The sequence below is a fragment of the Nicotiana sylvestris genome, chromosome 10 (genome assembly GCF_000393655.2).
Source record: "Nicotiana sylvestris chromosome 10, ASM39365v2, whole genome shotgun sequence".
Taxonomy (NCBI): domain Eukaryota; kingdom Viridiplantae; phylum Streptophyta; class Magnoliopsida; order Solanales; family Solanaceae; genus Nicotiana; species Nicotiana sylvestris.
This window is the reverse complement of record NC_091066.1, coordinates 112,690,318-112,762,406: the sequence shown is the minus strand read 5'-3', so window position 1 is coordinate 112,762,406 and position 72,089 is coordinate 112,690,318. Positions and strand designations below refer to the sequence as shown.

The 72,089-nt window shown below is 37.9% G+C and overlaps 2 protein-coding genes across 6 annotated transcripts; one reads left to right on the top strand and one right to left on the bottom strand.

The window, feature by feature from the left end:
* Nucleotides 1–11,973: 11,973 nt before the first annotated feature.
* LOC104227871 (probable U6 snRNA-associated Sm-like protein LSm4) lies at nucleotides 11,974–27,507 on the bottom strand. 5 transcript variants are annotated; one of them, XR_011402879.1, is made up of 10 exons: nucleotides 27,124–27,507; nucleotides 26,878–26,912; nucleotides 26,716–26,757; nucleotides 24,329–24,427; nucleotides 24,135–24,212; nucleotides 21,351–21,390; nucleotides 20,498–20,650; nucleotides 18,922–18,974; nucleotides 15,525–15,638; nucleotides 11,974–12,224 (listed from the first exon to the last, which is right to left on the bottom strand). XR_011402879.1 is itself a non-coding variant. In XM_070160097.1 (9 exons), exons 2-8 carry the CDS (start codon nucleotides 26,878–26,880, stop codon nucleotides 18,952–18,954), a joined length of 438 nt encoding a protein of 145 aa, XP_070016198.1. In that variant the 5' UTR covers nucleotides 26,881–26,912; nucleotides 27,124–27,507; the 3' UTR covers nucleotides 11,974–12,224; nucleotides 18,922–18,951. The 5 variants fall into 5 exon arrangements, 4 of the variants coding, with proteins under 4 accessions (XP_070016198.1, XP_070016199.1, XP_009778534.1 ...); XM_070160097.1 differs by lacking the exon at nucleotides 15,525–15,638; XM_070160098.1 differs by lacking the exon at nucleotides 15,525–15,638 and having other exon boundaries at nucleotides 26,878–26,915; nucleotides 27,124–27,344.
* Nucleotides 27,508–36,620: 9,113 nt separating this feature from the next.
* On the top strand, nucleotides 36,621–40,204 carry LOC138879816 (uncharacterized). The gene is made up of 6 exons (XM_070159453.1): nucleotides 36,621–37,270; nucleotides 37,343–38,666; nucleotides 38,759–38,930; nucleotides 39,112–39,245; nucleotides 39,351–39,880; nucleotides 40,105–40,204. The coding sequence occupies exons 1-6, from the start codon at nucleotides 36,621–36,623 to the stop codon at nucleotides 40,202–40,204; spliced, it is 2,910 nt and encodes a 969-aa protein (XP_070015554.1).
* The last annotated feature ends 31,885 nt before the right edge of the window (nucleotides 40,205–72,089 follow it).

Genomic DNA, 72,089 nt, shown 5'->3' with positions numbered 1-72,089 from the left:
TGAGAAAAACACTTCTCAAAATAAGTTAATTTTTACAGCTTGACCAAGCAGACTATTAAATAAAGATTGGGACAGACATTATATAGGGTTAACGTGCCTTTATTGTGTGTAAAAAACATGAGTGCAACGTGACCAAAAGGTGTTTTAGACGCACTTTGAAAAGATTGAGCGTATTAAAGGGTTGTCCTAATTGAAAAAGTATATCATAAGGATTTGAAGCGACAAGTTATATAGGAATTTTTACATTCCTACACACTATATGAAACTATATTACCTTCCCTACTCAAGTTTTACTATAATTACATTTTATATACCCACTTACCATTTATGTACATTTTAAAGGATTTAATGATAATAATTAGTGCCCTAAAATTACTCTAACATATCTTCCACTCCCCCACGTTTCTCTCTCCACATCCCATCCCCTCCCCACGTATCTTGTACAAGAGATCAACAATTCCACCATCGACAACTATTAAAAAGCTTTGAATTCGAATTTGGGTTTTCAAAAAACATTGTTTGTTTGGATTAGATGTTGTTGCAAAGAATTGAGAATTCTCTCTATGTCTCTCTCTATCTCTCAATCCCAAATTTCAGTAATGTAAAGTAAAGGAAAAGAGAGCAGCAACTCCACCATTGATAGCCATTAAAAAGCTTTGAAGCTTTGAATTCGAATTTGAATTTTCAAAAATCATTATTTGTTTGGATTGGGTGTTGTTGCAAATAATTGAGAATATGGTTTGGAGTTTATATCTCAATTTTGAGGGATTTTGATGAAGATTAGACTTGATTTTGGCTGAATTTCAGATTGAAACTCGAAGAAGAAGAAGAAGAAGAAGAAGAAGAAGAAGAAGAAGAAGAAGAAGAAGAAGAAGAAGAATACATGACATACATCATACTGCAGAAATTGTATAAAAATTATATTTAAGTTTTATGATATTGTAGTTGTATATAACTGAGTAGAAATAATGTATGAAAATTATAGATAAGTTGTATAATATATAATTAGTTGTATGAAATTTATTTTTACTATGTATAAATCAAATACAAAATATACAAAAGATATATTGTATAAAATTTGTATTTAAGTTGTATGTTATTATAGTTATATTTAACTGGATAAAAATAATATGTAAAAATTGTGGATAAGTTGTAGATAAATTATAGATAAGTTATATATCATTAATCTGGAATCTGACTTATCATATATATTGTTTCTGTTTGAATCCTGGGTTATATTTAAAAGCTCGACTTATATTCTTACTTTATAGTGTCTCAAGCTTGCCAATTGCAGACATTAGGTAAGCTCCTTAGTTGTTGCTGCAATTAGTCAAAGTGTCAAACCACGTGCTGACTCCCATGCAATGGAATGTTATCAATCACTTTAAACTTTCTTTCTATCTCTCTTCAATTTTTCTTTTAAATTTGGTTGGGTTTTAGAGGTTAAACTCCGTCTTAGAAATATTATTTGCGTTTAATTTCTTATCGTAATGTCATCTGAAATAACCTTATTTATTTTTGCTAAGTCTTATAACTAGCACTCAGTGTCAAAATTAGATGGTCTAAGATCTAAATGCTTTATTAATGGGTAATAAGAAAAAAGACACAAGTTTTAACAAAATAAAGTGTAAAAATGAAATAGATCCACCTTTGTTTCGAACAATCGGGTCTAAAGGAAATACAAAATGAGTATATTGGTATTTAAAAGTAGGAATTTTTACCTCCTATAGCAAAGGTTAACACCTTATTTAATTTAAATAAATACCATTTAAAAAGATTATATTTTATAGATACCTTTTAAGGTTTATAGCAAAATATTTAATTTTGGTTACCTCGTAGCCCTAAGCCACTAAATACGCTATTCAGTTACACTATTTTCTTCTCTCTCTACTCTGATACATCCCATTCTCTTCCCCATTCCCTGAAAACATGATGCTCCATCTCAAAATTTCTCTCACCAACACTATTTTCTTTTCATCCCGATCAATTCTTACACCGAATTGAATATCAATAAACTCACGGCTTAATTCCCTATACTTCTGATTGCTCAATGCTTTCAAAGGTGAAGTATAAATAACTCTCTGTTTTCCCGGCGGAAAAAGAGAATTCTGATTAACAAAGAACTGATTCTTTACGTTCTAAGCACGCGACGGATACTTCCTGAAATGGGTCGAGCTTGAAGGTGTAGGTTTTTGCCATTTCGCCGTTATAGGAAGGGTTTGAGAGGGTTCTGTGGATTGTTTCGTCGTTGGTTGAAGTGTATTGCTACGACGGATTCGCCGGAAATTAGGGTTTGTTTTTTAACAATGACGACGGAGTTTGGGGCTGAGCAACTTCATTTTCTGTTAATATATTTCAATGTATTTCATTGTATTCATTGTCTTTTTTTTCATTGTAATTCAATGTATCTCGTTGTATTCCATGTATTTCATTGTATTCACTGTCTTCTTTTTCATTGTATTACAATGTATCCTGCTGTATTCTATGTATTTTATTGTATTCACTGTCTCGCTATATGCCATGAATGTATTCATATATTTTTTTTAAATTAATATAATTTATGTATTCATATGTATTATATTAATTCTCTAAAGATTGCTATATTTTTGGGGTATTTTTCGGTTGAGAATTTTTTTTATAACTGAAAATACAATTTTTGTGTGTTATAATTGAGTTTGTTGAGTTATATTAGGAGTTTATTATGTTAATTGATTCACTTTCCATTTTAAAAATAGTGTAATCCCCTATTTCACGCCGTGAATACAGTCGAATACAATAAGCTGTCCAGCTATAATCCCATGTTTCACTCCATGAATACAGTCGAATACACTCGAATACAACAACTGATTAGCTGGACTTTCCTGATTCACGCCTATTTTTGCTACTGTATTCATGAATACAATAGCTTAAATACATCAAATACATCTTATAACCACAGAAAATGTATCTATAATCCGTAATATAGCAAATGGTATCTATAGATGGCTAATTACTATTAAAAGATAGTGTTTTATAAAAATTTCCCTTAAAAGTAACCTCACTTTTCATGTCTGCTACATCTGTTTTTGCTCTTATACAATGAGCCTCTAGGTTAAAGCGGCATTTAAATATCCATAAGATTTGGCGCCTTGAATGCATTATTCTTCAGTTTCTCTTATTTTTCGGTGAATACTCATTTCTGTCATTCGAATCATTTATGCTTTGCCACTAATAAATTGGACAAGATAAGAAATGACCATCTCAAAATCTGATTACATATCTACAATGTATATAGGAAAATTACTCAAGCAGAAACAATATATATAGGAAGATTACTGTATTTTAATGCGGAGGAAAAATATGAAAAGAAAAGAGGAGAAAAAAAAAAGGGTGTAACTAAATCCCTTAATTGAAAGCACTAATAATGGATTGGGAGCCTTTTAAGGTGGAATGTATATATTTTGTAAACAAAACTTGTGTAGGTAGGGTAATCTACTAAACATAAATATTTAAGGTAATAAAGTTTCTAATAGTATATAGGAATGAAAAAATCTCAATTATATATTCTGCCTTCTAAAGATAAGGTTACTAAAGTGATGATCAATTTGGCTTATGCCATCTAAAAAGGCCCAAATCGTGTAACACCACAGAGTAACGACAAACGGAACTCCTAACCCACATATGTCCCACGGTCTAGTCAGTTTTCGGACTGATCATTCAAAAATAGCCAGCGTTTACAAAGTCAATAAAAAATAGCCATTATTTTGCTACAACAGAGACCGGTCCAGCATAATATACTGGAGTTCGGTGCACCTATATATGAACTTCCAGCATATTATACCGGAACTCCAACACACGGAAAGTTCCAGCACAATATACTGGAGATTCGAGCACTTGTGTATGAACTTCCACCATATTATGTTGGACCGGTATACTTTACTGGAACTCCAGTATATTATATTGGAGTTCGAGTGTATTTATGCCGGAACTCCATCATATTATGCGGGAGTTCCAGCATACTTATCCTGGAACTCCAGTATAATATGTTGGAGTTCAAGTATACTTATTCTGGAACTCCAGTATAATATACTGGCGTATTTTTCAGGTTTTGAACAGTGTTTTCGATCAGATTTATCTTTACATGAAAAGTGGTTAAATTTCGATTACTTTTGAAACTGGGCTATTTTTAAACGACCACTTGTAAATCTGGCTATTTTTTAATTTCTCCCCCCAATTCACTGCTCACTATCACTATTTAATTACTATTTAAAGGGGAAATAATGGTCATATTTTGTCATGACCCAAATCCCGGTCGTGATGGCACCCAGCACACTACTAGGCAAGCCCGACCATTATTCAACACTTAACCCAATTTATCAAAAATAGCGGGAAAAAATATCAATTAAGCAAGATTAAAGTACTGAAGATTTTAACAAAATACACAATATAATCTCACTAGGATCCGGTGTCACGAATCTGAGCCTCTAGAATACAGAATATCATCCTAATACATGGTATATCCAAAGACTGATAATGCGGAAATAAAGAGATAGGATATGAGGGAGAAGATCAATGGCTGCGAACACCGTGCAGCTACCTCGATACTCCCAGAGGTTGGATCTGCTGATCAACTGGATCTACTGAGCCTGAGACTGCCCTGGATCTGCACACAAGGTGCAGGGAGTAAAGTGAGTACTCCGACCCAGTGAGTAATAAAAGTAACTACAGTCCGAAGATAAGAAAATCCAGTAAATACACAAAGTAAGCTAAAATCCAAATATACAGCAACATATGGGACTGAGCAGCTAAACACCAGTATAAATACAAATACATGAATGCAATGCAATGCATATGATGGTACATTCCAGTACCCCACTGCGGCATGCAGCCCGAGCCATCCATATTTATTTATCATTGACGGCGCTCACTGGGGGTGTGTACAGACTCCGGAGGGGCTCCTTCAGCCCAAGCGCAATATCTTGGTCAGTCATTGTTACCTGACCGGTCAGCCATTGTTACCTGACCAATTTATATCATACAGTGCCATTGTTACCACTGTTCAAGTATATCATCCAGTGTCATTGTTACCACTATTTCAAGTATATCACACAGTGTCATTGTTACCACTGTTTCAAGTATATCACACAGTGTCATTGTTACCACTGTTTCAAGTCACTTTATAATCAGTCCAGAAAATAATATAATAAGCCCCTTGGGCATTTACAAAACAGAAGTTCCCAGCCCGGAATACATTTAAAAATATCATTTAAGTTTTCAACACTTAGAATTATGGCTGAGTTTGCAAAACAGCATTTAAAACCTTGGACTGAAATTAAATGATATGCAAATCATGCTAAGCAGTAATATCAATCCTCGAAGGATTTTACAAATCGGCACAAGGCCCCAAACATGGCATCAAGCCCAGTAATATCAATGAAGTATGTGTATCAATCACCAGTATAGTATAAACATCACACGGGGTGGACCAAGTCACAATCCCCAGTAGTATCCGACCCCGCACTCGCCATGGAGTGCGTGTCACGCCTCAATATAGCGTTACTATGTGAAAGTCCGGGGTTTCAAACCCTCAGAATAGCATTTACATCTATTACTCACCTCTAACCGGCCGTAGATTAGTCCGCAATGCCTTTCCTCTTGAATCGACTTCTTCGCGCGTCGAATCTAGTCAAAACCACAACGAATACGTTACAATAGGCTAAGGGAATATAACCCAATCGAAAAGACTCGAAAAATGTCGAAAATCCCGAAATTAGCAAAACCCGAGCCCCGGGCCCACGTCTCGAAATTCAGAAATTTTTACATCAATACGACCTTTATCTCGCCACGAGTCTATACATACCAAATTCACAAAAATCGGAGTTCATTTGACTCCTCAAATCACCAAATCTTATTTTCAAATCCCTAGGCCTAAATCCTCAATTTTTCTACAATTTTCATGCTCAAATCCATACATAATTGATGTACTTAACTCAAAATAGGTGGGGATAACTTACCTTCACATTGATGATGAAAATCCCCTCTTGAAGCTCCCCAAAAATCGTCCATACTTTGAAGAAATGAAGAAAAGTGAGCTAAATCCGTGTATAAAAGAATCTGCCTGTGCTTCGTCGAGTTGTACCTTGCACTTGTGCTATACAAGTTGTACATCCTATTAAAATTGTTCCTTGTCGGACACCTTCTGTTTAAACACCCATAACGTCTTGTATAAATATCCAAATGACAAACAGTTTGAAGATTTAGAAACTAGACTCAAAGATTTTTAATTTGATAGGTTGTACACCATATAACTCTTTATATATCCCGAGATATGAGCTTCTAAATCGGCTCCATGAAATCAGAAAATTTCTGGAGAAACTGCTCCACTAGTCATCTTCAATCAATCATAACTTTCTCTACAAATGTCCAAATTACATCTTCTTTAGCTTTCTGGAAACTATATACGAAAGGCTACAACTTTCGTTTTTTGAATCATCTCAAAATTCCTTGTAGATCAAAAGATATAGGTCTCCGAAGTACGCTCCACGACTGCACATTGCTGTCCCAAGACAGCTTAGCAGCAGAAATTGCAGCAGCTTTTATTTTCACTAAAAAGGCTCTAACTCCATCATACGAACTCGGAATTAGACGATTCTTATTCCTATGAGTCACAAATAATAATATGAACACAACCCTTCAATCGAAACTCAATTCGGAGCTCGTTTGCCCAGTTCAATACCCATTTCGCTCGTTAAACAATTAACTCACATTTCACGTCAAAAACCCAATAGCGACTTGATGAAATTAAACCAAAATTTCCAGATCAGTCCTATAATTCATGATTTAAATTCTGGAAGTCTCGAAATCAAATTTGGATCTCTAGAACTAAAAATGGACCCTTGGATCATTACATGCTTATGCTCAAAACGGCAAAAATCTTCCAAAAACTCTTCCAAAACTTATTCGAGCCTCATGGGACCCCGACCAAAAATGCCAACATAATTCATAACATCATTAAAACCTGCTCAAATCATCAAAACACCTCAAACAACATCAAATTACCCAAAACTCATCGAATTCAAGCCTAAGTTTCCAAAAACTTCCGAAAATACACTTTCGATCAAAAACCCGACCAAACGATGTCCGAATGACCTGAAATTTTGCACACACATCACAAATGACATAAACAAGCTACAGAAATTCTCGAAATTCTATTCCGACTCTCGGATCAAAATCTCACCTATCAACCGGAATTCGCCAAAATACTAACTTCTCCAATTCAAGCCTAATTCTACACCGGACCTCCAAAATTACTTCTGATCACACTCCTAAGTCACAAATCATCCCCCGAAGCTAACCGAATCATCGGAATTCAAATCCGAGCGCTCTAACACATAAGTCAACGTTCGGTTGACTTTTCCAACTTAAACCTCCTTAAAAGAGACTAAGTGTCTCAAACCTTACCAAAATCATTCCGGAATGACTTCAAATTTTGCATACAAGTCACATTCGACATTACGGACTTGCCCCATCTTTCGGAACCGCATTCCGACCCCGATATCAAAATTTCCACTTCCGATCGAATTTTCTCAAAAACCTTCAAATTTCTATATTTAGCCAAATGATTTCAAAATGACCTCCGGACATCCGAATTCACTTCCGATCGCGCTCCCAACTCTAGAATCACCATACGGATCTATTCCCAGACTCGGAATCCCAAACGGACATCTATAACACTGAAATGCCTTCCAACCCAAATTTATGAAATTCTTCTAAAGTACTAACTTTCACAATATACGCCGAAATGCTCACGGGTTACCCAAAACCAAATCCGGACATACGCCCAAGTCCGAAATCATCATACGAACATGCTGGAACTTTCAGATCCCAATTCCGAGGTCGTTTACTCAAAATTCTAATCCTAGTTCATTTCTTCAATTTTAAGCTTTCAAAATGAGAATTTCCATTTAGATTTGACTCCAAACTTCCTGAATTTTAATTCTGACCATACACACAAGTCAATGTACCTGAGATGAAGCCGCTCATGGCCTCAAACTGCTGAATGACGCGCCAGGGCTCAAAACAACCGGTCGGGTCGTTACAATCTCCCCCACTTAAACATACGTTCGTCCTCGAATGTGCTGAGAACTACACTGAAGTAGTCCAAAATCACTTGTTTAACACATCATGCACCTTCCCATGCTACCACTGCTCCGTTGAGCACATTAGCTCGATGATTCTGTAAATATACTTATTTATTCAAGCAAATAAGCCATTAGGCCCAATTCTAACATCCTGAATTTCCCTGCTAAGCCTGTTTCCATCATACGACCACCATATCAATCTCCACACGTTGTACCCAAACATGACTGCATAACTTTGCTGAATTCACACTTTGCATCACTTACTCATAGAACCACAATAACATTCTTTAAACATAATGGTCGAAATTCCACGAATCTGATGCTCCCATTGCATCTCATGATCTACACAGGTCTTGCTCTAGTTTTTTTTATATATTTTTTTCAACACCGATACGACTGAAGAGATGTGCCGAAATTCACAACCAACTGCTGAATCAACAATTCATTGGATCTACACTCCTGACAAGTTCCATTACCTTGTCCCAAACCAAAGAATGATCTTTGCTCTATAATATACTTCATATAATCAGTTTGCACTGACCCCAAATCTAGTAACCTCGTCTCACCCAGTACGAACTGCTCAGGCAATAAGCCACCTCAGACATAATCAAAAATCCCACAAGACGCCACAATGTGCCAGTATGCTATCAATTCGAACGCGATACAAAAGGAAGGCGAACTCTAGAAGGAACTACTCAACTCGCACACTAACATAGACTTCCTCAGAAAACAGGGAAACAGAACACACAAAAGCAAATATGGGCACTGAACTGAACATCACATTGTTGCGGCGTGCAACCCAATCCAAACAACATACCCATAGCGGTGTGCCACCCGATCCACATATAGAACTCACATAAGGAGATATACGTCGAGCTGAATAGCTCATCACATCAAAATACCTAACATCGGTCATAAACACACTAAGGTGCATAATATCATTCCCAAGGAAACATATAGCGCTATAGGCTACAAACTCAAGCACAACTGAGGTGCGATACATGATCTAAGTCTCATCCTGCTCATATAACATCACCGCTGAGCGGAACCTCAACACATAAGGAATTTACCAAGCCGTCTCACAACTCATACGGTGCAATATATCTTTACATGAATTAACTGACCACGAAATAAGACTGCGACTATCCTTCCATAAAGAGCGCATTGCTGAAATAAACACAACTGGCCTGACGTAAGGCTCACTTCCACATTTAAATCTATCCACCGACCTCAAGTCGATCCTGATCGTGCCAAGCTAGGCCAATAATCTTTCACAGGTCCATAACCCAATAAACAGAGTGCCCTCCAGGCATAAATTCTCAAATGGATGATATTACCAAAATCCTCATACTTGGTTTAAATTTCTAATTAATCAAGTGACTACATGTCACACTTATACAATATTCCTGTGGGACAAGCTCCCACCATCTTCCGAAATAATTAACGGGTCTGCACATCCAAACCACCGGCTGCACTAACGCTGAAAAGCGATCAAGAATCCCTAACCAGGATGCAAAGCCTTTCTCACAGAACACCGACCTCAGGTGATACTGACGTCAATACCCATCTTACTCAAAACACTGAAACTCATATACTGCTCATCCGAGATCGTGACATCACAGTCATTGACCAAACTGCAACCTTGGTCCTTACTTCAAATTCCATACCACTCACTGCACCTCACGTGCCAATATACGATAGACGCGATTTCCATCACAACTCTGGAACCACCGATAGGCTAATACTTCATCACATAAGACTTTCCATTTAACTCACTTCAGGAGAACTATAGAAGCATACAGGCGAATCCTCATAATCGTCGAATATGCCAATCTCTAAGTAGTTGTCCAAGCCACCATAACACTTTCTGGGATCTGCCTACTCATAATAGGCCCTAACAAAAGCATGCTTCAGAATAACATCAATCACTGCGGCCGACAAGCCTCACATGCATAACTCGATCACGCTGGACGAACCGATCACTGACACCAGTATACCAACTCAACTATGGCTAATCAATCTACTTCCTTCCAATTTATCCTTGATTGCCTTAGAAATAATAATATCTCCCTTTAACACCTAACTTATTTCAACCAAACTCACCCCGAGTGACCTTAAATCACGAGACCATGCTGTCTCAAATACCATGACCATTTCATGTCTCTCAAATGCTACACCGCAAGTCAAAACATCATAGAACATTCTGTGCCTTTCTTCATAAGCTGCTTCAAAAGCTTGACTCTTAACCGTACTTATAGACTCAAAATCATTAGGCACCATACTTTACCTCTTGAATTAACTAGGACCGCTATTGAGAGCCACCCAACTCTGACTTGGCCCCGAATGCAACCAACTCTACTGAATTTTATAACATATGAATACCCTCTCGATAAAGCACCTAGAGGGATCACTTCCCTCGAAGCCTGCACCTATACGAGGCATAAATCATGAATCTTCCCTCAAGTCTGAACATGAGCCAATAAGGCTAACCATAGCATGCATCCAACAATTCATTTACTCAAATTACCACTCATGGTCCTTTTCCGTAGCTGCAATAACCCACCAATACGCCAATAACCAGAATTCACGCAGGTAATAAACCGTGCAATCAGCTAATCAACAGCAAGCTCCCCAACTTGGCTCGAAGCCATAGATCACAACACATATACTCTATTGTTGTCGTAATATCATGGTGAGATTAAACTCACTCCATCATAAGCTCGTGGAAACACGAATCATCTGGAATTTTAACTCTTCTGCAATTCTTGCATTTACTCACACAACAGCTAAGCCCACTTACTAAGTCCTAAATTTTTCAAAAATTTCGGCAGAGCCTCCTTTGTAATTGGTCCTATCCACCTGCCAGAGAATCACCAAAACCATCCTAACAACACATCCACAACTTGACAAAGCATCACAATGCATATCAATTACATAAATCTAAATTGATACATGGACATGCGTTGCACCTATTTGAATCATAACACATAGAAAATACCCTTCAACCCTCCATTATTGGGCTATTCAACCAAGTAGGAACATATTCTTCCTTTAATATTTTCGACCTTCAAGGTGGTCTCCTTGACTCAACGATTTCGTCATAATACATTTACGGAAGCGATCTCAGCTCCCAGACTTATCTAACTAGGAGACACGAAAAATATTCTTCACGCGCCCATAACTCGGGCTACTCAACAAATCACAATAAGAAATGAATCACTTAACAGTTCATCTACTATCCAGTAGGCTTCTTCGCCACTACCAAGTCGTACAAATACACCTCGCAACACTAACATACTCATCACGTGGATATCCAACCACCATTCCGTCTAACAAGGACAATAATGAACATATGAGTTCAAAACACTTGCTCACAAAATCAGCACCTCGGTGCTCAAGCCATTGGCAAAGATTTGGCCTCAAGTCCTCCTGACTGGTCTAACTTCAAACTCACAGAGATTACACATCGCCCCTCGATCGGGGAATCAAAAGCCATCGAGACACGTCTGATACTGAGCGCCCGTTGGTGCATACGATCACGTGGAAGGAATTTCAAAAGTTTCTATTCAAGCTGAATTGAGGACACACGATAAGAATTCAAGAATGTGAAGTTTTCCTAAAGGTTCTGCAGCCTCCCAAGGATAAGTACAGACGTCTCTGTACCGATCCGCGTGACTCTACTAAACCAGCTCATGACTCGTGAGACCAAGTAACCTAGGCTCTGATACCAACTTTGTCACAATCCAAATCCCGGTTGTGATGGCGCCCAGCACACTACTAGGCAAGCCCGACCATTATTCAACACTTAACCCAATTTATCAAAAATAGCGGAAAAAATATCAATTAAGCAAGATTAAAGTACTGAAGATTTTAACAAAATACACAATATAATCTCACTAGGACCCGGTGTCACAAATCTGAGCCTCTAGAATACAGAATATCATCCTAATACATGGTATATCCAAAGTCTGATAATGCGGAAATAAAGAGATAGGATAGGAGGGAGAAGATCAATGGCTGCAAACGCCGTGCAGCTACCTCGATACTCCCAGAGGTTGGATCTGCTGATCAACTGGATCTACTGAGCCTGAGACTGCCCTGGATCTGCACACAAGGTGCAGGGAGTAAAGTGAGTACTCCGACCCAGTGAGTAATAAAAGTAACTACATTCCGAAGATAAGAAAATCCAGTAAATACACAAAGTAAGCTAAAATCCAAATATACAGCAACATATGGGACTGAGCAGCTAAACACCAGTATAAATACAAATACATGAATGCAATGCAATGCATATGATGGTACATTCCAGTACCCCACTGCGGCGTGCAGCCCGGGCCATCCATATTTATTTATCGTTGACGACGCTCACTGGGGGTGTGTACAGACTCCGGAGGGGCTCCTACAGCCCAAGCGCAATATCTTGGTCAGTCATTGTTACCTGACCGGTCAGCCATTGTTATCTGACCAATTTATATCATACAGTGCCATTGTTACCACTGATTAAGTATATCATCCAGTGTCATTGTTACCACTATTTCAAGTATATCACACAGTGTCATTGTTACCACTGTGTCAAGTATATCATACAGTGTCATTGTTACCACTGTGTCAAGTCACTTTATAATCAGTCCAGAAAATAATATAATAAGCCCCTTGGGCATTTACAAAACAGAAGTTCCCAGCCCGGAATACATTTAAAACCTTGGAATGAAATTAAATGATATGCAAATCATGCTAAGCAGTAATATCAATCCTCGAAGGATTTTACAAATCGGCACAAGGCCCCAAACATGGCATCAAGCTCAGTAATATCAATGAAGTATGTGTATCAATCACCAGTATAGTATAAACATCACACGGGGTGGACCAAGTCACAATCCCAAGTAGTATTCGACCTCGCACTCGCCATGGAGTGCGTGTCATGCCTCAATATAGCATTACGATGTGAAAGTCCGGGGTTTCAAACCCTCAGAATAGCATTTACATCTATTACTCACCTCTAACCGGTCATAGACTAGTCCGCAATGCCTTTCCTCTTGAATCGACTTCTTCGCGCGTCGAATCTAGTCAAAACCACAACGAATACGTTACAATAGGCTAAGGGAATATAACCCAATCGAAAAGACTCGAAAAATGTCAAAAATCCCGAAATTAGCAAAACCCGAGCTCCGGGCCCACGTCTCGAAATTCAGAAATTTTTACATCAATACGACCCTTATCACTCCACGAGTCTATACATACCAAATTCACAGAAATCGGAGTTCATTTGACCCCTCAAATCACCATTTAATTCTCTTAAGTTTCAAGCCCTAAACCACCATTTTTGTCCATAAATTACTTGAGTTTTCAGCTCTAATCCATGTATTTAACTTGGAAAAAAGTAGAAACAACTCACCTTTGATGCTTGATGAAATCCCCCTTGAAATTCTCTCCAAAATAATCCAAGCCAAATGAAAGAAATGAAAGAAATAAGCCAAATCCGTGTTTAAAAGAATCTGCCCGTGCTTCGTCGAGTTGTACCTTGCACTTGTGCTATACAAGTTGTACATCCTATTAAAATTGTTCCTTGTCGGATACCTTCTGTTTAAACACCCATAACGTCTTGTATAAATATCCAAATGACAAACGGTTTGAAGATTTAGAAACTAGACTCAAAGATCTTTAATTTGATAGGTTGTACACCATATAACTCTTTATATATCCCGAGATATGAGCTTCTAAATCGGCTCCATGAAATCAGAAAATTTCTGGAGAAACTGCTCCACCAGTCATCTTCAATCAATCATAACTTTCTCTACAAATGTACAAATTACATCTTCTTTAGCTTTCTGGAAACTAGATACGAAAGGCTACAACTTTCGTTTTTGAATCATCTCAAAATTACTTGTAGATCAAAAGATATAGGTCTCCGAAGTACGCTCCACGACTGCACATTGCTGTCCAAAGACAGCTTAGCAGCAGAAATTGCAGCAGCTTTTATTTTCACTAAAAAGGCTCTAACTCCATCATACAAACTCGGAATTAGACGATTCTTATTCCTATGAGTCACAAATAATAATATGAACACAACCCTTCAATCAAAACTCAATTCGGAGCTCGTTTGCCCAGTTCAATACCCATTTCGCTCGTTAAACAATTAACTCACATTTTACGTCAAAAACTCAATCGCGACTTGATGAAATTAAACCAAAATTTCCAGATCAGTCCTATAATTCATGATTTAAATTCTGGAAGTCTCGAAATCAAATTTGGATCTCTAGAACTAAAAATGGACCCTTGGATCATTACATGCTTATGCTCAAAACGGCAAAAATCTTCCAAAAACTCTTCCAAAACTTATTCGAGCCTCATGGGACCCCGACCAAAAATGCCAACATAATTCATAACATCATTAAAACCTGCTCAAATCATCAAAACACCTCAAACAACATCAAATTACCCAAAACTCATCGAATTCAAGCCTAAGTTTCCAAAAACTTCCGAAAATACACTTTCGATCAAAAACCCGACCAAACGATGTCCGAATGACCTGAAATTTTGCACACACATCACAAATGACATAACAAAGCTACAACAATTCTCGAAATTCCATTCCGACTCCCGAATCAAAATCTCACCTATCAACCGGAATTCGCCAAAATACTAACTTCGTCAATTCAAGCCTAATTCTACACCGGACCTCCAAAATTACTTCTGATCACACTCCTAAGTTACAAATCATCCCCCGAAGCTAACTGAATCATCGGAATTCAAATCTGAGCCCTCTAACACATAAGTCAATGTTCGGTTGACTTTTCCAACTTAAACCTCCTTAAAAGAGACTAAGTGTCTCAAACCTTACCAAAATCATTCCGGAATGACTTCAAATTTTGCACACAAGTCACATTCGACATTACGGACTTGCCCCATCTTTCGGAACCGCATTCCGACCCCGATATCAAAATTTCCACTTCCGGTCGAATTTTCTCAAAAACCTTCAAATTTCTATATTTAGCCAAATGACTTCAAAATGACCTCCGGACATCCGAATTCACTTCCGATCGCGCTCCCAACTCCAGAATCACCATACGGATCTATTCCCAGACTCGGAATCCCAAACGGACATCTATAACACTGAAATGCCTTCCAACCCAAATTTATGAAATTCTTCTAAAGTACTAACTTTCACAATATACGCCGAAATGCTCACGGGTTACCCAAAACCAAATCCGGACATACGCCCAAGTCCGAAATCATCATACGAACATGCTGGAACTTTCAGATCCCAATTCCGAGGTCGTTTACTCAAAATTCTAATCCTAGTTCATTTCTTCAATTTTAATCTTTCAAAATGAGAATTTCTATTTAGATTTGACTCCAAACTTCCTGAATTTTAATTCTGACCATACATACAAGTCAATATACCTGAGATGAAGCCGCTCATGGCCTCAAACTGCTGAATGACGCGCCGGAGCTCAAAACAACCGGTCGGGTCGTTACATATTTGCTCCTCCTTTACTATGCGAAATTACATTTACCCTGTTATACTTTCAATTCAAAAATATACATTAGTGTTTGGCTAAAAAAGTGTTAAACCTTTTAGTTAAACTAATTAATGATGAATTAAAGGGCGAATCTTAGTTGAACTTAATAATTTAGACCAAATATGACAAGATATTCGCGAAATGAACGGTGTTCAAGAGCATTAAATAATGGATTTAATAATCAATGATTGACAATGAATATGATAGCATGAACATGTAATAAATGTAGATAATGACAATAAACGTAATAAGAAAGGATCTATCACCCAATTATTATATAATTAGGATATTCCTTTCTTCTGTCAGTGACGTGGAAAGGTGAGAAGTGAAGATGGATATGGAATATTTGGATCTTGTGAACAAAGATAAAACAATGTGTGATTAAGTAATATAATAAGTGAACAAGACAACTTTTATATATTCTCTTTAGTCAACCTTTATAATCTGTTTTTCTCAAAAAAAAAAAGTGAAGCCCCTTTTTGTTCTCTTATCTCTCACTATTTATAAGGGATGTTCCCAAGAAACCCTAAAAAGTACAATATAAGGAATATCCAAGGGAATATTCCCGGTGTCCTTTTCCAAGCCAATCCTACTGTTACAATTGCGACTCCAGTTACGCGTCCTCGGCAACGATCCTTACGAGGGCGACCCCTTCGTTATAATGCCGTGGTCGACCCCATCCTTGGCATGACTTATCTGCAGTTACCGAGTTGCCAAATTTTGACCAATACAATTAGTTAAGTGGCTCAAGTATATCCCTCCTCCATTAGGATTGTCCAAAAATGAACATCCAATCTCACGTGGCCCTAATATTTGGTGAGCCGGACACCATGTGGCATGCTACCTCACCACCCGCAATGCATTTTACAATTCTTCTGCCACTAGTATTTATATTGTATTATATTTATATAATCAAATGATATATATATATAAACTCCTGAAAATAATCAGATACGCGATTTCAAGACACTAGCAATCACATAAACAACAAGATTATCATTTGATGGAAAAATACAAGGCGAGCAAAATTTCAATAAATCATTAAACCAACAACCACAAGTGTTAAAGAGAAGAAAGGACCTTAAGATCTTTACACTGACGAAACAAATTTCAGCATTTTCAAACTCAAACAACTGGACGAAGCCATGAACAGGAATCTTTCAAAAGATCGGAACTCGACCGGAAGTGTTGCTTGAGTTGATTATTTTGGCCTAGATCTGAACACCCAAAACCTCAAGCTCATTGAGTTTCGACTCAGCCGCAAAAACTCTTTTACCAATAGGAGGAGTTTTGAGGTAAGAATGATTTTCCTTTTAAGGAGGATAGCCGGGGGATGGACGGAGGGGCCGACTCTCGCGTCATTGATGAAAGAAATGTGATTATTGGCGTGGGATTAGTATAGTAATGGAGCTTGGTGGTGCTAGTTAGCTATGGAGGAAAATGTTTTGTGACAATTAGTGATGAACAACGTTTTTTGTCAGAATGTAATATATGTTAATTTGTGCGTTTATCCGTGAAAATTGAATTAGGAGAGTCAAGAGTGCGAGTGCGAGTGCAATGCGTGCGGCGTGTGTGTGCACTGTGTGGAAGAAGCGCAGGGGATGGGATACAGTGAATTGGGACAACAAGATAGTATGCCAGGAGGTATCCACCAAACTAAATGTCAGTGCGACGCAGAATTGGGTTTCATTTTAGACAACTCTAACAGACGTGTATGTCTAAGTCGCTTAGCTAATATTGGAGGTATTTCTATACGAAAAGTATGATGGAAAATAAATGTGATTCTTTTCGCATTAGTAGAGGGACAAATTTAACTCTTTTCTCTTTAGAGAAACTTTAAAAAATTCTTAGCTACCACCTTTTAACATCATTGGTAAATATTCTAAGCTGCATTTTATTAAGTACTTCTTTATTTAAATTCCAAACATGTATGTCATTTTTCAAAAAGATTGAGCAAGTAGCGGTCAGAATTTCACACTGAAAATAGGGAAAAATTCAAAAATAGCCAGATTTACAATTGGTCGTTCAAATATATCTCACTTTCAAAAGTAATCGAAATTTAGCACTTTTCATGTAAAGATAAATCTGAGCGAAAACACTATTCAAAACCCAAAAAATACGCCAGTATATTATGTTGGAGTTCCAGCAAGTATACCGGTCCAGCATAATATACTGAAGTTTGGAGCACTTGTGCTCCAATCTCCAATATATTATACTGGAGCCAACACAGGTGCACCGAACTCCAGTATATTATGCTGGACCGGTCTCTGTTGCAACAAAATAGTGGCTATTTTTTATTGACTTGGTAAACACTGACTAATTTTGAATGATCAATCCGAAAACTGGCTATACCATGCTATTTTTACCTGAAAATAAGATACTTCTGTTGCTCTTGACCTGAACTACATAATTGTTTTTAAGGATTTGTGGAGTATCAAATTAAAAAATATGAAGACGAAACCAAACTTTTTGGCAAGACCCTGTATAATTTTTAAAGCAAGGTGAACTATGAACTTCCACCAACCCCAAAAATAATTTGTCCCTCATATAGAGTAATATGACTATTGCGAGGTGCAAATTAACCTCACCGTAACTCTGAACCATTACCTGACATCATCCATCAGTTATAACTAACAGGTATAAAAGAACAAATAGCTCGAGCAGCAGCACCAGGAGAGTCTAAGCGAGTATAAACATCACACAGACACGAGGAACTATTAAATCCAGATGTCTGTACAAGTCTGTTTTAGTATGAGTCCGAGAGTGTCCTGAACTAGATTCAATGGTAGGATGACATGCGCAGGATCTATAGAAATGATTTAACATTGACAGAATCCCTTTCTTTGTCTGCATTTCATAGTGAACAGACAGAGAGTGCAGCCCCAACTCCAGCACCCCCCCCCCCCACACACACACACACACACAAAAAAAAAAACCACACCCAAAAATCACCCCTCAAAGGACTTTCCCAAAGGGAAAACAGAAAAAGAAAGCCATCTTGATGTATAATCTGATCATGGAGTCAGATAGTTAGTAGCACTCTTGCCTTGCACCGCGGAAAAAGTCTTTAAATCTGGGATTTCATAAATATAACACGAACTTGCAGACAGTTTTTTCACAATTGTAAAGCAATGGTCAAATGAAATGATCCGCTCAAGCCTAACTACATTACTTTCAAACTAAGAATAACTGGAAGTGGCCTCTCATCCTTCAAGTGCCTTAGAATTAGGTGACAAACAAAATACATATAGCATGCCTTAAAAGGTGGCAATTGTCACCTGGCTTCCTGGTCTCTCGATGAAAGATTACTAGCCACGTCCGCGACCTCCACCTATATGAGAAATCCAACCCAGATTCATCAATGACATAAAAATAAATAGGCATTCTTTGTTTACTTAGTAAGTATTAGAAATTTCTTGAACATAAAGCTTGTTTATTGATATAGCAGTCAATCCTGAAATGAGCTCAGGCTACTTTTGAAAGTACTAGAGAAAGATCTGTGCTTAACATATTTCAAAAAACTGTGAAATCAAGTATTGGCACATGGGTGGATTTGGTTGGCTGTGAATGAACGCTAATGGCTTCTTATAAAATTGGCTGCATATTCAATCAACACATTTTGTGTAAACCTAGAAGGATTCAGTCCCAAATGAAGTCATCAAAATCCACTTGAAACCTCTTGTAATAGGTGTAATGTTAGTGTGCAATGATTTAGGCATAAAATGCAAACTCATATCTTACCTGGAATACTCTGATGACTTCGTCATAAGAACAACATATTGGCCAAGTATAAAACAGTCCAATTTTGCATGTGATTGGTGAGAAAGGAATATCCTTTTTTTAAGCATCAAAGTGCACATAACATATTTTACGGTTTAAAACTAAGGACCCATTTGTCCATGCAAAATTTTTCCTTTTTTACTAATTTTATTTTTTCAACACTTGTTTGGTTATACATTTTACGGAATTTTTGACAATTTTTTTGAAGATGAGTTTCCAAGTTTGAAAAAGTGGGTTTTACCACTTCTCATGTAAAATTTCATTTTCCCTCACAAAAATATTTTTTCAAGAGAAATGCATGTCCAAACACAACTTCAAATTCTAAATATCTTTTCTCAACTTAATTCCAAAACTACTTTTTTTCAAAAATTACATTTTTATGTCCAAACGCCGACTAAGTTAACCAAAAATATTTTCACTTTCAGTGTACATGTCAAAATTCTAAGAAATTACTTTTTTATTTAAAACAAACAAGTTTTGCTTGTGTAAAGTAATCTCCTTTTCTTAATTATATTCAACTTTGTCTTTTGTCATAACTCACAACAATGTGTTTTTTCTTTCACTTTTCAGCTTGACTTCTTGATTCGACGATGTTTATATTACAAGATGATCTTGGTTTGTTATTGTGGAAGATAAAGTTTGAATCTTACAAAAATAAAAGAAGTTCTTCTCCAATAGCAAAGATCATCCAAATAATTAAAAAGGTAGCAAAGAGAATGAGTCTAAACCAATTACGAGAAAAGGAGAAGGTGGGTTTAAAACAATGGAAGGAAAATGAAACCTGGTTATTGGAGAGAGAAAAGTGGGTTTAAAATAATGGAAGGAAAAACAAGACCTGGTTGGCTGGTTATGAGAAGAAAGAGACGTCTTACATCGATTCTTGGGCACCCAAGGGTTATAGCAAACAATAAAATGTGCTTTTTGATACCCACAAGCCAAAATTAACCATACCCATTTTCTTACTACTTAAACCCATCATGGGTTTGGATATTATAGTCAACACTAAATATCATCATGTTCTAAGGGTATTAACGGGATCAGGAATTAACTTTTAGTCGCTTCATTCAGTCATACCTCTGCCACCAGACTTGGCACTAGGTCCTCCTTTGCCCCGGCCTTTGGCACCTCCATCATCCATCCCACGCCCAATTCCTTTTGCTTGTCTCCCCGCAGTACTGTCATCTCTACCTCTTCCCCTTCCACGTCCTACACCAGGCGGTTTTCTATCTGCAAAACCATTAACATACAGTACTTTCAGGTATTAATCACCAGGGAGAAAATGCATGTCATCATTAGGTAAATAGCAGTTCAATTTTCACGTGTTGGTTACTTAATTTGATGTCAAATATCACAAGGTCTAACAAAAAATTCTTCACAAAGTTAATATAACTTGTAGATACCAAATGAGTAAAGCTGTAATCCAGTGGCGTATAGCTTGCAAGTTGCTGAATAAAGATGAATAACCAATATCCACAAACCATAAGGAATATGATAAGGAGACCACAATTTTCTATCTCTAACACTATAATAGAATACCTTCCATTCATAATAGAAGACATGTCATCACCAGTGGTGCAAAATAAAAGACATTACATTCAATGGTATTACATAAAAGATCAGTGCAGCTCATGAATATGTTTTCGGTGGAAAGCGCTTAGAGAAGAAAGGCCATTCTATGATATTCCATTGTAAAGAGCATACATGCTGCCAAATTGCATGCCAAGATGATCAAAACATAATGGACAAGTTCTAGTTTATCAAGATGGTGAAATAGGGAAACGCCTGACAGTTAGAACAATTAATCTATGAAGTAGTTAAGCTATATGTCGGGCACCAATTCTAGTGCATATCAAGAATAACCACGATGACAAAAGCTCAAATAAAAGAGGTCAAAACTTTCATAAAGCAATAATATCCAAAATAGTACCTGTACGGCTTTTTGCCTCCTCCTGAACCTTATCAATTACCTGGAAAAATTACACATAGCGCAGTTTACCACCCAAACACAGAGAAAGTAGAAAATTAACAGAGTAAAAAAGAGAGACAAGGACATCACACGTATAACTACATACTTTCCAGATCACATGTGGAGTCCAACCAGATGCTAAATACTAAAATCCAGTGACTGTTTTCCCCTTTCTTGTGGAAGTAAACAAACCATTACTCCCAGCAAATAAAATGGTTCAAACATCTACAAAGTTTAACCGGTGGCAGAGCCAAAAATTTCATACAAGGGGATTCAAGAAAATACTGTAGTCTCAAACAAAGGATTTGAACCTATGACCTAAAACAATTTTTAACCCCTTTTACCGCTACACTAGAATCTTTCCTTATGTCAAGGGGATTCAACTATTTATATATAACCACAGGAATTTGTTTTTGCCCTATTTGCGCAGCACAATTTTTTGGCAAAGAGAATTCAATTGAACTGCCGCCTCCTTAACTTAAATCCAACTACAGTTGGGTAAGGTCAATGGATCTTGAATTTAGGATTCAGCCCAAATTTTATATGAACTTGATCCAATAAGTTTTTGATGTCAACAAAAACACGCTGTAAAAGTACATCCAAATGAGAAAGCATGCTAAGCCCAACTATTTTGTTTAACAGACAACTGCAAGTGGATGAATTTCACAAGTATGGTCAGAAGTGAACCAATCTCTGAAGTCATCTTCAGAAAGTTGCATTTCTACCTAAGAAGTCTCAACAGACCACAGTTTTAAAAGTGAAACGCGCAAAGAGATGACAAGTTTTTTCATAAGGTCCATGGAGCTTGAAGTTAAAAGCAAGCAGCATAACGCATGTTTCTTTGAAGTGAATAAGACAACTCACGACATAAATGAATATCAAACATATATGAATTTAGTATTACAATGATCAAAATTGCAGTTAAAATAACTAATTTCAGTACCCAATGTACAATAACAATGATATTAATCCAGCTCTTCAAAGTTGAGTTTGACAAACCTGCCGCTTCACATTGGGATTATTTGCACATCATTGTTTGAAGCACACACTACTACAAAGTGCAAGGCTTCACCCATGAAGCAATAAACCCTCGCTTCGCATCACTTCGTCACTTTAAGCGACGATATGATGGCTTTTAATAACACTTCATCTAACTAGACTAAGTTGCATCCAACCATAATATTCAAACTTCCTCCATACCAGAATGTCCTTTGATATTAACGTGGAAACAAATCATAGTTAATTACCACGTCAAGCAATAGTATCTATGTCAACAATGGTTCAACACTAGGATATTAAATATTCCACAAGGCAATAATGTTGGAAAAAGAACAAACTTCATCATCCAATCAGCAATTAATTTCATCACAAGAAATCCATTTACAACATTTATAGGTAGAAACAACTTTTTGAATGTGGAAATCCATAATGAGTGATATCACGTTTCACTTGATAAGTCCCAAGATGAAGTTTCCAACCCTATTATTGCTTAAAGTTCTTTGGATGGCAATTTAGATTAACATTTAAAGTTAGTAAACTAAGGAAGACTCTGATTCCATGTGCTAAGACTGCTAGCAAGTTACTATTGAATTATGTGACTATCTCATTTAAAAACTTAAGCAGTTAGAGTCTTAGAGAGGATACGCTTTTATTTACTTCATTATATCTTCAACATACCGCCTCAGGTATGAGCCTGATTCTTTTTCATGAGCCAAACATGTGAGAATCTTTTTGACAATAGGAGGCTGTGAGACTTCAACCTAGGACTTGTGCCTTCTCTGATACCATATTGCAAAATGAACATTGAACGTAAATCATCTCCAAAAGATAGCTCTTGGTGTTAGGATTTCTAAAAACTATACAAGGAGACAACAACTCATCCTCTCAACCAATGCAGGACATTCAAACAGCCCCTCCTTTGCAGGCAGAGAGCTGGACATCTAGAGCTTGAAAAATATAATATGGGGCCCAACATCTGATAAACAAAGAGTAGGGATGGATCTAGCTCTGGTACGCTGTAAAGAAAAAAAATAGTGAGCCTAAATCAACCTCAAAATCTCAGCCCAAGAGATGAGGATTGACTAAGAACTATATGAGGAGAAAACAGTCTATTCCCTCACCACTGTGGGACATTCTAACAATTATCTCTCGTACTTTTTATTTCTTTCCTGTATTCTAAAGACAACAACCCATAAACCTAAAGATAAGTTTTAGCTCCCTTAAGTCCAATTGCATCAAGACTAGCTAGTATCACGATTTCATTACAGTGTACTACAGCCCCTCAAACCATGTGGAATGTGTAAGGCCAATATGTTTCCATGTTGGTAGTTCAAACAACTTACAGCACAAAAGCAAGCAATAAAAGAGGAGTAGGTATTATATCAGAATAATACTCAAGTACCTAAAAGGCAATGTGTTGAAACATGTGGAGTTCAAACAACTCAATTCACAACGAGAAGCAACCACAAAGAAGATGGGGCATCTCACCAAACATTTTCGGCTGGGAGTCGAGCAATGACCAATAACAGTTTTAATATTTATTCCAATAAAAAATAACAGTTACCTGCACTTATTACTACAATATGACCAAATTCTTTGCCTTTGTTCCCAAGTCAAATTGCAATATTCACTCTTTTTTTCTTAAAGGGATAAGTCGGTCATATTTACCCTGTAACTAGCACAATGTGTAGAATCAGAACAATAGTCGACGAAGGCATATCATTGGAATTCAAGAAACAATCAAACCTCATCAGGTACTCGAAGGTATTTTATTGTATTCCCACGAACGTAACATTCTGGCATTCTCCAAAATCTATCTCCATCCTGCATTCCTTTTTAAAATCAGGTATTACTACACCACATAAAAAAACTTTAGCTATGACATAGAAAGAAGAAGCTATAACATAAATAGGATCAAGAACATAAGCTAATAAACTTACCTTTGAAGTACAGATAACTTCACGAAGATGGATATTCATCCAGGTATCACAGTTGACCAAATGACCATTATATGTTTCCCCATTTTTTAGTTCCACCAACTGCAAGACGAAGCAGAAATCTCCAGATTAAAACAAGTTTAAGAGTACAAGGTAAAAACTTGGATTCTCTAATAAACCAATGGATTATTTTGAACTTCCACAGTTACGTCGAATTATCGAGGCTTGAACTCATGTTGGAGATGCTATAGCAAATTGAAGTAATTGAAAACTTATGCAACACAAAATAGACACCTTCATTGTTAACTCTACTAAAAAATTTTAAGAAAAATTATTCTCCTTCAGCTATTACATAAGCAACCAGTCAAAAAGCTTAAAAGACCAGAGAAAGATGAACTTTACTTGATCCCTTATCTCATTAGCAACTTCAACAAGACAATAATTCTCAATTTGGATAAACCATTTATTCAATAGTTCAGGTTATTATGAAATACTCCATCTGTCCCAATCTAAGAGGCACTTGCTTTTTTGTTTGTCCCAAAAAAAATGTCACCTTTCTATATTTAGAAACAATTTAACTTGAAAATTCTCAATTTACCTTTACTGAACTGATTTATAGCACACAAATACCTTAAGCTTGTTTTAGAGCACAAGTTTCAAAACTCTTCCTTTCTTTCGTCATCTCTGTGCCAAGTCAAACAACGCCACATAAATTGGGACGAGGGAGTAATACTAGAAAGATTGTTCACTATTTGAGCTAATACATCAATTCTAGGCCAGGTGTTTGCCCGGAGTTTCTGAAGTTTGGTTAGAAATTTGTATATCAGTAGGGACTGGGAGAGGATTCACATAGAAGGGGGTGCTTGTGCACCCTTAGCCCCTGGCAGAAACCTATATGTAAAATAGCGCTTATTTTGTAAAATCATATAACATTGAGAAGTGTGAATCCAATGTCACAAAATATACATGGGGTCTCATGGTTGAACTTTCATCCTTAAAGGTCTGCTCACCCTCCAGCCGAGAATTTGAATCAGCATGATAACACAATTCAATTTCTGTTCCGCACATCATCTTTTTTCATGTCCTTGTTCTTTTCAGAATTTTCTTTACTGAATACCACTCACCTATTCCCATTCCAATTACCACTTCCCATAATATAAACATCCACAATGAGATAAAATTATTGTTGCTTAATTTTCTTTTTTTTTCCTCTCTTCTTTGTACATACCTCTTACTCCAGACACTCCCATTGCTGATACCCTATCCTCATTTACATTTCTTGCAATGATGCTTTACATGAACACCTCGTTTCTTCCTTGTGAATGATGCTTTCTTCACACAATTGAATATTTGGTATTGAGATCGAATTAAATTAGTATTTGATTGGATTGAATTGAATTGAGCAATTGTGACTGTAATTAATTTGAATTATGAGTGTGTTCACGTTGGTAAGAAAATTTTATATGGCAATTCAGTATTTGTGTTTTTGGATAGTTCAAAGACATGCATACCATTATCGATAAATCAATTAACTACGCATGAATACTGATATCTTAGACAAAATTATACGGAATATTTTTTATTCTTTGTTTTGATAGGTGGTACATCTTTTCCTAATTGGAAAATTGGACCAAAAAAATCAACATGAACTCATTTCAAAACTAACCGAAAATCAATTGAAAACCAAATTGAATTAAACAATAACAAACTGATCGAATTGATTAATTCAATTTGGTTTTCAATTGATTTTCGGTTAGTTTTGTTTCGATATATTCCTTGTTTGATCCGTAGATATTCGATCCCATTTGATCGAATTAAAGGCGACATTGCATCCTTCATTTCCAAATAATGGGTCCTCTTCTATATGTCATTGTAGGGATAGGACTGAAATTGATAGAACCTCTAGAAAATCCCATTTTTTTTATAATGACTGAGAAATCCGTCTGAGCCAATCCTTAGGACCAACCACAACCATCAAAAGGTCAATGGCCCCATCCCTCTGCCCAGTGCTGTCACAGGCGAAAAGCTCTCAACTTAACCACTAGGCTTAGTTTGCATGGTGGAAGGCTCGAACCTGTGACCTAAGTCATAAGCCCCTCAAACTTTGTCACTTGAACAAAGCCCTGGGGGAAAATTCTAGAAAACCCTGATGTGTTTTCAAAAGACATTATTGGGCATTGGAATGATAAGAGTCCAGATAGAACATAATAGGTATCAATGTCAGAAAAAACAAAAAAAAGAAAGATATCAAGGATGCATATAGTATAGGTGAAACCAACAAGTTTGGGGTTGAAGCATAGTAGTAGTAGTTGTTGTTGTTTCTGCAGTTAAGAGACATATAACAGAGACATGAACACACACACACCACAAACAGAGGGAGAGAGAGATACCATGGGATGCCCCTGTGCAGTCTTGAGCAGAGAGAGTGGGAGCTGAGACAGAAAAAAAAAAATCAAGGCAGGGATAAATCATTCCGCAGCTTCATAATCAAACCAAAAGAACAATATTAATGATAAAAACCCTAATATCTATAGCAATTATGTTAAACGTACCATCTTTTAATGTGTGAAGATCCAAATTCAAATTGCTGCTAAATTCAAAACAGAAGTAATATCACACACAAGGCATCAGAGAACAAACTGCGGATACATAATTAATACGAAAACGAAAGCACTTTCAAATTGTAGAGCGTTCTTTTCTACCATCAAAACTGTGACCCTCCAAAATTGGTTTTTAAGGTTATTTGCACTAAACGAAACGATTTGAGAATTCCGAGATTCGTATATAAACCGCATTACCTGATTGAACTTCTTCGTCTTCGACCTTCTTGGCAACCAGACGTAGGGCAAATATTTTACTATACTGCTACTAAATTGAATATTTTCCATTATGCCGCTGATATGATGTCAGAATGGGCTAGTCCAGCCCAACCCAATCAAGCCTTACGTGCCATCAAATTTAATAAGGAGATATATCAAACTTTATTACCTTTTCCTAATCAAATTTTAACTTAATTACATGAGCATATATAATTTAGCAATTATATACCAATAAGTATTAATAAGTATTCCTTTATAATAGAAATTTAATAGAGAATCGGTTCTTTTCCCCTTTCCTGCACACTCTCTCTCACTGTCTCTCTTTATCTCTATCCGCCTCTCTCATCCTCTCCTCTATTCTTTTTCCCAAATCTTTTTTCCTTCCATTTTCTCTGTTTTTATCCTCTCTTTTTTTTCCAGGGAATTCATCAATGAATTTCAATTGTTTTAATATAGAGTTTTAACTTAGTAATTTCCTTTTATGTTGCAAAATTAGTGTTCGAATTGAAATTATCAATCAATAAATTTTGAAGGTATTTGACTCTCCACCGTTGACAACCATTAAAAAGCTTTGAAACTTTAAATTTGAATTTAGGTTTTCAAAAAATATTATTTGTTTGGATTGAGTGTTGTTGCAAATGATTGGAAATATTCTTTAGAGTTTATTTCTCAATTTTGAGGGTGTTTAGCGAAGATTAAAGTTGATTTTGCTGGTTTTCAGATTGACATGCCATATAATATACATACAAATTATATTAAAATTGTATATAAATTGTATTTAAGTTGTATTCTATTGTAGTTTCATATTTTTTAAATTTAAATATTATATGAAAGTTGGGAATTAGTTGTATATTGTATGAATCGTTATATGAAATTTGTATTTAAATTATAAATAATATTTTTTTACAGATAAGTTGTTGATATGTATCAAAATTATATTAAGAGAGGAGTTTTAATTGGAATTTTAGAGGAGAAGAAGAAGAAGATACCGCATACAAAACATATACAAATCATATACAAAATACGTACAAAAGATATATTGTATAAAATTTGTATTAAAATTGTATATAAATTGTATGATGTTGTAGTTATATTTAGCTAGTAAGAATGATATATGAAAGTTTTAGATAAATTATAAATAAGTTGTATATTGTATACAAATCATTCCCCCATTAGCTTTGTTAATTCCAACAAATGTAAAGTTGGAAATTTAATATGTACATATTATGAAATTCTCATTGAGTTTCATCAAAATAAAAGGTTTTAAAGTCCAAAATGGTAATTTTCAATAGTTTGACTGCCCTTCGAAAACCGCAGCACACCAAACGCTCTAACACAAAGTCAACAATGGCGTATCTAAAGTGTTAACATTTACATTCGCTATTTAAAGGAAATTGTGATCAATTCAACCAATAGTAATGCTGAAATTTTCCTAATATATATTGGAGAAGGCCGGAAATGGAGGTCAAACGAAGGGCGGTGAAGAACCTCGTTACGAAGCTGAGCTCCGTCTCCGAACAGACACGAACAAAAGCAATTGAGATCTAAGATTGATCTCAAAGAACGATTCCGACAATAGATCGTTGATCACCGACGCCGGCGCTGTTCCGATTCTTTTCTTTATTACCCTTCCAAATCAAGTTCCTATACAATTCTAATACATATCAACAACTTTATGTAAAAAGATAGTATTGATAACTTAAATACAAATTTTATACAACGATTCATATATTATACAACTATTTTTCAACTTTCATACAACATTCAAATAAAAAAATATAATACTACAACAAAATATAATTTACATACAATTACGATACAACTTTACTACAATTTTGTAAGTATATGATATGTCATGTGTTCTTCTTCTTTTTCTTCTTCGAGTTTTAATCTGAAAATTCAGCCAAAATCAAGTCTAATCTTCACCAAACACCCTCAAAATTGAGATATAAACTTCAAACAATATTCTTAATTGTTTGCAACAACAACCAATCCAAACATATAATAATTTTTAAAAATCTAAATTCAAATTCAAAGTTTTATGATAGATTAGCGTTCGAATCTTTAATTCCTACGACCTTCTTACTAGGTGCTGAATTCATCTCTTGAAAAAGACTATCAAACTACAGGATAATTCGATTTTCAAGAGAGAACAATACAAACCGAAGTGTCACAAGTTTGAATTCAATAACATTCTTGCACTGTTAAAATTTCATGCTTAGTGGGTAGCAATGTAAAAAAAAAAGGCAAACCAGTGACAAACTGGAGGTTACTTCAATAGGTTGATTCGCAGAAGATAACTTTTAGGCTTACCTTATTGAGATTGAGATTGAGAGAGAGAGAGAGAGAGAGAGAGAGATTGTGAAGCGAGTGATGAAGAAAGAAAGAAAAATTGATGAGAGAGGCGGCGGTGAGGAAAGAGGAGAGAAGAGAAAAAAGGAAAAGAATGTAACCAAATCTCCTAATTTAAGGAACTAATGAAGGATTGTATATAATTTGTAAGTAATCCTTATTTAGGGTGGGTAATATACAAAAAGTAGGACAATTTTGATAAATAAGTTTCAAATATTGTATAAGAATGAAAAAATCCCTTTAATAAGACGGTGCGCCATATTTGGTGCGCCATTTAACTTGTATCCGCTTTTAATTGTTTTTTGATAATACTCAAAGTTTAGACAACTTCAGGCATTTTTCTCCTCCTCCTTTTCCTCCTCCTCCTCCTCCTTCTTCTTCTTCTTCTTCTTCTTCTTCTTCTTCTTCTTCTTCTTCTTCTTCTTCTTCTTCTTCTTCTTCTTCTTCTTCTAGGCTGTAAAAATAAAGGTGACGGTAAATTCATATGGTATTTGTGAGCATATTTTAAGGTAGTTTATAGTATTATACAGCGGTGAGCTGATGTGGCACTTTATTTGTTACTATTACTTAGGGTTTCTTCTTCTTCTTCTTCTTCATTGCAAAATAGGTTTGTTAGATTTATTTTTGTTTTGACAAATTGATAATTGGGTTTTGTTCTTAATGATATTTGGAGGTTATATTTCAAATTTGAGCTCATTTGGAGTAGATTTAAGTGTTAAATCGCATATTAGATTGTTGAAATTCAAAGAACAAATTTCTATTTTTGGGCAATTTGTACTTCAGACCTATTTGGCCTTAAGTGCATCTGAAGTGCAATTTTTTTACTTTAGATCTATTTGACCTTAAGTGTATTGATACCCAATTTTTCCCTATATATTTTATACCCAAAATATTTTTAAAATAGCATATATGTGCATATATAAGCACACCCAAGAATTTTGGTATTTTTTGTGATTTTTAAACCAATTTACTACCTATTTTAATACCACAAAATCCAATAACTATTCTCAAAAATTATTATTTTTGATGAATAACTTATTTCATTCTCATATTTACACCAAAATATAATTAAGGTAATTTTTGCATATTTTCACCAATTTATTTGGCATTTTTAAAGCTAAACTGCATATAATTGTAGTTATAGCCTATTTTGTAATTAATAGCATTTTATAACAATAAAATTTGCTACAATATTTTTAAACTAATATTTATATAATATTTGGCTACCTAGTATTTTTAATTTGCTTTTAAAATCGTTATTACTATTTTTATAAAATAGAAAGGAGAAAAGTGGCTATTTAAAACCTAGCCCCAGTTGCATTTCAATTACAGCCCAAATTGCACCCCAATTCGACCTAATTTCAATTGAGACCCGACCCCTCATTTCTCAGAGATCGGTCTCTATCTCTATCTCACTCTCTCTCTAACTAATGCTCTCCCTTCTCTCTAGAACCTTGTGGTTCCCTCCTCCTTCTCCGACGAGCTTCATCGCCTCTCCGGCCATGCTTCGTCCTCACTTATCTCGACCTCTAGCCACCATGGATCCTGTATCGTTGCTTCTCTCCAAGGTTTGAAACCCCAAAAGCCTCCACCATGAAGATGGTCGTTGAAGCCTCGCTGGGGGTCCGATTCCGGCCTTTCTCCGATGATTTTGGTTCGATGATGCTAAATACACCATTATCTTTGAGCTTCACGGCCAGGTTTCTCTTATCCCTCTCACTGGTTTCTTATGAAACCCTAATCTTAACCCAAACCCCTCAAATCTCTGATTTTTTTTAACGATTTTAACTTGTACTTTTATGTTTTGCACTATTTTCTATTCGATCTTTACGATTACTCCAGTTTTAAACGATTTTGTTCCCTTTTTGAAACTAGGGCTTCTGACCCCTTTTCGAAATCACTTTATTTTTGATTTTGAGTAATAATTTGTGATTCTCAGTATTATTTTCTAAACATTTTTGCTTAAGTCTGATGAAACCCTAACTTTGTCTGCTTAGGTTTGCGTTATTTGTTTGTCTTGTGTTCTTCTGGGTTCTTCTCCGAGTTCTATGCTCCTTGCTTTGATTTTGTTGTCAGTGTTTCATTCCCCTACCATTCTGCGTTCTTCACTTAAAGTTTCTCTTATTGTTTGCATGGTGATTTTTATACTGATTCTTCGAACCTTCTTTGAGACTGTGATACTTGCTTTCAAATGGTGATTCCGCGTATTTTCCTATAGTTTGAATTTCTTCCTTAATTTATGGGATACTTTCCTCAATTAATACTGATTTCCTAAGGTTTTCAATCTCGATCATTATTTTGAAAACTATTCTTTCAGAATTACGATGATATTTTGCCTTATATATGTACACCAATTTGTTGATTGATTTGCCTGACCTATTTCCTTAATTAGATGGTCATGTATTTAGTCCTTATTACATGCTTTAAGCTACTCTGTTTCCTTATGTGATTATACCTTACTTTGTGATTTCTTTCCTTTCAAATGACTGATTATTACCGTTTGATTTGGGATCCCTTAATTAAAGGGCAGTCCAACTACTGACTGGATTGTGATTGATACCAGTCCCTTAATTAAGGGACTGCTGCCTTGTTTGTTTACGCATATTCAGTACTATAAGTACCCCTCCCCCATTCTCTTAGCAAGGGACATCAACAAACACATTGCATATCACTTACACACAAACACGAATAAAACTCTTCATTCTGAACTCTCTCTTTTACACACAAAACATATTGCTCTCTATTGTTTCTACACAACTTCTCTCGTTTTTTTATTTGAATGTTGATCACTCAATCGGCTGAAGGCCAAGATTGAGTAATCCTGGTTACTTTTACCACTCTGCTGACCTCTACTAAGCTGCTTACTTTGGTCTGCCTGCTGCTCACTTCTCTCCACACTGCTGCCCTTCTCTCTGCATACTATTGCTCACTTCCTTGCACCTTATTGTCCACTATTGCTTTGTGTTGCATTATCTTCAACTGGTATGTCTTCTGTTTAAGTTATAGCCTCAAAAAAATATGCTTCTACTGGTGTTTCACTTCTTTTTGTTTCTTGTGCGCTTCTACCTATAGTTTTGTTGTTCTTACTGCAACTAGCATGTATCCGTGTTAATTAGTATGCTTAGGTTGACTTGGCATGTTCACTACCCCTTTTCTATCTCAATGTAAGTTTTTCCTTACTCCTGTACATTACTAGTATGTGTTCAAGGCCCTCTTGGCTACTTAATAGCCCTAAAACCTCTTCCTGAGGTTGACTTTAATTGGTGTCTGGTGCTGTAAGAACCAGACTCCTAGTTTGAAGCATGCTTGTTTGCTATAAAAGAACTTCTCATTAATGTGCTATGCCTGTATGACTGGTTTTCTTGTTTGAGAGCTATTTGTTCCCTTTCCCTTGCCCTTGTTTGTGTTCCCTGAATATTGTATGACTCTTTGTTTTCAAAACTGGTCATCTTCAATTGACTCTTTCACTCTTCTGTTACTGCCTTCTCAAATTGTTCTTCATGTAAAACCTTTTCCAACTGTTTTCAACTTAATTCCTTCAAATTCCATCACAATCACACCACTCTTAGAAATTAAGTTATGCCCCCTTAATGTAAGCATTGCTTTGGGAGCCTTGAGCACCCACTGAACTTTGATGCACAAGGTTGGCAATTCCACACTCACACTTATCAAGGGTGATTTGTTTTGGGTGCCTGGTATTGGCCGGGGTCTCAAGAAACCCCTAGGGAACTTTGCCGCACCCAAACTCTTGGTGAAGGCTGTGAAACTCGAAAGAAGTGAGGATTATTTGGGCCTGGCTAAAGGCTCCCTATAGATTAACTTCTTATTTTTACTCTTCACTACTGTAATTTAATCACATTGGTCTGTAATAACTTGTAATGAACAATGGTGTTTATAGTGCAATTGGGTGGGATTATGCATGCTTAGCTTTAAGTAATGGGTAGAGAACATGTCTATAGGATTTTACTTACCTACTTGTGCAATAAAAACCATTTCTAGGGGCATACATCTCATACAACTAGAGGTCCTGTCTTTAAGCTCTCTTACTATCAGCTTGTTATTTACTTTATAACCACAATCAGTTAATAATCAACAATGCTGCCATTGCATTTAGATGCCATGCTTTAGGACCTTTGTGTGCATTAGATATCATGTATGTAGGGCTGTATTTGCAACTGTTGTATACTTCACTTATTTCGTTTAACAGACATAAGTCTGGTTAACAGGCTTCTTTTAAAACTGGAAAATAAGTATGCACATCCACTTTCTTTTATGATTAAACAGCGCCTAGGCAAGCCTTAGGTCGGATAAAATCGATTAACCGTCTTATCATGTTTAAACCATTCAACATCTTTAGACTGTCCGAATTTGTTTCCCTTCTCTGAGATCCGCTTGGTTCTTACTAAACTCCTGTCCTATTTTCTAAATAATCATATCTGTGCAAATACTTTCTATTTAGTTACCTTTTCCAGAATTGTGTTACTGTTTTTTTTTTCCTAAAACTCATCAGGACACTATGTCTTCTGTAATTTTCCAAAACTATAGTTTAAAAACTAATATACTTATATGCTCTCAGCTTTACACTTCTGAATGGTTTTACATCTATGCTAAACAATTTCCTACCTCTTCAGTCCGAAATTATTTTCATAACAGAATACTATACCTGCTATGCCCTATCATATATTTTTGAGTATGTTTAAAATGCTTTCTCCGATTTCTAAACTGTTACGTATCTCCTGCCTTTTCTCAAGTTCAGAAAGTGTGCGTCCAACTCCTTTTGCAAATTCTGTTTAAACTCTTCAACTCCTATCTTAACATATTTTCGCACATTCCAGCTTTTAACTCTCATTTCCTTAGACCTTAAATGTGATTGAGACGTGCTAATCATGTGTCCATCTGTGGAGGGATATTTGAGCCTTTTACATGCCTTTATATGATTCCTTACATGAAGTCCTATTTGTTTTTGCATGTCGCCTAGTGTTTTGACCTTTAAACCTAAGGGTTCAACCTAGTCCTCACCTCATAGGAATAGCGGTCCTAAATACCCTCTAGGACCTATAGGACGGGACGGGTAATAGCACGCACTAAGCATTCGTGACCAATACACACGCTTAAAATAACCTCTACGGGGTGGGAAGGGTAGAATATGGAGATGATGACCGGTGCGCTAATATCTCGTGTGAGAATGATTGCTGGGTATTGCACTGAAGTGATCCATATTATAGTTAAACCTAGGACCCTTTTCTTTGCTTTTCCTTCATTTAAATTAATGTTTTCCTCAAACTAAGCTTTCTTTTTTCCAAAAAAAAAAATCACTTGTGTCTTTCTTCTTTCAAAATTGTCAACTTGTTTATATTTCTTATGTGCAAACATTGTCTGTTACTTCTACTCTTCTTAAAGTCACAGCTAAGTACGGTCGGGAACCACACTAGTGGATCTTGAGGGGTGCCTAACACCTTCCCCTCGAGATAATCTCAAACCCTTACCCGAACTCTGGTTTTCTTCCAAAAAATCTTCTTCTTTTCTCTAAAGTGTCCTAATGCACTATAATAATTAGGTGGCGACTCTTCAAATTCCATAACCCGATTCCTCAAAAGGGAATAAGAGTTGTTTTGCCCATAATGTCGTAAACCCGATTTCGCCTTCTTTTAGGGAGGGAAAAAGGGGGCGTCGACAGCATGACGACTCTGCTGGGGAAACCTTTAAGGCTTTTACCATTACATGCTTTTGTGACTTTATTGCTTCCTTAATTGCATTTACCTTCTATCTTTAATTATTTCATTAAAATACTAACTTGGCTCTTCATGTTTTTCTTTCCTTTTAATTTCTTCTTTTACTGCCTTATTATTTCAATTCTGTTGCAATTTCAGAGCATTTATTGTAATCTTTACTTTATGAACGTGAAAATACATGCAATTTGTCTTATTGTTATAACTGCATTCCTCAACATCATATTCCACTCGTGCTAAAATAAATCCTATAGCAACTTATAATGAGTGGTTGTGCCCTTCCGATATTATAAACCCCCTAAATGTGGCAAAGGCATATTTGCGGTAAAACCAGTCGATCAACGGTGTAGTCGACGGTTTCGCGCCTTTCCCTCTTGAGTTGTCCGCTCAAGGGTACCTTGTCTAGCACTTCAAAAGTAGAAACCATATTCCCTTGAAACTGTTCATGCATCATGGTCAAACCTAGCCGAGTCAGTTATGTTGTCCGCATAATGACTCATTAAGATAGCCTTGTCCAAAGTCCATTGGGTTTCCCTGAAACCCAAACGGACACCTACATGTTCTGTGCATTTATTTGGAGAACTAAATGCTTTTTATGTTGATTATTGGTATTAAATAGTTGAGTCCGGTGGGGGTGAGGTCTTAACCCTTTTGTTTTGCAGAAAATGAATGACAAAGTTCTTGACTTCGGTATGGTAAACATGCCTTCACTCTTGCAGACTTGGTGGAGAAACCTCCCATCGAGCAACCAAATCAACGAGTGGAAGGAGAGAGTCACCAAGGCTAGTGAGAAGATAGAATACCTGGAGTACAACTTGCTGGAATTGGAAGGGAAAGTGAGGAAAAGAGTCATCGACTGTCAAAATGTTGAGGAAGGCAAAGGAGAACGTCTGGCGATAGCATTTTTACTAAAAAATCTACGCGAGCTGGAGGACTTGATCAGTGAGAACATTCAACCTGAAGAAGGTCCTTCTGGGGCCAAGTAGTTAGGAGTCTTTCTTTTCGCTTTTAATGTAATAAGGCCAATAGCCATTAGTGACATTTTTACTTCCCGCTATTTTAAGTGTTGTTTTGGGATTCGTTTTATTTTTATCAATAAAATGAGGCATTTAGCATTATAAGTTCTCCAAATTTAATTTGTCGCTAGGCCTACCTCAGGCACAACGAGGCACCCAAATTAGGACGCGATTTATATTCTTGCACAATGTGTTTAAATATTGCAACATTTTCTTCTCATAACCCGTACTAACTTGTTACCTTTTTTTTCTTTTTTTTTATTCCCCTCCCCCAAAGGTTAGTTCGTGCATTCTGGCACCATCAGCATACTCAACAAGATCCAAGGGCCCTCCACCTCCTCCTCCTCCGCGTCCTACCAGAAACAGGAACAAAGGCAAAATGAGAGATACCAGTGCTAGAAAGGAGATCGAGGAAACCTCTCAGAACGCTTCAATCACTAAGGAAACTGCTGCTCATCTTGAGCAAACTTTGCTGAGATTTCGAGAAGAATTGGAACAAGTTCGAAACCTGGCAAGTCTGTCAATCACTCTTGCCACTGCTGATGCCAACAACCAGAACTATACTACACCACCACCAGCACAACCCGCTCATACCCAAGCCTGCAACACCTGCAACAACACTCCACTGCTCATTCCCGAACCCCAAAACACCACAAACGACCAGAACGCTCCCATCTTTGTGGACACTGTACCCCACTATGCCCAGCCTATCTTAGATACACTTGAATCAGACAACAAAGACTCCCTCATTCAGAATTTAGCTGTTGAGCTCAAGAGGTTAACCAGCCGGGTCCAGGGTGTCGAAGATAGCAAAGGTGTGGAAGGTTTGAACTATGAAAATCTTTGTGTTCAGCCAGATGTCGAACTCCCGGAGGGGAATAAACCTCCCAAGTTCGAAATGTTCGACGGTATAGGTGATCCCAGGGTCCATCTCAGAATGTATTGTGATAAGCTGGTAGGAGTCGGAAGGGACGAGAAAATCCGCATGAAGTTGTTCATGAGGAGTTTGAAGGGTGATGCTTTATCATGGTATATTAGCCAGGATGCAAAGAAATGGACTAGTTGGGTGAACATGGCGTCTGACTTTATGGACCAGTTTAGGTTCAACACTAAGAACGCACCAGATGTGTTCTATATCCAGAATCTCAAGAAGAAGCCCATAGAGACCTTTCGCGAATATGCTACTCGTTGGAGGTCAGAAGCTGCTAAGGTTAGACCGGCCTTGGAGGAAGAACAAATGAACAGGTTTTTCGTCCGTGCTCAGGATCCGCAATACTACGAGAGGCTGATGCTACTAGAGGGCCAAAAGTTCTCCGACATCATCAAGTTGGGAGAAAGGATTGAAGAAGGCATCAAAAACAGTATGGTCACTAACCTCGAGGCATTGCAAGCTACCAACAAGGCTTTACAGTCTGGTGGCTCGTCGAAGAAAAAGGATGTAAATTCCGTAATGGTTGCGCAAAGGAACAATTCCCCTATGAAGTACCAAACCTATCCCTCAGCTTCACTCACATATCAACCTACCCTAAACTACCAAGCACCATCACCCACTTACCAAATTCCACCACTTGCTTACCAATCACCTCCACTACCTACGTATCAACCCACCTCACCCAGATATTCTCAATTTGCACCCGTATACCAAGCATACAACTCCCAACCTTCTCACTACCCATCACCTCCTACTCGCCAAAACTTTACCCGACCTAGACTAAACTTCGACCGTAAACCTCCCAGACAATATACCTCCATAGACGAGCCAATTGACCAATTATATGAAAAACTCAAAGCAGCCTGTTACGTTACCCCTATTCTAGCCGTAACTCCAGAAAATCCTTCCCAATGGATCAACCCAAACAAGACTTGTGCATACCATTCCAGGATGAAGGGCCATATCATCGACGAGTGTCGCTCGTTGAAAGACAAGATTCAGAACCTGATTGACAACAAGATCATTATAGCAAAAGAGCCCGCTCCTAATGTCCGCAACAACTCCCTGCCTGACCACAAGGGCGGGGGCATCCATATGATTGAGATTGAAGACGATTGGGACCCCAAAGGGTCAATCGGGTTGATAGCTGAAGGTGATGAACCTCAGAAGCTGGCGGGTACTCTCAATCCCATTGTTGTTCAGATTCAGCCTTCTAAGGAAGATGTGGTAAATATGTCTGTGCCACTCGAGTTTGAAGCACCGCCTGCAAAGGTGCCAAAATCGATTGAGGTTGAGTTTGGGATTCCAAAGGCACCCGCACCGTTTAAAGTTGTTGTGTTACCTCCAAGGGTGTCCATTCCAGTTTCCATGACAGACATGACCCCATTCAAGTCGAAAGCCATACCTTGGGATTACATAGCTGAGGCTAGAAGGAAAGGGAAGACATATACCGGAGAAACGGTCGCCACACAGGGCATGACTAGAACAGGCATGGTATACACCCAGAACATTTAGCCGAGTCCAACAAGCAAGCCTCTGGACGTCCTGTCAAAACTGGGTCCGATGACCTTTGGAGAAAGATACAGGCCAAAGAGTACTCAGCCGTCGAGGAACTGAACAAAACGCCAGCACAGATTTCTATTCTGGCTCTTCTGCAAAGCTCTGAGGCACATAAAAACGCCTTAATGAAAATACTGAGTGAAGCTTATGTTCCCAGCAACATAACAAGAGGCGAAATGGCAAACATGGTGGGGGCAGGTACTGGAAAGCCACAAGATAACCTTTCACGAGGACGAGTTGCCACCAGAAGGGCTTAGTCACAACAAGGCATTGCATATCACTGTGCAATGCGAAGATCATTTCATCACTAGAATCTTGGTCGACGGGGGATCTAGCCTCAACATTTGTCTATTGATAACTCTCAGGACATTGGGTAAAGGATTGCACGAGGTCAAAGACGGGGCTATTAGTGTCAAAGCTTTTGATGGATCTCAGAGGTCCACCATTGGAGAAATTAGCCTATGCCTACAGATGGGACCCACCTGGTTTGATGTCGAGTTCCAAGTCATTGACGTACCAGCATCCTATAATTTGTTGCTGGGATGACCCTGGATCCACGCCGCTGGGGCTGTAGCATCAACTTTGCATCAAGCTGTAAAATTTGAATGGAATCATCAGGAAGTAATCATTCATGGCGACGGTAGCAACCCTATATACAGTCGCCAAACCATTCCGATGATCGAAGGCAGAAGAAGGATAGGAGGAGAAACGTACCACCACATCGAGCGGGTCAATGCTGTAGACAAAGACAAGTGGTGGGATAGCAAGATCGAAAGCATCCTGAATTGGAGCGGGTATGAACCCGGAAAAGGACTTGGCAAGAACCTGCAGGGTATCACCAAACCTATCAAGCTGAAGAAGCACGGTACCACTTTTGGCCTAGGGTATGAGTACACTTGGGAGGAGTTCAACCACTGGTCACCTCCATGGCGCGGACCATACTATCCGCTGGAGCACCCTATACCTCAGTTGGAGCAGACTTTTCAGCTAGCCGACACCTTGTACGGATCAGAGGAAAATGAGGCACTAGCAGCAATAAAGAACCTATTTCTGGAAGATGATATGGATTGTTGTGTTATCTTCGAGGAGGAAGGGGAGGAAGGCCCTTCCATTCAAACCGTGAACCGAGGGGAACGCCTCACCAATTGGTCGGTCAGGACCACCAGTGCCCGGACATCTTCGGGGTAGCAAGGCTGAACGAGCATCATGCATCGCATCTTTATTTTCTTAGTTGCTTTTCCTTTCTGCATTGTCTTTACTTTCCAAAAGAGCTCTGACAACTCGAACGATTATGAATTTCAATCAAAGCATTTCAAATCCATTATATATTGCGCTCTTATTATTTTCCTATCATTCACTTTATTTTACACAGCATTACTATTACATATCTTGATGATGAACCGATGACTGTAACTTGCAACGAGGCAATGCAACAAATGGATATAGATTCAGAAGAAGATGAGATACCATAAGCGATTGTTAGAGAGGTCGAGAACTTTGAGGAAAGACCCAAGTCTAACTTGGACGAAACCGAGGTTGTTAATTTGGGAGACACAGAGAATGTTAAGGAAACACGTATCAGCGTACATTTGTTGCCATCAGAAAAGAAAGAGTACACAGAGTTCCTAAAAGAGTATGAGGATATCTTTGCATGGTCTTATGATGATATGACTGGCCTCAGCACATCCATTGTGGCTCACAAGTTGCCAACAGATCCTACATGTCCGTCGGTAAAGCAGAAGCTCAGGAAGTTCAAACCAAACATGAGTTTGAAGATTAAAGAAGAGGTTACCAAACAAGTCAAAGCCAGGATTCTCAGAGTAGTAGAGTATCCAACATGGTTGCCCAACACCGTGCCAGTGCCAAAGAAAGATGGGAAAGTTAGAGTCTATGTCGACTACCAGGATCTCAACTGGGCCAGTCCCAAGGACGACTTCCCTTTGCCAAATATACACATATTGATTGACAACTGCGCCAAACATGAGCTGCAATCGTTTGTCGATTGTTTTGCTGGATACCATCAGAAATGGACGGAGAAGTCTGGCCGAAGCCGATCAACTCAGATGCAGTAAAGAGATACTACATTTGATCGTATGCTTTTCTTTATGATGTAATTTGAACTACGCCTGACCTGATTCCCGTTTAAGAGGGGATACGTAGGCAGCCCTATGGGTTCGGTCACAGTTTAATAAAAATTCCATTTCCCCGCTATTGGAACTGGGGCAGAATTTTGAGGAGGATCCTCAAAATTCCGAAGTTAGTTTGTCGGCATTTGCATCAACATCAACCCAGTAAACTGGGGCAGAATTTTGAGGAGGACCCTCAAAATTCTGGAATCGACCCGCTTTCAGTTATTCAGCGCAACCGTCAACAGCGCCAGCCTAGTGAACTGGGGCAGGATTTTGAGGAGGACCCTCAAAATTTCGGAGCAAGCAAGGTTGCCGTGTCTTGAACCACGTTGTAGTTATTGGTTCATCCAAAATAAAATCATTTTTTTATATACTTAAATTACATTTACTGAATCATGCATAAACATCATTTGCATCACCGTCGCTTAGCAATGCTACCCCAATTATACATAACGTCAGGAGCCAAGGGATACAAACTAACCTTCCCCCTCTACAGAACTCACGATTTTTCTTTGGATGCAGGAACTCAGATCACAATGCAAAACGCGTTCACTCTTCAAAGTCGAAACCCTCGAAACAATCACTCGACTCACAAAGGTCTACTATCTACACCCAACATTCCCCAGCAGTCATGATATCGCAACCGCCTATCAGCTAAGAAAATTACTACTATTTGCTCCTTTATATTCCTGCACTGCATAAGGCTACTTTCTGCCTTTCGAGACTAAGCTTTGTCTCCATCCGCATTTTGCATAAGGCTACTTTTCTGCCTTCCGAGGTTAAGCTCTACCTCCATCCTGCATAAGGCTACTTATCTGCCTTTCGAGACTAAGTTCTGTCTCCATCTGCATTTTGCATAAGGCTACTCTCTGCCTTTCGAGGTTAAGCTATACCTCCATATTGCATAAGGCTATTTATCTGCCTTTCAAGACTAAGCTATGTCTCCATCTGCATTTTGCATAAGGCTACTTTCTGCCTTTCGAGGTTAGGCTCTACCTCCATATTGCATAAGGCTATCTATCTGCCTTCCGAGACTAAGCTCTGTCTCCATTCATATTGCATAAGGCTATTCTCTGCCTTTCGAGGTTAAGCTCTACCTCCATATTGCATAAGGCTATCTATCTGCCTTCCGAGACTAAGCTTTGTCTCTATCTATATTTTGCATAAGGCTATTCTCTGTCTTTCGAGGTTAAGCTCTACCTCCATCCTGCATAAGGCTATCTATCTGCCTTTCGAGACTAAGCTCTGTCTCTATCCTGCATGGCTGAAATATCGCCACTTTATTTAAATTCTCGCTTCGGCTGAAATATTGCCACCTGCATTCAAATTCACGCCTTGGCTGAAAAATTGCCACTCTTTGCATTCATTCGGCTGAAAGATTGCCACCTTCTCATGGGCTGAAAAATCGCCAACTTATTCAAAGGCGTCATAGTTCGGAGGCACCATCTGTATAGCCTGAGAACACCATTTCATGGCCTGCGAATCTTTATTTTATGCTCTTCATGGCCTAGGACATCATCCTAACCGTCCAAAGACAGCATTCATGGTCCAACGGGAATTGGCATCATGTTTAAATTACGCACAATATGCGCATCTGCTCATCTACAGGTACACCGACTAGCGAACGACCGTCTCAGTAGAAGTGATCCCGCTCTGGTTTTCCGCAATCTATTCGACTCCAAACACCTTTTAAATCTGACCATCGCGTCCGTCTTTTCAAATCTCCATCGACACATTCCGTCAATAGTTCCTGAACTACATGTGGCCCGATTTCTGTGAAACCAGGGATATGTAGGCAGCTCAGAAACAAAAGCACGGCCAAAGTTCTTTTTCAATCACCGTTTCCGGTCAAAATTGGCCATCTTGTCTTTACCCGACAACTCTTTCATCCTCCTCGGGTAAAGAGGGGCAGCTGTTGATACCCAATTTTTCCCTATGTATTTTATACCCAAAATATTTTCAAAATAGCATATATGTGCATATATAAGCACACCCAAGAGTTTTGGTATTTTTTGTGATTTTTAAACCAATTTACTACCTATTTTAATACCACAAAATCCAATAACTATTCTCAAAAATTATTATTTTTGATGAATAACTTATTTCATTCTCATATTTATACCAAAATATAATTAAGGTAATTTTTGCATATTTTCACCAATTTATTTGGCATTTTTAAAGCTAAACTGCATATAATTGCAGTTATAGCCTATTTTGTAATTAATAGCATTTTATAACAATAAAATTTGCTACAATATTTTTAAACTAATATTTATATAATATTTGGCTACATAGTATTTTTAATTTGCTTTTAAAATCGTTATTACTATTTTATAAAATAGAAAGGGGAAAAGTGGCTATTTAAAACCTAGCCCCAATTGCATTTCAATTACAGCCCAAATTGCACCCCAATTCGACCCAATTTCAATTGAGACCCGACCCCTCATTTCTCAGAGATCGGTCTCTATCTCTATCTCACTCTCTCTCTCTAACCGATGCTCTCCCTTCTTTCTAGAACCTTGTGGTTCCCTCCTCCTTCTCCGACGAGCTTCATCGCCTCTCCGGCCATGCTCCGTCCTCACTTCTCTCGACCTCTAGCCACCATGGATCCTGTATCGTTGCTTCTCTCCAAGGTTTGAAACCCCAGAAGCCTCCACCATGAAGATGGTCGTTGAAGCCTCGCCGGGGGTCCGATTCCGGCCTTTCTCCGATGATTTTGGTTCGATGATGCTAAAGACACCATTATCTTTGAGCTTCACTGCCAGGTTTCTCTTACCCCTCCCACTGGTTTCTTATGAAACCCTAATCTTAACCCAAACCCCTCAAATCTCTGATTTTTTTAACGATTTTAACTTGTACCTTTATGTTTTGCACTATTTTCTATTCGATCTTTACGATTACTCCAGTTTTAAACGATTTTGTTCCCTTTTTGAAACTAGGGCTTCTGACCCCTTTTCGAAATCACTTTATTTTTGATTTTGAGTAATAATTTGTGATTCTCAGTATTATTTTCTAAACATTTTTGCTTAAGTCTGATGAAACCCTAACTTTGTCTGCTTGTGTTTGCGTTATTTGTTTGTCTTGTGTTCTTCTGGGTTCTTCTTTGAGTTCTATGCTCCTTGCTTTGATTTTGTTGTCAGTGTTTCATTCCCCTACCATTCTGCGTTCTTCACTTAAAGTTTCTCTTATTGCTTGCATGGTGATTTTTATACTGATTCTTCGAACCCTCTTTGAGACTGGGATACTTGCTTTCAAATGGTGATTCCGCGTATTTTCCTATAGTTTGAATTTCTTCCTTAATTTATGGGATACTTTCCTCAATTAATATTGATTTCCTAAAGTTTTCAATCTCGATCATTATTTTGAAAACTATTCTTTCAGAATTACGATGATATTTTTCCTTATATATGTACACCAATTTGTTGATTGATTTGCCTGACCTATTTCCTTAATTAGATGGTCATATATTTAGTCCTTATTACATGCTTTAGGCTACTCTGTTTCCTTATGTGATTATACCTTACTTTGTGATTTCTTTCCTTTCAAATGACTGATTATTACCGTTTGATTTGGGATACCTTAATTAAAGGGCAGTCCAACTACTGACTGGATTGTGATTGATACCAGTCCCTTAATTAAGGGACTGCTGCCTTGTTTGTTTACTCATATTCAGCACTATAAGTACCCCCTCCCCCATTCTCTTGGCAAAGGACATCAACAAACACATTGCATATCACTTACACACAAACACGAATAAAACTCCTCATTCTGAAATCTCTCTTTTACACACAAAACATATTGCTCTCTATTGTTTCTACACAACTTCTCTCGTTTTTCTATTTGAATGTTGATCACTCAATCGGCTGAAGGCCAAGATTGAGTAATCCTGGTTACTTTTACCACTATGCTGGCCTCTACTAAGCTGCTTACTTTGGTCTGCCTGCTGCTCACTTCTCTGCACACTGCTGCCCTTCTCTCTGCATACTCTCTGCATACTATTGCTCACTTCCTTGCACCTTATTGTCCACTATTGCTCTGTGTTGCATTATCTTCAACTGGTATGTCTTCTGTTTAAGTTACAGCATCAAAACAATATGCTTCTACTGGTGTTGCACTTCTTTTTGTTTCTTGTGTGCTTCTACCTATGGTTCTGTTGTTCTTACTGCAACTAGCATGTATCTGTGTTAATTAGTATGCTTAGCTTGACTTGGCATGTTCACTACCCCCTTTTCTATCTCAATGTAAGTTTTTCCTTACTCCTGTACATTACTAGTATGTGTTCAAGGCCCTCTTGGCTACTTAATAGCCCTAAAACCTCTTCCTGAGGTTGACTTTAATTGGTGTCTGGTGCTATAAGAACCAGACTCCTAGTTTGAAGCATGCTTGTTTGCTATAAAAGAACTTCTCTTTAATGTGCTATGCCTGTGTGACTGGTTTTCTTGTTTGAGAGCTATTTGTTCCCTTTCCCTTGCCCTTGTTTGTGTTCCCTGAATATTGTATGACTTTTTTTTTCAAAACTGGTCATCTTCAATTGACTCTTTCACTCTTCTGTTACTGCCTTCTCAAATTGTTCTTTATGTAAAACCTTTTCCAACTGTTTTCAATTTAATTCCTTCAAATTCCATCACAATCACACCACTCGTAGAAATTAGGTTCTGCCCCCTTAGTGTAAGCATTGCTTTGGGAGCCTTGAGCACCCACTGAACTTTGATGCACAAGGTTGGCAATTCCACACTCACACTTATCAAGGGTGATTTGTTTTGGGTGCCTGGTATTGACCGGGGTCTCAAGAAACCCCTAGGGAACTTTGCCGTACCCAAACTCTTGGTGAAGGCTGTGAAACTCGAAAGAAGTGAGGATTATTTGGGCCTGGCTAAAGGCTCCCTATAGATTAACTTCTTATTTTTACTCTTCACTACTGTAATTTAATCACATTGGTCTGTAATAACTTGTAATGAACAATGGTGTTTATAGTGCAATTGGGTGGGATTATGCATGCTTAGCTTTAAGTAATGGGTAGAGAACATGTCTATAGGATTTTACTTACCTACTTGTGCAATAAAAAACATTTCTAGGGGCATACATCTCATACAACTAGAGGTCCTGTCTTTAAGCTCTCTTACTATCAACTTGTTATTTACTTTATAACCACAATCAGTTAATAATCAACAATGCTGCCATTGCATTTAGATGCCATGCTTTAGGACCTTTGTGTGCATTAGATATCATGTATGTAGGGCTGTATTTGCAACTGTTGAATACTTCACTTATTTCGTTTAACAGACATAAGTCTGGTTAACAGGCTTCTTTTAAAACTGGAAAATAAGTATGCACGTCCACTTTCTTTTATGATTAAACAGCGCCTAGGCAAGCCTTAGGCCGGATAAAATCAATTAACCGTCTTATCATGTTTAAACCATTCAACATCTTTAGACTGTCCAAATTTGTTTCCCTTCTCTGAGATCCGCTTGGTTCTTACTAAACTCCTGTCCTATTTTCTAAATAATCATATCTGTGCAAATACTTTCTATTTAGTTACCTTTTCCAGAATTGTGTTACTATTTTTTTTCTTTTCCTAAAGCTCATCAGGACACTATGTCTTCTGGAATATTCCAAAACTATAGTTCAAAAACTAATATACTTATTTGCTCTCAGCTTTACACTTCTGAATGGTTTTACATCTGTGCTAAATGTTTTCCTACCTCTTCTGTCCGAAATTATTTTCATAACAGAATACTATACCTGCTATGCCCTATCATATATTTTTGAGTATGTTTAAAATGCTTTCTCCGATTTCTAAACTGTTACGTATCTCCTGCCTTTTCTCAAGTTCAGAAAGTGTGCGTCCAACTCCTTTTGCAAATTCTGTTTAAACTCTTCAACTCCTATCTTAACATATTTTCACACATTCCAGCTTTTAACTCTCATTTCCTTAGACCTTAAATGTGATTGAGACGTGCTAATCATGTGTCCATCTGTGGAGGGATATTTGAGCCTTTTACATGCCTTTATATGATTCTTTACATGAAGTCCTATTTGTTTTTGCATGTCGCCTAGTGTTTTGACCTTTAAACCTAAGGGTTCAACCTAGTCCTCACCTCATAGGAATAGCGGTCCTAAATACCCTCTAGGACCTATAGGACGGGACGGGTAATAGCACGTACTAAGCACTCGTGACCAATACACACGCTTAAAATAACCTCTACGGGGTGGGAAGGGTAGAATATGGAGATGATGACCGGTGCGCTAATATCTCGTGTGAGAATGATTGCTGGGTATTGCACCGAAGTGATCCATATTATAGTTAAACCTAGGACCCTTTTCTTTGCTTTTTATTCATTTAAATTAACGTTTTCCTCAAACTAAGCTTTCTTTTTTCCAAAAAAAAAATCACTTGTGTCTTTCTTCTTTCAAAATTGTCAACTTGTTTATATTTCTTATGTGCAATTGTCTGTTACTTCTACTCTTCTTAAAGTCACAGCTAAGTACGGCCGGGAACCACACTAGTGGATCTTGAGGGGTGCCTAACACCTTCCCCTCGAGATAATCTCAAGCCCTTACCCGAACTCTGGTTTTCTTCCAAAAATCTTCTTCTTTTCTCTAAAGTGTCTTAATGCACTATAATCATTAGGTGGCAACTCTTCAAATTCCATAACCCGATTCCTCAAAAGAGAATAAGAGTTGTTTTGCCTATAATGTCGTAAACCCGATTTCGCCTTCTTTTAGGGAGGGAAAAAGGGGGCGTCGACAAAGTGCATCTGAAGTGTAATTTTTTTACTTTATAGGGCGGCCTAAGAAGTATTGGAGTGAGGTGATCGGGCAGGACATGGCGCAACTTTAGATTTTCGAGGACATGGCCCTGGATAGGAAGGTGTGGAGGTCGAGCATTAGGGTTATAGGTTAGGGGATAGTTGAACATTTTTCCTTGTTGTTCTGGCTAGTCTGATAGTGTTTTGTATAGGATTGCTAATGGTTTTTGTTCCATCACACTTTTTATTTCTTATTTTTATTTTTTATTTTTATTATTATTATCATAATTATTATCCTTCCACTTATTTGTTGTTGCTTATGGTGCTGATATTATTTGTCTCTTTTCTATTGATGTTACAGATTATCTTTGAGCCGAGAGTCTCCCGAAAACAACCTCTCTACCCTCAGGAATAGGGGTAAGGTCTGCGTACACTCTATCCTACCCTGACCCCGTTTGTGAGATTGTTACTGGGTTGTTATCGTTGTTGTTGTTGTTGACCTATTTGGCCTTAAGTGCATGAAAATATTGGTTGCACTTCATACTTATTTGGCTTTAAGTGCATCTGAAGTATAATTTTTTCACTTCAAACCTATTTGACCTTAAGTGAATGAAAATATTTATTGCACTTCAGACCTATTTAGCTTTAAGTACATCTTAAATGCAATTTTTTACACTTTAGACTTAATTGGTCTAAAGTCCATTGCACTTCAGACTAATTTTTTTTAACTTCAGCCCCGATAAGTCTGAAGTTGATTCTATAGTGGGTAAGTTTACAAGTTTTTGTGCAAAATGGGTATAAGTTTATTGTCTTTCTTTGTCAATATCAAAATGTATATCACAACTTTATTTTCCTTCTTTATATATCTAAAGTATAAAATAGTTACATCCCATGTTTTCGTACTTAAAAGTACGTCGTAAGTCAACTGATGTAAGTTCGAAAATGAGATTACCTTTGAAAGTATATAAAGTAAGTTAATAATATTACCTTGTAGGTTAATATTTAAGATCATGAACAATAAGTACCAAGAGAATTGGAAGGCTTATAAGCTAAACGAATCGAAGAAAATAATTTTCGTCGAAAGTCGACAAGTTGAGAATGTTATAACCAATACTTTTAGGGTGAGACTAATGTGCATAACATGATAATAAAGTTATGTTATAAGTTATTTTAGTCGCATGATAGTCGTGTGTTAAGTTTTGAAGTCACGCGAGTTGTGGAATAAAAGTCGATGAAAGCCGTCACAAGTTACGTTTGTCGCACCTCCTTTTTCCGCCCCGCGAGGGGTGAAGGAGTTTTCTCCAATTAAAGGACAGTCGAAACGGGATTTGTTTATTTATTTCAGAGTCGCCACCTGGGAATTTTATGGCGTCCCAAGTCACCGGTTTTCATCCCGAATCGAGGAAAATATGACTCTGTTTGTCATTCTGCGAACCAAAAATCCGAGTAAGGAATTCTGTTAATCCGGGAGAAGGTGTTAGGCATTCCCGAATTCCGTGGTTCTAGCACGGTCGCTTAACCATTTTTATACTTGGCCTAATTATCTTGATTTACTAAATACATTTTTCTTGTTGCATGATTTGGTTACCGCTTTTGTTTAGATTGTTTACAATTATAGACCTTTCTTGAAACGAATCACGCGTACGTATATTCGTATTATATATTTTTTTATAAATGTAAAGAATCGTGTCACGCATACGTGTACACAATAAGATTGATAATATTTTTTTATATTTTTATTATATAAAAAAAATTATGGCCGAAATTGTGCTTAAAATAAAATTACGAACATTCGTCACTCTTGTATGATTAAATAGTGAACTGCACATCTCGGGTTATATGAAATTAATTTAATATCCTCCGAAGAACCCCCTTTTATTAAAAAGTTTGCTCGAAGTTGCGCGAACGCATAATCCGAACTGCCTTTGGAAATGTAATTAGGTCACGCGAACGTATCCCTAATTACACAAAATATTCTTGATGGTAATATAAAATTTCTACAAATGTTTATTATATCCATTTATTTTTTAAATATGAAAGTCATGGGAAATCACTGATTGGGACGCCTCCAAATTTCTTGAAAAGAATTCAAAATTTATTAGGTATTGACCACAGGTTATATTTTAAACGTATGAATTATATACCTCAAAACTATTTAAATTTAAAGAATTAATGATATGAAAAATAAATAACGTGCAACTAAATTTACCATTTTTATCGCGAATACAGTACCCGTATTTTGTTTATGTATTTTTAGTACTTGATAATTATATGCACAATTTATTTGTTATTTTCCTAGGCTTAAGACTAAGTGTATATGTTTGAAAATTTACCAAAAAGCGAATTACGTGCAAAACTAGGAAAGAATTAATTGATAAACAAACTAATAGTTTTCGAAGAATTTTCATTGTTCTATTCAGAGCGAACTCTATTTTGTATATCTTTGAATTAAATGTTGCATTTTAGTATTTATAAATCCGACCTTCTTCTACACAACTAGTTTTTAGTCCAAATGTCAAATTATTTGGTTAATTTGCTTACAATGATTGAATTTGGGATAGATAAAATTAAACCAATTTTCTTTATCTCGGCTTATGCAAGCCATTTACAAATACTAAATCTACACTTTGTAAAATTATTGACATTATTTTATATACTATTTTTAAGAAATGAATTAATCGCATTCCTAAAATAAATGGGCCATTTGTTATTAAGAAAAAAGAACTAATCTACAAATTGATTTAATAAAATGACATTACATGTAACGTAATTATACATCTGAACCATCCGTAATATTCCAATATCGTAAACGTAAAGGATTATATTATGGTTATACACATAACCATTATCATGCCATATACGAACAAAATACAACTTACATCATCTAGCTTTACACAAAAATCGGATGTTTGACGAGATATACTAGTAATGTGGTTTCTTGATATTTCCATACTATCCTATACTTAGCCAACAAGATTACAAAATTTAATTAATGGTCAGCTTTCTGCCATGTTCCCTATCTTGACAATTCGAAAATAAATGTTATCACTAAACTTCAGAATAAATAAGATTACCGCAGAGTTTATACTACTTCAAAAGGCCAGTTGGCTAATAGCTCCCATGTCAAGTATAATACTACATTAACTAACTAAAAAAAACTGAAACTTAACTAATAGATTTAAATGAGTAGATGACATAATTGCAATTCCAAACTTCATTTACTTGCAATTTGAAGCTTTTCATGACCTGAGTCTACAGATATGTACCTGGAAATGAGGGTAAAAGAGGCAATATTTCAGCAATAGCAGCAACAGAAACCCAACAGCAGAAAAATGCCAATCAATTCAGCAGATTTGAACAAACCAGCAAGACCCGTGAAAACCAGACGTACAGTAGCAGAAATCTTAGGAAATTTCAGATTCAAACCAAACAATATCAACAAACAAACCCGGACAGATGCAAGGAAACATTATTTCTGATTTCTAAAACTTAGGAAAGGCAAACTGAAACTCTCAATCTCCAAAATCAACCTTAACACTAACTTCTAATGTAAAATTCTGTTTTTGCTTTTCTGATTTTTCTCTTTCTGTTTTTTTTCTGTGTGTATTCTCTGTGTGTCCTTCCTTCCTATCTCTCTTCTCTATTTGTGTATCTTCTTCTCGTTTGTCCTCTCTTGAAATCAGTCCCAACACCCCTTCTTATACAACTTATTTTCCTTTCTTCCAGCCTACTGCCCGGACCCCTTTTCCCCTTTTAAAATCAGAAATTTCCACTCAAATAACACTAAGTCTGAATTTTCAATTAATCAAACCACTAAGGACACCTTTTCCCTTAATTTCAGCCCCCATCTTCTTTTGTTCCCCAGTATTCTTTAAACAAACACATTATTGAATCCTACCATTAGTTGTCTATTATCTTTACACAAACCCACTTAGGAATGTCTCAAATCAGTCCACTAACAGGTTTGAATATTCAGCAGCCCTTAAACAAGTATTCATGTAGTTTATTTTCCCCAAACTAACCCTTAACTACTTCTGAAAAATCTCAAAATACTGCCCCTAATACAAAATCAGAATCCAGTACAAAATAGATTTTAAAATCTGTTCAAACTTAATTATCAACACCAGTTTCTGATTGAACAGCTATAACCAAATCCTAAGGTTTTAATGCAGAAAAACATTAGATTTCCAATTCAGAACAATATTTACAGAATTTTAACTAATCGGGTAATTAACAATCAGAATTAAAACCAAACAGAATGTTGAATGACTTAGACTATACAGACAGACTAATCAATCAATTATACACACACAATACAAACAGAGTTAATCACACTAACATGGTAATTCATGGTTTTGTTCAACACAGGGGTTTTATGAAGCTAACTATTCGACGACATTAATCAAATCGACTATGTAGTTTATAACATGTACAACTTAATTACGGAAGAGAAATCGACCAAATAAAAGGGATACTGGGAATAACAGATGAATTGAAAGAGTGTGGAAAATTAATCAAAACTAAAATACACAAATACACAGATAAACAAAAACCATAAATACAGGAAAAGAAAAAGGAAAAATGCCTCAAACCTTCAGAAATTATACGGACACAGGCTCAAACTAGGATTCGGACATTTTGAGGTTGAACAGACTTTACTCGAAGTATATACCTCGATTAAAGTCTCTTATACCCCAATCTCTCATTTAATTTGGACAAATTCCACGATTTGGATTTTTAGGGTTCCTGATTCTTTGATCTAAAATTCGAGCATTTCTAGACATATTCGATCCAAACCAACAGTGTTTTAGGCACGAGGGAGGTCAGGTGGATAACTGGTGTGAGTTTGGGGTAGGGTTAGGTTTTACTCGAATCTTCGATTGAAGATTCGAGGAGCTTCAGCCTGATTCGAGCAAAATGGTTAAAGGATTCATGGAGAGGGAGGTTAGGTGCTCTAGTGGTGTGAATTTCACGGCCACCAGAGCCGGCACCGTCGGGTTTACGGCAAGGGAACGGGGTGGCGACTATTAGGGTTCCTCGTCTCTGAAAGAGACGAGGTTTGATGAGAAATGAGAGGAGGGGGGTCTGGTTTGGGGGGCGGGGGCGGGGTTAGTTTGAACCCTTTATATATGCATGTGAGGGTTGGATCCAGACCGTTCGATCTGATGAGATCAATGGTCTGGATTTATCTAGTAAGTGGAGCGACGTCGTTTTGTTTATCCTCAAGACCGGATCAATTTTGGAAGGGCACGGGTCGGGTGTGGAAGAATTGATCTGGAGCGTTGATTAAGTGAAATCAACGAACCAGATTTGAGCATGATGAAACGACGTCGTTTAATTTTGCTACAGGTGAACTGGATTTGGCCGGGTATAGAGAAAGTTTTGGGCCTGATTTTTTGTTTAAAATTTCTTGGCCCAGATCTGATTTGCCTATTTTTCAACTCTTTTTTCATTTTTTTTACATTTTTCCAAATTTTACACAATTCTTAATTAAATTGTAAAATCAATTAACATTTTGACATACAAATTAAAACAAGTAGTTAAAAATCACAATCACTCAAAGGCATACTTAAATGACAAAAATTATAACAATTATATATGTTTGTGATTTTCCTTCTTTCAAAACCAAACTATGGTTTATAATTTCCTAAATATTATTTTTTATTATTATCCTTTTATATAAACCAATGATTAATTAATTCTAAAAAAATGCAACATTAATTCCGGAATGCATACGCATCTACATTACCATTTTTTTTGTATTTTTCCTTAATTAGAATAAAAATGAACATGCACAGACGAAATGCCACGAAAATTCAAAAAAAAAAATTGCATACAAAGAAAAAAATTATTTGTGATTTCTTTTGGAGTAGTTCTTGTGAGGCAAAAATCACGTGCTCACAGCTGCCCCTCTTTGTTCGAAAATACGAAGAATTTTCGTACAAAGATAAAGTGAGCGGATACGAGCGATTTTTGCCCGTTTGACTATTCCGAGTGAAGCATTTTTGAAAGATTTAACCGAACCTTGCTTCAAAGGTTTCCTACATATCCCTGGCTAAAGGGAATCAGGTCAATGTAGTTCGTGAAGTTTTGGTAGCTGGGACTACCATGGGACTGTGATGTTACTGTTGTTGCGTGCTGCTTTTACTGCTTGCTGACCTCCTATTTCAACTGTTCTTCCTTGTTCTCCAGGTGGACGCCTGCTTGCTATTTCAACTGTTCTTCCTTGTTCTCCAGGTGGACGCCTGCTTGCTATTTCAACTGTTCTTCCTTGTTCTCCAGGTGGACGCCTGCTTGCTATTTCAACTGTTCTTCCTTGTTCTCCAGGTGGACGCCTGCTTGCTATTTCAACTGTTCTTCCTTGTTCTCCAGGTGGACGCCTGCTTGCTATTTCAACTGTTCTTCCTTGTTCTCCAGGTGGACGCCTGCTTGCTATTTCAACTGTTCTTCCTTGTTCTCCAGGTGGACGCCTGCTTGCTATTTCAACTGTTCTTCCTTGTTCTCCAGGTGGACGCCTGCTTGCTATTTCAACTGTTCTTCCTTGTTCTCCAGGTGGACGCCTGCTTGCTATTTCAACTGTTCTTCCTTGTTCTCCAGGTGGACGCCTGCTTGCTATTTCAACTGTTCTTCCTTGTTCTCCAGGTGGACGCCTGCTTGCTATTTCAACTGTTCTTCCTTGTTCTCCAGGTGGACGCCTGCTTGCTATTTCAACTGTTCTTCCTTGTTCTCCAGGTGGACGCCTGCTTGCTATTTCAACTGTTCTTCCTTGTTCTCCAGGTGGACGCCTGCTTGCTGATACTTCAACTGTTCTTCCTTGTTCTCCAGGTGGACGCCTGTTTGCTATTTCAATTGTTCTTCCTTGTTCTCCAGGTGGACGCCTGCTTGCTGATACTTCAACTGTTCTTCCTTGTTCTCCAGGTGGACGCCTGTTTGCTGATACTTCAACTGTTCTTCCTTGTTCTCCAGGTGGACGCCTGCTTGCTATTTCAACTGTTCTTCCTTGTTCTCCAGGTGGACGCCTGCTTGCTATTTCAACTGTTCTTCCTTGTTCTCCAGGTGGACGCCTGCTTGCTATTTCAACTGTTCTTCCTTGTTCTCCAGGTGGACGCCTGCTTGCTATTTCAACTGTTCTTCCTTGTTCTCCAGGTGGACGCCTGCTTGCTATTTCAACTGTTCTTCCTTGTTCTCCAGGTGGACGCCTGCTTGCTATTTCAACTGTTCTTCCTTGTTCTCCAGGTGGACGCCTGCTTGCTATTTCAACTGTTCTTCCTTGTTCTCCAGGTGGACGCCTGCTTGCTATTTCAACTGTTCTTCCTTGTTCTCCAGGTGGACGCCTGCTTGCTATTTCAACTGTTCTTCCTTGTTCTCCAGGTGGACGCCTGCTTGCTATTTCAACTGTTCTTCCTTGTTCTCCAGGTGGACGCCTGCTGTTGTTTTCACTTCAAACCCTTTCAATCGTAATCATATGTCTCTCCTGACATTATTGAACCACTTTTTGATTCAACTTTTCTCACACCCATATCTTATTTTCATCCTATTACTTCCCGCGTACCATGGCCGTATTTTGCATTGTGCAATCTTGAATCTTGGTAGTATACCTTGGCGTTCCTTTTTATTTGCTTGGAATAAAACTTACTTCAAAAAGCTTTAGAAGAGTAAGATTATTAGTGACGAAACATGACGATTTCGACAATTAAGAATGAAAAGAAAAATCCAAATTTGGATGACTGTTGGAGATAGGAATAAGGAACTTATCTGATTGGAGTTACTGGCACCAATGATCAAGGTATGCATTTTGGATTAATCAGCCCAGTCTATTTAACCAATCTCCTTTTCAATCTTTCCAAAATTTCCACAACCCAATTTCACTTTTTGCCAACTTACGGACCTTGTTTGACTTGCAGTGTCTTAAAGAGTTTTCACCAACAAACCTCCCCCATTTGTTTATTTCTTAATTCCTTTTCGCCTTATGGCGCCTGCGAAAGTTTTCATCAATAAGACTCTCTCATTTTACTTTCTCTCAGCTTCCGTCGTCTCATGGTGCCCGTGCGGGTTTTCACCTATAAGACTCTCTCATTTTTATTGCTTTTTCTTATTTGGACCAGAGTGTTATGAACCACCTCCATTTGCTTGACTCGGCATTTTTCTAAGATTGATAGAAAGGTCTTTTGGTATGTGGTTGGAATGAAAGGGTGTCAAAAGTTAAACAATTTTGATATGGGTTTAAAATTACAACTCTTGGAATCATTTTTCTTATTGCCAATACAATTCCTGCCCCAGTTCTTGATTGGGGGTCTCTTGATGTTTCATTTTATGCACATTATGCATATTATGCACCCTATGACTGAGCCGTGAGGCGCCTACGTATCCTCTTTGAGGAATCAGGTCAAACGTAGTTCACTGCTATAATTTTTTTTAACTATTGATTCCAAAAGAGGGTAGTAAAGAAACAAATATGGCTCAAAAGGGTGAACAAAAGGTACAGTGTTTGGATAGCAGAATAAATTACCTTTGTCATTCCAATCTTCGAAATAATGCCAAATACAAACATTCAATAATATACCAAAGAAAAAATCATGCATAATATCTCTTTACTGCATCAGAATTGATAGCCATGTCTATGCATTTTCCTTCAATATCTGTTAAACATAATGCACCATTGGATAATACTCTGGTCACAATGAACGGTCCTTGCTAATTTGGGGCAAATTTTCCCATCGCGTCAACCTGATGTGGAAGAATACGTTTCAGCACCTGTTGACCCACTTCGAACTTTCGGGGACGCACCTTTTTGTTGTATGCTCTTGCTATTCTTCTTTGATACAATTGACCATGACATACTGCTGTCAATCATTTTTCATCAATCAAGTTTAACTGTTCCAAACGGGTTTTGACCCATTCATCATCATCAATCTTAGCTTCGACGACGATCCGAAGGGAAGGAATCTCAACTTCTACAGGAATTACCGCTTCAGTGCCATATACCAGCAAATAAGGAGTTGCTCCTACCGAAGTGCGAGCAGTAGTGCGGTATCCCAACAATGCAAATGGTAATTTTTCGTGCCATTGTCTCGAACCTTCTACCATTTTCCGAAGTATCTTCTTTATGTTTTTGTTGGCTGCCTCGACTGCTCCATTCGCCTTGGGCAGATATGGGGTGGAATTGCGATGTATAATCTTAAACTGTTGACATACTTCTCTCATTAAGTTACTGTTAAGATTAGCACCGTTATCTGTGACGATCACCTTTGGGATTCCGAATCGACATATGATATTTGAGTGAACAAAATCTACCACAACTTTCTTGGTCAGTGATTTGAATGTTCTGGCCTCAACCCATTTGGTGAAATAATCAATGGCTACCGGAATGAACCTGTGCCCATTGGATGCTGCTGGCTCAATTGGTCCAATAATATCCATGCCCCAAGCGACGAAGGGCCAAGGTGCCGACATTGTGTGCAACTCGGATGGTGGAGAATGAATCAAATCTCCGCGTATCTGGCATTGATGACATTTGCACACAAAACTGATACAATCTCGCTCCATGGTAAGCCAATAGTAACAGCTCGGAGAATTTTCTTTGCCAAAATATATCCGCTCATGTGGGATCCGCAAACTCCCGAATGTACTTCAGACATGACAGCCGTAGCTTGTTTAGCATCTATGCATCTTAATAATCCAAGGTCTGGTGTTCTTTTATACAAAACTCCTCCACTTAAGAATAATCCATTTGCCAACCGTCTAATGGTTCTCTTTTGATCCCTTGTGGCTTGCGCTGGATATATCCCCATTCTGATATACTCCTTGATGTCGTGGAACCATGGTTCACCATCAAATTCCTCTTCAACCATGTTGCAGTAAGCGTGCTGATCGTGGACTTGAATATGCAGTAGATCCACATAAGCTTTGTTCGGATGGTGCAACATTGATGCCAAGGTGGCCAATGCATCGGCGACTTCATTATGGATCCTTAGAATGTGCCTGAACTCCACTGATCGAAACCGCTGACAAAGATCATGTAAACATTACCGGTATGGTATGAGCTTCAAGTCTCGTGTTTCCCATTCTCCTTGAATTTGATGTACCAGAAGATCCGAATCTCCCAAGACCAAGATTTCCTGGATATCCATGTCTGCAGCTAGCCTTAACCCCAAAATACAAGCTTCATACTCAGCCATATTATTGGTCCAATAAAACCGAAGTTGAGCCGTAACAGGATAGTGATGCCCAGTTTCAGAAATAATCACAGCTCCTATCCCGACTCCTTTCATGTTAGCAGCCCCATCAAAGAAAAGTTTCCAGCCAGGTTTTTCAATTTGCTCCATCTCACCAATATGCATTACTTCTTCATCGGGAAAATAAGTTCTCAATGGCTCGTACTCTTCGTCGACCGGGTTTTCGGCTAAATGATCGGCCAATGCTTGGGCTTTCATTGCAGTCCGAGTTACATAGATGATGTCAAATTCTGTGAGCAATAACTGCCACTTTGCAAGTCTCCCTATTGGCATAGGCTTTTGAAAAATATATTTCAACGGATCCAGACGCGAAATGAGGTAAGTAGTGTAGGATGACAAATAGTGTTTCAATTTCTGAGCTACCCAAGTTAGGGCGCAACATGTCCTTTCCAGATGAGTGTACTTAACCTCATAAGCTGTGAACTTCTTGCTAAGGTAGTAGATGGCCTGTTCCTTTCTGCCGGTGATGTCATGTTGCCCCAGTACACAACCAAATGAATTTTCCAAGACTGTCAAGTAAAGAATCAAAGGTCTTCCTGGTTCTGGCGGGACCAGTACGGGTGGGTTTGACAAGTATCCTTTTATCTTATCAAACGCTTCTTGACACTCATCAGTCCATTTGACCACAGCATCCTTCTTCAACAATTTGAAAATAGGCTCACAAGTTGTCGTGAGCTGCGCAATAAACCTATTGATGTAATTTAACCTCCCTAACAAACTCATTACTTCAGTCTTGTTCCTTGGAGGTGACAATTCTTGGATGGCTTTGATTTTTGATGGGTCTAGCTCGATGCCTCGCCGACTGACTATAAATCCCAACAGCTTTCCAGATGGAACACCAAATGCGCACTTGGCAGGGGTAAGCTTGAGGTTGTACCTGCGAAGTCTCAGGAAGAATTTCCTCAAATCCCCAACGTGGTTGGCTTGATGCTTTGATTTTATGATCACATCGTCCATGTATACCTCAATCTCCTTATGTATCATATCATGAAACACCGTGGTCATTGCTCTCATGTAAGTTGCCCCGGCGTTCTTCAAACCAAATGGCATTACCCGGTAGCAATAAGTTCCCCATGGTGTGATGAATGCCGTCTTTTCTACATCTTCTTCATCCATTAGAATTTGATGATACCCGGCATAACAATCCACAAAAGATCCTATCTCATGCTTGGCACAATTGTCGATTAAAGTATGGATATTGGGTAATGGGAAGTTATCCTTCGGACTTGCTTTGTTGAGATTGCGGTAATCGACGCATACTCTAATCTTGCCGTCTTTCTTTGGCACATGAACGACATTAGCCAACCAAACAGGATATCGAGTGACCCGAATGACTTTTGCATCCAACTGTTTGGTGATTTCTTCTTTAATTTTCACACTCATATTAGTCTTGAACTTCCTCAACTTTTGCTTGACAGGAGGCACCATTGGATCAGTGGGCAATTTGTGAACCACTAAATCAGTGCTCAAGCCTGGCATGTCGTCATATGACCATGCAAAAACATCTTTGAATTCGGTGAGTGCTTTAATTAACTCTTCCCGGATCTTTGGTTCGAGGTGGACACTTATTTTAGTTTCTCGGATATTATTTGTGTCTCCTAGATTGATGTCTTCGGTATCACTCAGGTTAGGTTTGGTTTTTTCTTCAAAATGAATTAACTCTTTACTAATCTCTTCGAAAGCCTCATCCTCATCATATTCTGATTCATAATCACAATATACTTCTTGAATTATTATTTCGGAATCAAATTGATTTTTAAGACTGGGCTGAGGATTCCTTATGCATGCCATATCACTAGAGCCAGCGTAAAAAGGACTGTACAGAAAAAAGAAGAAAAAGAAAAGAAAACTATCCAGGAATGATAATGAAAAGGAAACTGTATTTCATTGGATGATGAAAGATAACAAGGTTTGCACACTTCAAACAAACTGTAAGATAAACATTTGGATTACAACCCTGAAGTAACCCAAACAAACTGAAGGAAAATCAAAATAAACTACCAAGACTCCTTTCGAATGGGGAAAGGAGTGGCTTTCCAGTTATTAAGCTTTGTCTCTGGCCCAACGAATTGAACTTCTGCGTTGCTAGAACCTTCACCGCTTTCCACCATGTTCACATCGTCAAACAGTTTTTCAAATCTTTCAATTAATTCCTCCTCAGGATTAATCATGGATTTAGGAATTGTTGTTATCGGGTGATTTTCGGTACCGGACTTGACAAAAGACTTTGATAGATGTGGGACTGGCTTTGGAAGGACCCATGCCTTCTGTTTTGGCTTTCTGGCCTTTCTCACGTCTGTGACAGTGGGTATGAATCCCAAACCAAATGTTCCCCAGTTCTCGGGAAGAGATACTGGTTGTATAATGCCTTGCAAAGATGAGCCCAAACCTTTGCCGAGTACAAAACCATTCTTCAACATTTCATAGGCTACCATGACTGATGCAACGGTTATATTTGGATTCGGAATGTATTTCCCCTCCAGAATTTTCTCTACCAACATTGTGTCGGAAATCTGGTAAACCCATGGTCCCTGGTCATTTTCTATTCCCTCGACCGGTACAATGGCACTGCTGTGAGCATTTAAACTGTCTTCCCCATGCACAACTATTTCTTGTTTATCCCATTCAAACTTGACCACCTGGTGTAGTGTTGATGGGACTGCTTTAGCAGCATGGATCCATGGTCGACCCAATAGTAAATTATAAGAAACAACTATATCCAACACCTGAAACTCCATTGTGAATTCAACCGGCCCTATTATCAGTTCCAGCACTATGTCGCTAAATGATTCTCTGCTTCCACCGTCAAACCCCCGTATGCAAATACTATTCTTTTGGATCCTCTCCTCTTTTATTTTCAACTTGCTTAGAGTGGAGAGAGGGCAGATGTTCGTGCTTGACCCGTTGTCAACCAACACCCGGGTCACTACGGAGTTTTCACATTTCAAGGTGAGGTAAAGAGCTCTGTTGTGCTCAGTACCTTCCACAGGCAAGTCATCATCAGAAAATGTGATTCTGTTTGCCTCAAAGATTTTGTTGGCTATTTTTCCAAGTGATTCACGGAGATCTTATCAGGAACGTGTGCCTCATTCAAGATCTTCATTAAAGCTTGACGGTGCTCGTCAGAATGGATTAGCAATGACAATAATGAAATTTGAGCGGGCGTCTTTTTCAACTGTTCCACGATAGAATAGTCATGCATCTTCATCTTTCTCAAAAATTCTTCCGCTTCTTCTTCAGTCACGGCTTTCTTCATTGGTGTTGGATTATTTTTAGTTTTTCTTAACTCTTCGGGAGTAAAACATCTTCCCGAACGAGTCAAGCCTTGCACCTCACAGACTTCTTCCTTGACTTCTTTTCCTTTGTACATTACCGTCACCCGTTCGTAGTTCCATGGAATAGCCTTGTTGTTGATCACTGGTAACTAGGTTACTGGCTTGATAATAACCCGATCTACACGGGCTCCTTCCACGACTATGATGGGTTTGCTGTCCACCCCTGGTACAATCACTTTTGATCCCTCTTGCTTCGTGGCAACTTTGCTCGAAGATCCCTTCTCAACTACCACAAATGCCTCATCACCATTTTTGTTCTGCTTAGGTACCGACTTCTCCTCTGCTAACTGTTCATCTGGCTTGGCTTCAGGAGACTGAATCATCATGACGGTTTGTGATGGCTTCTTTGTTTCCCCATCAGCCCGTACTATTTCTATCATATTGGCCTCCTGATGGGCTGGCATTGGATTTCTGTTGATATTGGGAGCTTCGGGGGTTTGAACTTCAATTTTATTAGTATCAATTCAGCTCTTGTATTGCATTCTTTAAATGCCAGCACTTTTCTGTATCATGGCCTGGTGTACCAGAACAATACTCACAGCTAACGGTGTAGTCCAGATTCTTTGGAGGAGGATTGGGCAGCTTGGATTGTATCGGCCTTAGCATGTCTAGCTGTCTTAACCTATGGAACAGACTAGTGTAGGATTCTCCCAATGGAGTGAAGGTTTTCTTTTTCTGCACCCTTTCACCCCTGAGTACTTGATTAGGCCTGAAACCTGGTCCGGGGTAGGTTCGCGGATAAGGATAGGTACTTGGTATGACAGGAGCACGCCAATGAGCGTGGGCAGGTGGCTGATTGTATGCTTGCGCATGGTTGACGGAAAAATGAGGTTCTGACGGGTGATAGTAGTGTTAGGGTGAATTGTGGTGGTAAGTTGATTGGTGGGATCGATGATGATTGTAGTAATGAGGTGAACCTCTGGATCCTGACCAAGTTCCTGAATCAACCATCGCCGTCTCTTCCCTTTTCTTCTTTCCAATCCCTCCTACTCCGCCTTGAATAGCTTGAGTAGTTGCCTTAATAGCCGAATAACTCATGATTTTATTCGTCTTGAGGCCTTCTTCCACCATACCTCCCATCTTCACTACTTCGTTGAATGATTTTCCTATCGCTGAAACCAAATGGGCATAGTAAGTTGGCTCCAAGGCTTGTAGGAAGTAATCTACCATCTCACTTTCCTTCATTGGAGGGTCCACCCTTGCTGCTTGTTCCCTCCACCGGAAACCATACTCTCTAAAGCTTTCATTGTGTTTTTTCTCAAATTTTGTCAAGGATAGTCGATCTGGGATGATTTCCAGATTGTATTGGAAGTGACAAGCAAATGCCTGTGCCAGGTCATCCCAGGTGTACCATCTCCCATGGTCCTGGCGGGTATACCACTCCAAAGCTGATCCGCTCAAACTTTGACTGAAGTAAGCCATTAATAATTCATCTCTTCCCCCAACTCCTCGCATCTTGCTGCAGAAACCCCTCAAGTGGGCTACTGAATCGCCGTTCCCGTTGTATAGTTCAAATTTGGGCATCTTGAAACCAACTGGTAATTGCACATTTGGGAACAAACATAAGTCCTTGTAGGCCATACTGACCTGCCCTCCTAACCCTCACATGTCTCGGAACGATTGTTCTAAGCTTTTGACCTTCCTGAACATCTCTTTTTGACTGGCTTGTCAATTTCTGTTGGGAGGTCAATACAGGGAGTAAATGAATGGATCTCGGAGGCTTTGAAAGTGGGCTCCGGGGGGTAGTGTTGGTTGTCCTGGGCCTGGAATATAGGCTCACTAAGAGATTTGTGGAATGTAGCTGGGGGAGGTGCCACGAAGACAGGAGTTACTGGTGGAGGAGGGTATGGAACTGGTTTAGGAGGTGGAGACTGCGGTGTATGAGAGGTGGTGCCTCGGTAGTGCTGGTAGATGGGGAAACTCGGGGATAGTTCAGTGGTAGGACTATCCTGAGTTTGGGCTAGTGATGGGGTGGAGGCAGGGTTAGCTGGGTAAGATGGGGGTGATTGCCCTGTAGACCAGGCCCGATACATCTCGGCCATTTGTTGCTTAAGTTTAAGCATCTCTTCTTTCATTTTACCGACGTCCATCTCCTCTATCTCAATACCTGTGTCGACATCCGGGATAGACATGCTTTCGGGTATCGGTCCTTTTGATCTGGTGTGATAATGATAATATGACAGTATACTCTTAGAAAAACTAACTGCTTGAATTCTGGAAATGAACAAACTTGTTAGTTTTGAGAGTTTTAACACATATATAATTACACGTTGAGATGCAATGTTCCTAGACAAATAACCCTTTTTTATCATGCATTTGCTCGGTTGCTTGTGTCATCCCATCTTTTCTTGACCTTTCTTTTTATTGTCACTCACTCTTTATTTTATTCTTTCTTTTGATTGTGGTCGAATCTTATAGAGATTGCCTACGGATCATGCCCCTGCATGAATCAGACCGTGCGTAGTTCCGAACGTGAGGCAATTGTCAACACTTTTATTTATTCTTGAAATAATACAAAGATGGAACGAACATTACATTTGGAAAACATTTTTTAAAAACTCGACACAAACCCAATTTAAACAAAAAAACATAACTTTTAACAGCTGTGAACATGCTCCACTCCCCACTTTTGTAATCATTAGATCAGCTGCTCATGGTGAGGCTTGACCTGACTGACCTCCTAGCGTACGATACATTCTTTCTAACTCCATTGCCAGATGACGGGCAAAAATAGGTGCATGCTCTATAAACCTTTCATAATCCATCCCTTGACAGTTCACATAACTTTGAGAGGTGTAAACCGCCAAATCATGGATTTGTGCCCTGAAATCTCGGAGACGTTGGTCTTGGTTTTGCAATTGCTGTTGGCGAGTGGTGGTTATATCTCTTATACGGTCTTCGCGATCTAAAGCTGACTCTAATTGAGCTCGAAGCCTGGCCTGATCGAGTCTTGCCTGTGCTCTTTCTCTGTCAATGTCCGCGTGCTGATGTTCTCTATTGCACCTTCTCGCTTCTTCCAATTGTGCATGGAGTTGAGCTTCTGAATGTATCCAACGGTCTTTCTCTTTCTTGAATTGTGCCCTGTCTTCTTCGGATTGCCTTACTTGGCGTTCCTTATTAGATTTGGCCTCCTCGTTTAATTGTAGGATTCTTTCTTTAGCTTTGCTCAACGCCTTTTCGGTTTTTGCCAAAATGGAATCATAATATTGCATTTTTTCCAAAAGATTGGCGATGATTTTTTGATCTTTCCAACTTCTCATTGGTGTTTCAGAAGCTTTCTTCACTTTTTGAAATTGAGCGTGAAGATTTTTATTTTCACAAGCCAGACTCTTCTTTTCACCTTCTGCTTCTTGTGCTTGTAAGTCTTTCTCCAATTTGAGGTTCCTCGGATTTTCCTTTAAGGCATGAATAGTTGCTTTGTATCCCTTTTCCTTTTCTCCCCAAATCAATCGTTCTTGGATTTTATCATTAAAGGTTTGAATATGGGGTCTTTTATAGGCCTTCTCAAATCGGGTTCTGGTGCATCATCCACGCGGGATCGTTTCTCAAACCACCTTGCATATCCTGGATTTATCTTGACCTTTGTAGTATCTGGAACTTGAGTGTCATCTTTCAAGTATCGACATCCATTCCACATCTGCTGAATTAAAGCCTCGGGAAGAGTGGCTTCGGGGTGTAACTCGATCACTTGTATACTCAAATCCTCATCATCAGGCACTACTTGGTATCTCCCTAGTTGTCTTAGAACTCTCTATGGCGCATATGGCTGGACGCTTCTCAATCCCAATAGCAGCAAATAACTATTCAAGGTTGACATGTGTATCACTTCTCTTACCGGGAGCCATCCCAAAGTCCACTCAATTTGACTTGCCGTTAAAGATCTTAGATGAGATATCCAGGCTTCCACCCCTTCTTAGATTTATAATCTTTTATTCTTTCTTCATAACTCTCGATGAAATTGTCATTGCTTGGACCATACTGCATGAACTTGGGGTGATGTTGGAGATGCTCAATCATCCATATTTGCAACAAAATTTTGCACTCTTCGAAGACTTTTGCCCCTGATTTACATAAAGTCAACGCCCGATAAATGTCTGAGAGAATGATCGGGGCAAGGGTGTGATTTTCCTTGGTAGTGAGGACCTGCACGACTTTCGCTGTGCGAATATCAATTGTTCGTTCTTTGTTTGGGAAGACCATGATTCCCAGAAAAGCCACCATGAAAGCGAAGCGACGGTGAATCTGCCAGGTGTCTTTGTTCTGTTTGTTAGTAAGGCCCTTTTCATGAATTTCAAATCCGTCCGGCTTTCCGAACCTTGAATACAGGAAGTTGAAAGAACAACACCCTTTGACAACGTTGCTTTTTCTGATTTGATTACTGATGTTTAAGAGACCAAAGAATCGATGCACTGAGGGAGCTTTTGGGAATATAAGACTTTGGTTTCTTAAATCTCCGTCAAAACCGGCATATCCAGCTATCTCTTCTAATGTAGGAGTAAGCTCGAAATCAGAGAAGCGAAAGACATTGTGAACAGGGTCCCAAAAAGTCACTAACGCCGCAATCAAATCATCACGTGGTTTAACTTTCATAATATCTGTGAGAGTTCCCAAATGCTTAACGACCCATTTCTGACCATCTTCTCCTAACTCATGCCACCATATCTGAAGCCGAAATAGAAACTCATCTACATTTGCGAATGGTGGGTTTTGGGTGGTGCTCATTTCGTATCTGCGATTAATTTTAACAAAATCAAGACTCCTTTTGAAAATAGACACTCATAAAAAGAAAAATCATTTTTTTAACACTTCTTCTTCTTTTTTTTTTCAAAATTTAAAACTATTTTGGGAATTTTCTAAAATAACCCATTTTATTTCTCGGCTCTCACAATGATTTTTTTTTCAATTAAGCTGGCCAACAAGCAAATCCGAGGCAAATGAATGCACAAGTAGCAAGTAGGATGCATCAGGATAGTCTTTTCATTTCGGGTTCACCTGTCCTAGACAGACCCAACCCCTGTGTTGAGTCTCCAAGGTCAAATGTACATGATGCAAATAGACGTTCCTACTAGGGATCCGGTACGAGGCTGAGTTATTCTAAGTGAAAAACCTGAGGCAGATTGTTCTAGACCTGGCTTACCCAAACGGACAGTTTGAGCCGAAATGGGGGCAACGTACCGGGAGCACGAAAGTCTACCCGGCCTAGTTACTTGTCCCAACTTCGTCTTATTTGGTATGACTTCTAACAGAAAGGTGGGCCACGCGCACGTGTGCACCATAAATTCAGAAGACTCAGAAAGAAGGAGGGTTTCGTAGCAGTTTTATATACACAATTCAGATAATATTAAAGCGGTAAAAAGCAACATTTAGTACATTAAGCACAAATATGTGGGCAAATCAGATAACCAACAAAGCCAACTATAACAACTATTTTAAGCTTGAATTCTTGAACCCTGAACCAGTGGTTCTGGGTTTACTTTTATCCCCAGCAGAGTCGCCAGAGCTGTCGCACCTCCTTTTTCCGCCCCGCGAGGGGTGAAGGAGTTTTCTCCAATTAAAGGACAGTCGAAACGGGATTTGTTTATTTATTTCAGAGTCACCACCTGGGAATTTTATGGCGTCCCAAGTCACCGGTTTTCATCCCGAATCGAGGAAAATATGACTCTGTTTGTCATTCTGCGAACCAAAAATCCGAGTAAGGAATTCTGTTAATCCGGGAGAAGGTGTTAGGCATTCCCGAATTCCGTGGTTCTAGCACGGTCGCTTAACCATTTTTATACTTGGCCTAATTATCTTGATTTACTAAATACATTTTTCTTGTTGCATGATTTGGTTACCGCTTTTGTTTAGATTGTTTACAATTATAGACCTTTCTTGAAACAAATCACGCGTACGTATATTCGTATTATACATTTTTTATAAATGTAAAGAATCGTGTCACGCATACGTGTACACAATAAGATTGATAATATTTTTTTATATTTTTATTATATAAAAAAAATTATGGCCGAAATTGTGCTTAAAATAAAATTACGAACATTCGTCACTCTTGTATGATTAAATAGTGAACTGCACATCTCGGGTTATATGAAATTAATTTAATATCCTCCGAAGAACCCCCTTTTATTAAAAAGTTTGCTCGAAGTTGCGCGAACGCATAATCCGAACTGCCTTTGGAAATGTAATTAGGTCACGCGAACGTATCCCTAATTACACAAAATATTCTTGATGGTAATATAAAATTTCTACAAATGTTTATTATATCCATTTATTTTTTAAATATGAAAGTCATGGGAAATCACTGATTGGGACGCCTCCAAATTTCTTGAAAAGAATTCAAAATTTATTAGGTATTGACCACAGGTTATATTTTAAACGTATGAATTATATACCTCAAAACTATTTAAATTTAAAGAATTAATGATATGAAAAATAAATAACGTGCAACTAAATTTACTATTTTTATCGTGAATACAGTACCCGTATTTTTTTTATGAATTTTTAGTACTTGATAATTATATGCACAATTTATTTGTTATTTTCCTAGGCTTAAGACTAAGTGTATATGTTTGAAAATTTACCAAAAAGCGAATTACGTGCAAAACTAGGAAAGAATTAATTGATAAACAAACTAATAGTTTTCGAAGAATTTTCATTGTTCTATTCAGAGCGAACTCTATTTTGTATATCTTTGACTTAAATGTTGCATTTTAGTATTTATAAATCCGACCTTCTTCTACACAACTAGTTTTTAGTCCAAAGGTCAAATTATTTGGTTAATTTGCTTACAATGATTGAATTTGGGATAGATAAAATTAAACCAATTTTCTTTATCTCGGCTTATGCAAGCTATTTACAAATACTAAATCTACACTTTGTAAAATTATTGACATTATTTTATATACTATTTTTAAGAAATGAATTAATCGCATTCCTAAAATAAATGGGCCATTTGTTATTAAGAAAAAAGAACTAATCTACAAATTGATTTAATAAAATGACATTACATGTAACGTAATTATACATCTGAACCATCCGTAATATTCCAATATCGTAAACGTAACGGATTATATTATGGTTATACACATAACCGTTATCATGCCATATACGAACAAAATACAACTTACATCATCTAGCTTTAAACAAAAATCGGATGTTTGACGAGATATACTAGTAATGTGGTTTCTTGATATTTCCATACTATCATATACTTAGCCAACAAGATTACAAAATTTAATTAATGGTCAGCTTTCTGCCATGTTCCCTATCTTGACAATTCGAAAATAAATGTTATCACTAAACTTCAGAATAAATAAGATTACCGCAGAGTTTATACTACTTCAAAAGGCCAGTTGGCTAATAGCTCCCATGTCAAGTATAATACTACATTAACTAACTAAAAAAAACTGAAACTTAACTAATAGATTTAAATGAGTAGATGACATAATTGCAATTCCAAACTTCATTTACTTGCAATATTGAAGCTTTTCATGACCTGAGTCTACAGATATGTACCTGGAAATGAGGGTAAAAGAGGCAATATTTCAGCAATAGCAGCAACAGAAACCCAACAGCAGAAAAATGCCAATCAATTTAGCAGATTTGAACAAACCAGCAAGACCCGTGAAAACCAGACGTACAGTAGCAGAAATCTTAGGAAATTTCAGATTCAAACCAAACAATATCAACAACAAACCCGGACAGATGCAAGGAAACAGTATTTCTGATTTTTAAAACTTAGGAAAGGCAAACTGAAACTCTCAATCTCCAAAATCAACCTTAACACTAACTTCTAATGTAAAATTCTGTTTTTGTTTTTCTGATTTTTCTCTTTCTGTTTTTTTTTCCTGTGTGTATTCTCTGTGTGTCCTTCCTTCCTATCTCTCTTCTCTATTTGTGTATCTTCTTCTCGTTTGTCCTCTCTTGAAATCAGTCCCAACACCCCTTCTTATACAACTTATTTTCCTTTCTTCCAGCCTACTGCCCGGACCCCTTTTCCCCTTTTAAAATCAGAAATTTCCACTCAAATAACACTAAGTCTGAATTTTCAATTAATCAAACCACTAAGGACACCTTTTCCTTTAATTTCAGCCCCCCATCTTCTTTTGTTCCCCAGTATTCTTTAAACAAACACATTATTGAACCCTACCATTAGTTGTCTATTATCTTTACACAAACCCACTTAGGAATGTCTCAAATCAGTCCACTAACAGGTTTGAATATTCAGCAGCCCTTAAACAAATATTCATGTAGTTTATTTTCCCTAAACTAACCCTTAACTACTTCTGAAAAATCTCAAAATACTGCCCCTAATACAAAATCAGAATCCAGTACAAAATAGATTTTAAAATCTGTTCAAACTTAATTATCAACACCAGTTTCTGATTGAACAACTATAACCAAATCCTAAGGTTTTAATGCAGAAAAACATTAGATTTCCAATTCAGAACAATATTTACAGAATTTTAACTAATCGGGTAATTAACAATCAGAATTAAAACCAAACAGAATGTTGAATGACTTAGACTATACAGACAGACTAATCAATCAATTATACACACACAACACAAACAGAGTTAATCACACTAACATGGTAATTCATGGTTTTGTTCAACACAGGGGTTTTATGAAGCTAACTATTCGACGACATTAATCAAATCGACTACGTAATTTATAACATGTACAACTTAATTACGGAAGAGAAATCGACCAAATAAAAGGGATACTGGGAATAACAGATGAATTGAAAGAGTGTGGAAAATTAATCAAAACTAAAATACACAAATACACAGATAAACAAAAACCATAAATACAGGAAAAGAAAAAGGAAAAATACCTCAAACCTTCAGAAATTATACGGACACAGGCTCAAACTAGGATTCGGACATTTTGAGGTTGAACAGACTTTACTCGAAGTATTCTCAATTGAGAATACCTCGATTAAAGTCTCTTATACCCCAATCTCTCATTTAATTTGGACAAATTCCACGATTTGGATTTTTAGGGTTCCTGATTCTTTGATCTAAAATTCGAGCATTTCTAGACATATTCGAGCCAAACCAACAGTGTTTTAGGCACGAGGGAGGTCAGGTGGATAACTGGTGTGAGTTTGGGGTAGGTTGGGGTAGGGTTAGGTTTTACTCGAATCTTCGATTGAAGATTCGAGGAACTTCAGCCTGATTCGAGCAAAATGGTTAAAGGATTCATGGAGAGGGAGGTTAGGTGCTCTAGTGGTGTGAATTTCATGGCCACCAGAGCCGGCGCCGTCGAGTTTACGGCGAGGGAACGGGGTGGCGACTATTAGGGTTCCTCGTCTCTGAAAGAGACGAGGTTTGATGAGAAATGAGAGGAGGGGGGTCTGGTTTGGGGGGCGGGGGCGGGGTTAGTTTGAACCCTTTATATATGCATGTGAGGGTTGGATCCAGACCGTTCGATCTGATGAGATCAATGGTCTGGATTTATCTAGTAAGTGGAGCGACATCGTTTTGTTTATCCTCAAGACCGGATCAATTTTGGAAGGGCACGGGTCGGGTGTGGAAGAATTGATCTGGAGCGTTGATTAAGTAAAATCAACGAACCAGATTTGAGCATAATGAAACGACGTCGTTTAATTTTGCTATAGGTGGACTGGATTTGGCCGGGTATAGAGAAAGTTTTGGGCCTGATTTTTTGTTTAAAATTTCTTGGCCCAGATCTGATTTGCCTATTTTTCAACTCTTTTTTCATTTTTTTTACTTTTTTCCAAATTTTACACAATTCTTAATTAAATTGTAAAATCAATTAACATTTTGACATACAAATTAAAACAAGTAGTTAAAAATCACAATCACTCAAAGGCATACTTAAATGACAAAAATTATAACAATTATATATTTTTGTGATTTTCCTTCTTTCAAAACCAAACTATGGTTTATAATTTCCTAAATATTATTTTTTATTATTATCCTTTTATATAAACCAATGATTAATTAATTCTAAAAAAATGCAACATTAATTCCGGAATGCACACGCATCTACATTACCATTTTTTTTGTATTTTTCCTTAATTAGAATAAAAATGAACATGCACAGACGAAATGCCACGAAAATTCAAAAAAAAAAATTGCACACAAAGAAAAAAAATTATTTGTGATTTCTTTTGGAGTAGTTCTTGTGAGGCAAAAATCACGTGCTCACAGCTGCCCCTCTTTGTCCGAAAATACGAAGAATTTTCGTACAAAGATAAAGTGAGCGGATACGAGCGATTTTTGCCCGTTTGACTATTCCGAGTGAAGCATTTTTGAAAGATTTGACCGAACCTTGCTTCAAAGGTTTCCTACATATCCCTGGCTAAAGGGAATCAGGTCAATGTAGTTCGTGAATTTTTGGTAGCTGGGACTACCATGGGACTGTGATGTTACTGCTGTTGCGTGCTGCTTTTACTGCTTGCTGACCTCCTTATTACACCCTGCTTAAAAAAAACAAAAAGCTAGACTAGACCATGGTATATGAATTACAAAATCTTATCTAGATCATGCCCTTTGTGTCTCTTGTTGCTTTGATGTCTTGGTGGCCCCTTTGGTCTCTTTTGCTTCCGATTTGTCTCGTATTCTCTTCAGACTACCGGTCTTGACCTGCTTGTTTCCTTTTTGTTTTTTTTCATCGAGTCTTGTATTTCCTTCCTCTGCTTGGGACTCTTCGTTGTTTCCCGCTGGGGATTCCGATTGGATTCCTTTGCCTTATTGATTCTAAGTGTATTCCTCCATTTTATGGGTGGGTTCCTGACTTCAACCAAAAATGTCAAAAATAAATTGCCATTCTGTTCTTCAGGGGGGCTCCTGACCTTGAAATTATATTCCCTTGTTCTCCAGGTGGACGCCTGCTTGCTGATATTTCAACTGTTCTTCCTTGTTCTCCAGGTGGACTCCTGCTT

Bases quoted from the DNA above. Each gene is read 5' to 3' on its own strand.
- LOC138879816 (XM_070159453.1), top strand. From the start codon at position 36,621: ATGAGAGATACCAGTGCTAGAAAGGAGATCGAGGAAACCTCTCAGAAC. The intron at 38,931-39,111 runs GTACTGGAAAGC...CATTGGGTAAAG, and splicing joins GGCAAACATGGTGGGGGCAG to GATTGCACGAGGTCAAAGAC. The intron at 39,246-39,350 runs GTACCAGCATCC...TGGAATCATCAG, and splicing joins TCGAGTTCCAAGTCATTGAC to GAAGTAATCATTCATGGCGA.
- LOC104227871 (XM_070160097.1), bottom strand. The intron at 24,428-26,715 runs GTATCTCTCTCT...TTCGTCTTGCAG, and splicing joins CTGCACAGGGGCATCCCATG to TTGGTGGAACTAAAAAATGG. The intron at 18,975-20,497 runs GTATGACTGAAT...TTTCTCATATAG, and splicing joins TGCCAAGTCTGGTGGCAGAG to GTGGAGGTCGCGGACGTGGC.